General features: G+C 43.0%; 4 protein-coding genes across 6 annotated transcripts; 2 read left to right on the forward strand and 2 right to left on the reverse strand.

The window, feature by feature from the left end:
• The first annotated feature begins 12,858 nt into the window (after window positions 1-12,858).
• Window positions 12,859-23,247, forward strand: LOC121584309 (inhibin beta E chain-like). The gene is made up of 5 exons (XM_045225480.1): window positions 12,859-12,933; window positions 20,793-20,892; window positions 21,511-21,588; window positions 21,730-21,863; window positions 22,556-23,247. Exons 1-5 carry the CDS (start codon window positions 12,859-12,861, stop codon window positions 22,697-22,699), a joined length of 531 nt encoding a protein of 176 aa, XP_045081415.1. The 3' UTR covers window positions 22,700-23,247.
• Window positions 23,248-23,345: 98 nt separating this feature from the next.
• Window positions 23,346-32,157, reverse strand: LOC121584661 (N-acylethanolamine-hydrolyzing acid amidase). 3 transcript variants are annotated; one of them, XM_041900688.2, is made up of 11 exons: window positions 31,785-32,157; window positions 31,206-31,370; window positions 30,905-31,028; window positions 29,063-29,153; window positions 28,894-28,979; window positions 28,594-28,766; window positions 27,270-27,332; window positions 27,091-27,157; window positions 25,409-25,437; window positions 25,005-25,062; window positions 23,346-23,734 (listed from the first exon to the last, which is right to left on the reverse strand). In XM_041900688.2, the coding sequence occupies exons 1-11, from the start codon at window positions 31,949-31,951 to the stop codon at window positions 23,714-23,716; spliced, it is 1,044 nt and encodes a 347-aa protein (XP_041756622.1). In that variant the 5' UTR covers window positions 31,952-32,157; the 3' UTR covers window positions 23,346-23,713. The 3 variants fall into 3 exon arrangements, with proteins under 3 accessions (XP_041756622.1, XP_041756623.1, XP_041756621.1); XM_041900689.2 differs by having other exon boundaries at window positions 24,993-25,062; window positions 31,311-31,370; window positions 31,785-32,153; XM_041900687.2 differs by having other exon boundaries at window positions 24,993-25,062; window positions 31,785-32,149.
• Window positions 32,158-33,006: 849 nt separating this feature from the next.
• LOC121584662 (flavin reductase (NADPH)) lies at window positions 33,007-40,556 on the forward strand. Its single transcript, XM_041900690.1, has 5 exons — window positions 33,007-33,124; window positions 34,635-34,778; window positions 34,915-35,116; window positions 35,387-35,551; window positions 39,585-40,556. The coding sequence occupies exons 2-5, from the start codon at window positions 34,644-34,646 to the stop codon at window positions 39,746-39,748; spliced, it is 666 nt and encodes a 221-aa protein (XP_041756624.1). The 5' UTR covers window positions 33,007-33,124; window positions 34,635-34,643; the 3' UTR covers window positions 39,749-40,556.
• A 1,331-nt stretch (window positions 40,557-41,887) lies between these two features.
• Window positions 41,888-54,541, reverse strand: LOC121584660 (long-chain-fatty-acid--CoA ligase ACSBG2-like). The gene is made up of 14 exons (XM_041900685.2): window positions 54,454-54,541; window positions 54,022-54,289; window positions 51,572-51,843; window positions 50,957-51,045; window positions 50,628-50,748; window positions 50,385-50,465; window positions 49,864-50,013; window positions 46,418-46,585; window positions 46,055-46,236; window positions 45,574-45,807; window positions 45,170-45,387; window positions 43,579-43,718; window positions 43,123-43,366; window positions 41,888-42,606 (listed from the first exon to the last, which is right to left on the reverse strand). The coding sequence occupies exons 3-14, from the start codon at window positions 51,749-51,751 to the stop codon at window positions 42,521-42,523; spliced, it is 1,893 nt and encodes a 630-aa protein (XP_041756619.2). The 5' UTR covers window positions 51,752-51,843; window positions 54,022-54,289; window positions 54,454-54,541; the 3' UTR covers window positions 41,888-42,520.
• Between the last annotated feature and the right edge of the window lie 269 nt (window positions 54,542-54,810).

The raw sequence follows: 54,810 nt of genomic DNA on the forward strand, positions 1-54,810 counted from the left end.
GTGTTTGTTTGATGGGATCTCAAAATTAAGAATGACAAAGATTTAATGTTAACTAAGTAATGTTACGGGTGTAATACAGTGCCTTGCAAAAGTATTCATCCCCATTGGCGTTTTTCCTATTTTGTTGCATTACAACCTGTAATTTAAATTGATTTTTATTTGAATTTCATGTAATGGGCATACACAAAATAATCCAAATTGGTGAAGTGAAAAGAAAGAAATTACTTTTTTTTTTTATGCCAAGGGGGGTGAATACTTTCGCATGCCACTGTACATGTATTTTTACTGATGCTGGAGCCTGAATGTTCTTTAATGTTCTTTATAGTCAATACTTTGTAGAGCCACCTTTCGCAGCAATTACAGCTGCAGGTCTCTTGGGGTATGTCTCTATAAGCTTGGCACATCTAGCCACTGGGTTTTTTGCCTATTCTTCAAGGCAAAACTGCTCCAGCTCCTTCAAGTTGGATGGGTTCCGCTGGTGTACAGCAATCTTTAAGTCATACCACAGATTCTCAATTGGATTGAGGTCTGGGCTGTGACTAGGCCATTCCAAGACATTTAAATGTTTCCCCTTAAACCACTCGAGTGTTGCTTTAGCAGTATGTTTAGGGTCATTGTCCTGCTGGAAGGTGAACCTCCGTCCCAGTCTCAAATCTCTGGAAGAGATTCATCTCTCGTCAACCCTCAACCAGGAAAGACTGGCATGCATGTGGTTGATGTTAGTTCTGTATGTGCAGTTAAGGGCAATGCGTGCTGCTCTGTTTTGAGCCAGCTGCAGCTTTTGAGCCCCCCAGTTTGATCATTGCACTGTGATACACCACGCGGCACCAGTGTGCTTTAGGACCAGACCATGCAGACGCCTCAGAGCGGGTAGGCTGTTTTCCGGTTTCAGCAGGCAGAATTTAGGACCGCACGAACGAGCGTGCGGACAGGCTGTGTGAAGGCAAAGCTTCTGAAAGTCTGGCGTATAGGACCAGCACGGGAGAGATGAACAGAGGCAGCTGCTGTCTGTGTTGCTCTTTTTCTACGAGTTGTAACAGCAAGCAGAGCAGAAACTGGCTACTCTTTAGTTGACTGATCTAGCTGGCAAGGTAACTGCTGTTTGACAGACATTTTTTATTTATTCCCAGTGTTGAGCTAGTAGTGTAACTGACATGTTACGTTAGCTAATGTTTAATCCCCTCTCGACTGAAGTGAATGAACTAGCTACTAGCAGCTAGTTAGCTAGCTAGTAACTACCACAGCCAGCTCAGCTCTAGCTAGCCTCTAGCCATCTGTGAGGTATCAGTATCTAACAGCTGTTGTGTGTATGGAAATATTTTGTAGCCTTTGTTTTGTCTCGTTTCAACAGAAGTACATTTGATTATTTACCGTTGTACCATTAGCTAGAGCTAGACAAAGGTTTGCTAACGTTAGCTAGCTAGCTAGATCACTAACTTTAGCTGTTATTTTTGCCTCAACCACATTAGACCTGAATCAAACAATAATACCAGTTACCAAACAATTGTTCAACGCAATGTCAGTTTCTATTACTCAGTATATCAATGTAACGTTATTGATCTGTCAGTTTCCCTAGCTAATTCCCTACTTTTCATACTGACAGGGTATAAACAGCTCTACCGCCTTCACTGTCATGGTGCACAGTCAGTACACAACACTATGCTCATCATGTCTGTAATGATGTCATGTCATAGTATTGTGAGGACAGAGGTAGAGTTACGAGATAAGTGGTTTGGGGTCATGAAGTCTACATTCCTTATGTCAAGGTAGATTAGTGATATTTAGGATAGCTGAGTGATGGGCAGGATAGTGACTTGGGGTAAAGAGTGATGAACATCAAAGACAGGGAGTGCCCATGGAGACTTACCAGATGTATGCCAGGAAGAGGGGAATAGAAGGTATATAAGGTAGAGTGTTTCCTTTGTTCAAGTTAGTTCAACTGACGAAGGGCAAAGCCATGTCCGTTTGTTAGATGAACCCACGAGCTCGTGATCCAATAAATACTTGGTATAAAATCTCCACAGAATGTCTAAGTAAATTCTTGCATCTTGAACTTCTCAATACCAGAAACTCATCATAACAATGTCTTAGCAGGATTAGATGGTGACAGGTGCCCCTGCAGGGTCATACAGCCAGGGAAGACCAGTCTACGGAGCTCAGGTGAATGTTGCAGTATATTATAACAATCAGTAAATTGATACAAAGTTCCATCTTGAGTTGATGGGTAGGCTACAGTCTGGGATCTGGGAATAATGGTCATTTAAATTATTGAACCATTGATTCTATCCATGGATAATATAATGTATAAAGTACACTAAGGTAATTCTTTGTCATGCCTCATCTGAGCAGGATCAGATGGTGACAGGGGTCTCATCAGGGTCAGGCAGCCAGGGAAGCCAGTCTGTGACGGCGCAGAGGTGAACTTTTGCAGATACAACACTTTATTCTCTCTGTGCAGCAAACACTGGACAAGCAAGAAGCTTCAAAGATGTAAACTATTTTAAGGCATTCTGACAAACCTCTAAAGTTGATTTCCAAACTGTATCAAGGGTTGATAGATGCTTTTCCCGATGACACAAAGCATGTAAAATAAAAATGTGAGGAAGACCTGGGAGACGCTATTGATGATGAATGGATACAGATATATTAGAATGCCCAGTCACGTTCATATAATATAAAACATAAATTACTGCAATTTAAGACCATCCATAGAACATACTATATGCCAGTGAAACTGAATATCATGCATTCAGAAATGTTATTCTTCTGCTGGAGGTGTAAAACACAAAAGAGAACATATTTGCATATGTTATGGTCTTGTGAAGGCTGGCTGAATTCTGGCAAAGAGTATGTTATTTTATCTTAGCATGTCTACAGATTCTCCCTTCTCCCTGTTTTTGTTTGCTTGGAAATGTTGATACTGGAGACTGCTATCAGACGAAACTGTGTAACTTAGCATTTATAGTGGCTAAGAAATGGAGTGCCATTAATTGAAGGTTGGTTATCCTCCCACAATGGATGGAAGAAATTTAAAGTTATGTATCACTAGATTTGATTTATTACAAGATTAAGGGTATACTGTGCAACTTTCATAAGGTCTGGATGCCTTATATGGAATATTGTACGACAAAAGGAGTCTGTATTGAAAACATGCCCACGTCAGGGGGAGATACCTATTTAGCCAATCCCTAGCTGCTGGGCTGCTCAGTCCTGGCCCTGGGGGTCTGCCTTGGCCTAACACACATGAAACCAATAATGAATGTTTCACTAAGATCCTAAAGCTGAGTGGGGTGTGTTGGGTTGGGGCGATACAGGGCCGTGGACCCATTAGGGGCAGGACGGGGTGACCCAGCTATATTGTGTGCAAGTAAAAAGAGCTCTACAGTACTAAAATCAAATCAAATCAAATGTATTTGTCACATACACGTGTTAAGCAGATGTTATTGCGGGTGTAGCGAAATGCTTGTGCTTATAGCTCCGACAGTGCAGTAATATCTAACAAGTCATATCTAACAATTTCACAACATATACCCAATACACACAAATCTAAGTAAGGAATGGAATTTAAGAATATATACATATATGGACAAGCAATGACAGAGCGGCATGGACTAACATACAGTAGAATATTATAGAATACAGCATATACATATGAGATGAGTAATGCAAGATATGTAAACATTATTAAAGTGACTAGTGTTCCATTTCTTAAAATGGCCAGTGATTTCAATAGGCAGCAGCAGCCTCTAATGTGCTAGTGATGGCCATTTAACAGTCTGATGGCCTTGAGATAGAAACTGTTTTTCATTCTCTCGGTCCCAGCTTTGATGCGCCTGAACTGACCTCACCTTCTGGATGATAGCGGGGTGAACAGGCAGTGGCTCGGGTGGTTGATGTCCTTGATTATCTTTTTGGCCTTCCTGTGACATCGGGTGATGTAGGTGTCCTGGAGGGCGGGTAGTTTGCCCGCGGTAATGCGTTCGGTAGACCGCACCACCCTCTGGAGAGCCCTGCGGTTGGGGGCGGTGCAGTTTCCGTACCAGGCGGTGATACAGCCCGACAGGATGCTCTCAATCTGTAAAAGTTTGTGAGGGTTTTAGGTGCCAAGCCAAATTTCTTCAGCCTCCTGAGGTTGAAGAGGCTCTGTTGGGCCTTCTTCACCACACTGTCTGCGTGGGTGGACCATTTCAGTTTGTCAGTGATGTGTACACCAAGGAACTTGAATCTTTCCACCTTCTCCACTGTGGTCCCGTCGATGTGGATAGGGGGGTGCACCCTCTGCTGTTTCCTGAAGTCCACGATCATCTCCTTTGTTTTGTTGACGTTGAGTGAGAGGTTATTTTCCTGGCACCACACTCCCAAAGCCCTCACCACCTCCCTGTAGGCTGTCTTGTCATTGTTGGTAATCAAGCCTACTACTGTTGTGTCGTCTGCAAACTTGATGATTGAGTTGGAGGCGTGCTTGGCCACGCAGTCATGGGTGAACAGGGAGTACAGGAGGGGGCTGAGTGTTATATCTAGCCTAGCTGTAGAAGAACGCACATCTGCACAGTTTCACATTGTACATCACTCTGTCCTTTAATGACATGTGCCACTCATTCAGACAACCCATTCATCCGTAAAGCAGCACACTGTCATAAACCATAACAACGTACAGTACGAAGTACAGCACGTCGTACCATAAATAACATTTCTCCCCCCTTTCCAAAACCAGGGACTGGTACCATATATAAAAATTTCCATAGTGCAAGAACCTAGAGTGATACCTGTAAGAAATAAACATTAACTCTTAAACGGAAGGACTCTCCAAACTAGCCAGTTCAGTCCATTAACCTGGAGGTTGACTAAGACACCTAACGGAGCCTAAGAATGAAAAGAGGTTAAGTAGTCCCCCAGATGAGCAAGGCGAGTTCGTGCCCGCATAGGCCTTTGTTCAACCGCCACCGCTTGTGGCTCTGGCCTTGGGGAACCCACAGAGGCTGGGGCTCGGGTTGTAGTGGTGGAGGAAGTCCATCAGGTGGCGTCACTGGCCTGCATGTTTGTTTTGTGGGCATTCGTATTCCTTGAGGGGCAGGGACTTTCCTGAGGCGGCTGGCGTGCCAGCGTGATCCATTGCTCATCATGAAGGTGGCGGGCCCCAGTTGTCGACTGACCTGCAAGGGGTCCGACCAGAATGAGGCCATTTTGTTGCACCGCTGAGGCCGTCGGTCTCGGACCCAGTCTGACACTTGGATGATTGACTTCTTCACCCTGTGTGCCTTGTCGAAACGCTGTTTTTTGCTCTTTGGTGCCTGGTCACTGCCTGCCTTTCTTGGGTGTGCCTAGTCGCCGGTTCTGCTACTCTCTGTATTCTGAGTCTGTCCAGTGGCAGTTCCATCTCATGACCTAGAGATGCCGGGGAGACCTGTGTTGTTGTGTGTTTGCTTGCTCTGTAGTGCATTAGCGTTTGATTCAAAGCAGTTTGGAACGTGCACCCTTGGACCAGGTGCGCTCTGATGCTGTTCTTCAGCGTTTCGTTGAAGCGTTCCACCCCTCCGTTAGCTTGTGGGTTGTAGTAGGCCGTGCGGATGTGTTTGATTCCCTTTTTGCTGAGATATCAGGAGAACTTCGCAGAGGTTAGCTGGGGCCCATTGTCCGTGGTGAGGGTGAGGGGTAGGCCCCACCTTGTGAACAGGCTGTCTAGGATGTCCACGATGGCCTGTGTTGTGACAGTTCCGACAGGAACCACTTCTGGCTACTTAGAGTGGAGGTCATATGCCACCACCAGGAAGCGCTGATGGTGAGGGACTGCGTGTCCATGGATTTCGCTACAGATGTCCAGCTAGATGTGTTTCCAGGGGCAGGACAGCCATGAGAGAGGCTGCAGGGGGGGTTGGGTGGACTGTCCTGTTTTCCCACTGAGGAGGCATGCAGCACAATCCCTGACCAGGGCTTCAATGTCGTGGTCGATACCTGGCCAACACACAAGGTCTCGACATCGCTGTTTGACCTTCACTATGCCCAAGTGATCTTCGTGCGCCATGGATAGAACACGCACACGCAGGCCACTCGGGACCAAAGTGCAAAACCCTCGAGAGAACGTTTGTTCTTCACCCTGGTGAAAGTCACCAGCTCTTCCGGCACCTGTGCTGGCCATCCAGTGCGTATGTAGGTGCGCAGGGTAGACAGTGTGGGATCCTGTTCCGATGCTTGCTTCAGCTCCTCCAGTGAGACGACTGACTGAAGGGGAGCGTAGAGCATTTTTACGAGCTCTGTTTCGTTGTCGTCTGGCAAGACGGTCGGAGTAGGAGCGTGAGAGGAGGTCTGCCACCATGTTATCCCTCCCCGGAGTGAACTTCAGCTGATAGTCATACTGTCTGAGGCGGTCGGCCCATCTGTGCAGCCGAAGTGGCTTGTGGCCAGTTCCTGATGCCGACAGTAGCGTCGTGAGAGACTGGTGGGCGGTTTGGAGCGTGAACAGCCGGCCATATAGGTAGAGGTGCCACCTTTCGCACGCCCAGACACAGGCCAGTGCTTCTCGTTCCCCCACAGAGTACTGTTGTTCAGTGGGGCTCAGGGCCCTTGAAGCGAAGGCGACGGGCCTCTCAACGCCATTCTGCAGCTGTGAGAGGACAGCTCCTAGTGCTCCAGCTGAGGCATCACATGTGACAATGGTGGGGCAGACGGGGTCAAAGTGAGCCAAGACTGGGGCTGTGGTGAGCTGGCTCTTCAGTGAGCGGACCGCATCTGAGCAGGCTGCCGTCCAGGCCCATGGCTTGTTCTTCTTGAGGAGCTGGCGAAGGGGCGCTGTGGTCTGAGAGTAGTGGGGCAGAAACCGGAGGTAGTAGGCTGTCATGCCCAAGAATGAGGCCACCTGAGAGGCTGAGGTCGGTTCCGGGATCCGGTGGACGGCTTCAATGTTCGACATGAGTGGGGCAATGCCTTTGGCCGACAGGCGGAACCCCACAAACTCGACGGCTGGAGCTGCAAAGGTGCACTTTCCACCGTTCAGTGTCAGGTTGTTCCGCAGTAGAGCACTGAATACTCTGTGGAGTCGATAATCATGGATGTGGAGGTCAGGGCCGTGGACCATGATGTCGTCCAGATAGACCGCCACACCAGGTATTCCAGCGAGGATGGTGCTCATCACCTTCTGGAAGCAGCTAGGGGCGGAGCTAAGTCCAAAAGGCATGTGTGTATATCTGAACACGCCAGCATGTGTGACAAAGGCTGTGAGGTCTCTTCTAGCTGCATGGAGGGGTACCTGAAGATAACCCTGACGCAGGTCGAGCTTCGTGAAGATCGTGGAGCCATGAAATTGTAACAACAACAACAGCCTTGTTAAACAACAGCCTTGTTCACAGCACGGAGATCCACACAGGTCCGGATTCCACCTGACTTTTTGGTTGCAATGACCAAGTTTGAAATCCATTGACTGGCTCAATGATGCCTGCCTCCAATTGTGACTGGAGATCTTTTGTGACGTCATCACGCAGTGCAAAGGGAATGCGCCGCAGTGGCTGCATGACTGGGGTCACGTCCGGGTTCACTAGGGGCCTGTGAGTGAAGGCTGTGAGGCAGCCCAGTCCATCAAACAGAGTTGGCCCGTTCTGTTGCCATGTGCAGGTAACTTGGTGGATAGCTGACCAACTGTCATCGCTCAGTGTGAATCCCAAGCCTGTGAAGAGGTCGAGACCCAGGAGGTTGGCACCCCGCTTTGCAACGTGAAATGTGAATGATGGCAGATGCTTGGTTCCGTAGTGTACTGGGACCTGGAGGGTGCCTACAATGTCTATCTTGGATCTACCATACCCACACAGGGCAGTGGAGGGCTGTTGGGGTGGTAGGTGACTGAAAAACTTGTAGTAAGTGGCAAGGTTGAGCAACGACACCGCAGCGCCAGTATCCAGTAGCAAAGGCAAACCCACCTTGCCCAGCTGCACAATGCATGTCCTGAATGACACATGGTTGGTGGAGACGGTTCGGATTTCAGTGTGTTCATGTTGAGAGTGAGATGAAAATAAGGGCCTATTCTGGGTGGAGCTAGTAGCTGGGAAAGAACGACACACTTTCGCAAAGTGATTGTATTTTGAACAGTTCTTGCATATTTTCCCACGGGCTGGGCAGTTTGAAGCCCTTGAATTGTGAGAGCTAGCCCCACAGTTGTCACAGCTACTTCTGTTTGTTTGTCTGTGTGCCTGCTGCACGGGCATGCAGGTGTCTGTGTCCATGCAGCTATCGACGTTGGCGTGCGCAGCGCGTGATCGTTGTAGTGCGCCTGCTCGGGCTGAAGCTGCTGTGTGAGAATGGCTGGGGGCCGAGTGTATGCTGCAGAGCTGTCTGTTAGCATAGTAGTGCATTCCAAAGCCGCTTCAACCTGGAGTGCTATTTTAATAGCTCCATCAAGTTGTAAATTATCCGATTCCAAAAGCAGTTTCTCCCTTGTCTTTTCACATAACGTCCCCTCTATCAACTGATCCCTGATGATCTCGTCCTGAAGTGTCCCGTAGTTACAAGAGCTGGCCAAATCCCTCAGATTAGCTACGTAGCTTTGAATGGACTCACCCGGCCGTTGGTGTCTTTTCCGTAGCCGGTAGCGTCGGAGGAGCGCTCTTTCCCGGTGAAGTGGTTCCGTAGGAGGCTGACTTCAGCGGTGAATGTAGGAGCCGATCCAAGCGCTCTGAAAATCCTCTGTCCCTCTGTACCGAGGCAGTGACAGAGCAGTGCTGTCCTCCGCTTGTCGGAGATTGTAGAAAGGTCCATAGCATCGAGATAAGTGTTAAAACTTTCAAGCCAGTTATTCCACGGAACTGGAGGTTCACCAGGCACGGCGAGGAATGGTGCTGGCGGCGGTAAGCTGAATTCAGCCATCTTCGTCGCCAATGTTATATCTATCCTAGCTGTAAAAGAACGCACATCTGCACAGTTTCACATTGTACATCATTCTGTCCTTTAATGACATGTGCCATTCATTCTGACAACCCATTCATCCGTAAAGCAGCACACAGTCGTAAACCATAACAACGTACAGTACGACGTACAGCACGTCGTACCATACATAACACTGAGCACGCACCTTTGTGAGGCCCCAGTGTTGAAGATCAGCGAAGTGGAGATGTTGTTTCCTACCTTCACCACCTGGGGGCGGCCCGTCAGGAAGTCCAGGACCCAGTTGCACAGGGCGGGGTTCAGACCCAGGGCCTCGAGCTTAATGATGAGCTTGGAGGGTACTATGGTGTTGAATGCTGAGCTATAGTCAATTAACAGAATTCTTACATTCCTCTTGTCCAGATGGGATAGCGCAGTGTGCAGTGTGATGGCGATTGCATCGTCTGTGGATCTATTGGGGCGGTATGCAAATTGGAGTGGGTCTAGGGTGACAGTTAAGGTAGAGGTGATAAGATCCTTGACTAGTCTCTCAAAGCACTTCATGATGACAGAGGTGAGTGTTACAGGGCGATAGTCATTTAGTTAAGTTACCTTTGCTTTCTTGGGTACAGGAACAATGGTGGCCATCTTGAAGCATGTGGGAACAGCAGACTGGGAAAGGGAGAGATTGAATATGTCCGTAAACACACCAGCCAGCTGGTCTGCGCATGCTCTGAGGACACGGCTAGGGATGCCGTCTGGGCCGGCAGCCTTGCGGGGGTTAACATGCTTAAATGTCTTAATCACATCGGCCATGGAGAAGGAGAGGCCACAGTCCTTGTTAGTGGGCCTCGTCAGTGGCACTGTGGAAGTTCGAATAGCAATGGTCGAGGATTTTAGCAGCGCGAGTACAACAGTCGATATGTTGATAGCACTTCTGCAGCCTAGTCCTCAAATTTGCTTTGTTAAAATCCCCGGCTACAATAAATGCAGCCTCAGGATATGTGGTTTCCAGTTTGCAGAAGGTCCAGTGAAGTTCTTTGAGGGCCGTCGTGGTATCGGCTTGAGGGGGGATATACACGGCCGTGACTATAACTGAAGAAAATTCTCTTGGGAGATAATACGGTCTGCATTTGATTGTGAGATATTCTAGGTAGGGTGAACAGAAGGACTTGAGTTCCTCTATGTTACTACAATTACACCATGAGTCGTTAATCATGAAACACACACCTCCGTCCTTCTGCTTCCCGGAGAGATATTTATTTCCTATCTGCGCCCTGGGGAGAGCAAACTAAGGATCTGCTTCGGGAAAGTCGTATTCCTGGTCATAATGCTGGTGAGTTACCGCCGCTCTGATATCCAATAGTTTTTCCCAGCTGTATGTAATGATGCAAAACACTTTCTGAGCTAATAATGTAAAGAATAATACATTAGAAAACAAAATACTGCAAAGTTTCCTAAGAGCTAGTAGTAGCGCCAACGTAGTGACACAGTTTTGTGTTATTTTCACTTTCTTTTATTTAAGAGATGTGCACTATATTTTTCTAACTAAATATTCTGTTTAAGAATATATGTCTTCCAGACGTTACATTGGAAGTCATTTATACCAGAGCTAGACCCAGATAAATTAAACAAGTCTGATGAGGAAGGTTGTTTTGACTATGTGTGTGAATTCATTTGTTGTAAGACCCTGCTTGAGCTAGAGGATAGAGGTCTGGTTCAGCTACTGTTTATAAAGGATGCTATTGACGAGGTTATCCAAGGGTGTGAAGCGAGTCCAGTGACTACTCAAGTTAGCACAGAGGGTGAGGTGCCAGCACAGTCACCAGATTTATCCGCTAAGATAGCTACTGCCAACACTAAAACACAGCAGTCTGAGTATCTGCGGATTATGACCAGCTAGGTAGAAAACTCCTTCAGCGTAAAGTAACACCTGCCACACCAGATAAATCAAATCAAATCAAATGTTATTTGCCACATGCGCCGAATACAACAGGTGTAGACATTACAGTGAAATGCTTACTTACAAGCACTTAACCAACAGTGCAGTTTAATAAAAAAAATAAAAAAAAGAATAATTAAAGAGCAGCAGTAAAATAAAATAACAGTAGGGAGGTTATATACAGGGGGGTACCGGTACAGAGTCAATGTGCGGGGGCACCGGTTAGTCGAGGTAATTGAGGTAATATGTACATGTGGGTAGAGTTAACTATGCATAAATAATAAACAGAGTAGCAGCAGCGTAAAAGAGGGGGTTGGGGTGGGGGGGGCAATGCAAATAGTCCAGGTAGCCATGATTAGCTGTTCAGGAGCTATGGCTTGGGGGTAGAAGCTGTTAAGAAGTCTTTTGGACCTAGACTTGGCGCTCCGGTACCGCTTGCCATGCGGTAGCAGAGAGAACAGTCTATGACTAGGGTGGCTGGAGTCTTTGACTTCTGTAAAGGAATGTAGCAGCTTGTCTAAAAACTTGAGCACTGACCACATGACACACCTTACAGCCGATAACGTGGTCGCCATCAGAGACCTACCATATCTGCAGCGCAGGGAGTTTAAAATACATGGGGGTCAAATAGGGGACAACACATCTGACATTAGTTATAACAGCGTATGTAGACAAATAGAAAAGGGGTTCAATTAAAACACAATGAAGCTGAAATCATCAGAGCCGTCTTCCGCATCATCAAACCAGGACACTTTAAAGACATGCTAATAAGTAAGGATGAAATGGGTGTTGCAGAGCTGAAAAGTTTCCTCCAGTCTCACTTAGGAGAAAGGAGCAGCACCAGGGACGGCCTGTTCAATAGGGCGATATGGGCGACGCACTGCCAAACGGGAAAAGGAAGGGATTTTTTTTCTAATCAATTATATCACGGCAACAGTAGTTATCAGTGTTGTAATCTGATCAGACTGCCACTAAATGTCAAATCAGGCTAAAGTCGTGCTTCAAATGGCCTCACCCGTTTTTGGGCGATTTCAGTCAGGTTGAAAATCGCCAGAAGTCTCTCATAGCCTGTCATGTAAAATCTATTTTTTTCTAATTTCAAAGCTTTCAATACATTCTCTATGGGTGTCTGTGGGCTTGCATACGCGCTTTCGTCATACGTGACGTAACCATGAACGTAACTAATCAAATAGCGGCTAGCAGCGTCTCTTTGCGACCTGCAGTGTGCGTTATTTTATGTTTTTTAATTTGTACACTTAGTAGCGTTATTTTATGTTTTTAATTTGTACACTTAGTTTACAAACATTCTGCCAACCATGGATTTCGAGTGGTGGGTTTTGGACTGATCTTGTTGATCGTGTACATACCCGCCACGAACGGACTAAATAATGAAAACGTTGCTGGCAGCGGAATCGCAATACAGCTGGGAGACTCGGCTGGATGACAGAGTCCCGGACAGAGAAGTGGAGCCGGCCGGCTTCACCCTGGTCGGAGCGGACCTCGATCTGACAGTCACAGGGAAAATCGATCCTGGTAAGAGAGCGACTCTGTACCCCCGAGCCCCGACATTGAACAGCTTTCTGTGTCACTGTGACCTTACTATCTGCCCCGTGAGTTCCCCCAATTGTTTGTTACCGTTGTGTACTGTTGATAATCACAAGTTTACTGGAGAACTGAGACCAAGTAGAGACTTTGGACAGGGTGGATATGCACAAGATTTTAGTCAGACCAAGCTATAACATTATATATTTACTACGACAGTACATTCAACCAAAAGCTAATATAACAAAGGCATCAGAGATTATTTATAATCTGTCACAGAAACTGGAATCCATCTCCCCAGATCAGTCAATAAATGCTTCTGGTATTGACTTATATGCTGCCCCTGTCTTCATGTTGTTGCTGGACATATCTTTTTTAAAATGTGTGTAGGTCACCTAAATCATCAGAAAAATTGCCCCTCCTGAGAATTTTTTCAGGAGCCGCCACTGAGCAGCACTGAACTCTTCCAGGAACTGATGTGCGCGAAGCAACACGAACACGAGACACCTCAGCAGTTCCTATACAGAATGGTAAGACTGAAGCTAAAGGTTCTGTTTATGTCTAAACAGGCTAACTCAGACATCAAGTATGACAATCATACGGTACAAAACGTGTACCTACACACAGTGTATGAGGGCTTAGGTACAAAACACAGCGATATCCGAAGGGAGTTGAGACCCCTCCTCTCTGATAACACTGTATCTGATGAAGCATTGCTGAGGCATGTAATCAAAATAACAAGCGATGAAAGTGAGAGACAGCATAGATTGGGCCTAATTTCCCGTCACAAGACGACACGCCCAGAGCGCCCAGCTCGAAGCTGATGAAGTCAAAGTTGAGCAAAATACTGAGCTAAAGAGCAAAAATAAAACTATCCAGCAACTGAGTGCTCAAATCGAGGCCCTAACAAATGTTATTGAATCCTTGAAGCAGCCCAAAACAACAGAACACTTGTGTCAATGTACTTCCAGTAAGCCAGTGTTCCAAAGAAAAAGAGACCATACGGCTGTTCAAGATGTGTACAGTCGTGGTCAAAGGTTTTGAGAATGACACAAATATTAATTTTCACAAAGTCTGCTGCCTCAGTTTCTATGATGGCAATTTGCATATACTCCAGAATGTTATGAAGAGTGATCAGATTAATTGCAATTAATTGCAAAGTCCCTCTTTGCCATGAAAATGAACTTAATCCCCAAAAAACATTTCCACTGCATTTCAGCCCTGCCACAAAAGGATCAGCTGACATCATGTCAGTGATTCTCTCGTTAACACAGGTGAGAGTGTTGACGAGGACAAGGCTGGAGATCACTCTGTCATGCTGATTGAGTTAGAATAACAGACTGGAAGCTTTAAAAGGAGGGTGGTGCTTGAAATCATTGTTCTTCCTCAACCTCTCCCTCAACGTGACCAAGACAAAGGAGATTATTGTGGACTAAAGGAAAAAAAGGAGGACTGAGCACGCCCCCATTCTCATCGACGGGTCTGTACAGGTTGAGAGCTTCAAGTTCCTTGGTGTCCACATCACCAACAAACTATCATGGTCCAAACACACCAAGACAGTCGTGAAGAGGGCACAACAAAGCATATTCCCCCTCAGGAGACTGAAAAGATTTGGCATGGGTCCTCAGATCCTCAAAAAGTTATACAGCTGCACCATTGAGAGCATCCTGACTGGTTGCATCACCGCCTGGTATGGCAACTGCTCGGCCTCCGACCGCAAGGCACTACAGAGGGTAGTGCGTACGGCCCAGTACATCACTGGGGCCAAGCTTCCTGCCATCCAGGACCTCTATACCAGGCGGTGTCAGAGGAAGGCCCTACAAATTGTCAAAGACTCCAGCCACCCTAGTCATGATTGTCATACTTGATGTCTGCTACGGCAAGCGGTACCGGAGCGCCAAGTCTAGGTCCACAAGCCATAAGACTCCTGAACAGCTAATCATGGCTACCCGGACTACTTGCACTGCCCCCCCACCCCCACCCCATCTTTTTACGCTGCTGCTACTCTGTTAATTATTTATGCATAGTCACTTTAACTCTACCCACATGTACATATTACCTCAACTACCTCAACTAGCCGGTGCCCCCGCACATTGACTCTGCACTGGTACCCCCCTGTATATAGCCTCCCTACTGTTATTTTATTTTACTTCTGCTCTTTTTTTCTCAACACTTTTTTGTTGTTGTTGTTTTATATTACTTTTTTATTAAAAAATAAATGCATTGTTGGTTAAGGGCTGTAAGTAAGCATTACACGGTAATGTCTACACCTGTTGTATTCGGCGCATGTGGCAAATAAAATTTGACACTAGAGAGCCCACTCCCAGGGTTCAATGTCATCCAAGAGCTGATAAAGGGACAACATAGTGGAGCACAGGTGCTGCTTACAATAGCCAGCCTGCTCGGTGCAGCTCTGGAGATCCAGGGAGAACAAGCTAATGCAATAGTAAGTTTCATACAGACCCAGAACGCTGACGATGAGCATGCTGAGGTGAAAGTAGGGTTCCAGGATGTTGTCAACCGCCCAGGCCAATTAATCTATCCAAGTGGTGCTGTTTGAATCAAACGAAGTGAGTGCAAAGCTGGAGCTGCTGGATGTTGGTGAGGGACTGATTGAGATCTACAAAACCGAGAACCCTTACGTTGAAGTTCCTATCGGAAACCACACCAAGCATGGCGTTACCCTGCCTCGGAAAACTGCCATCAGCATCATCCATCCCACAGTCAATCAGGCACTTTTGAGTGTCAGTTGGTGCATGTGTGTGATGTTGGGCTAATGCTACTGACCCGGAAGCTATTGGTTCTCTCCAGAACAGTCATCTTGTCCTTGAACCTTAGGAACTTGACCACTACTGGCCTGGGTCTGTCACCTGGGCTGGTTACAGGTTTTCCAGACCTATGGGCACACTCCACCTCAATCTTCCTATGATCCATCTGCAGCTTTACAGTGATAATTATTCTCACTTTCTCCTCAGACTCTGTCCAGGTCTCATGTTGAGACTCTTTTATGCCATTTACAACAATGTTAGTCCTCCTGGATTGTCCCTCTAGATCAGGGGTATTCAACTCCTACCCTAAGAGGGCCGGAGCCTGCTGGTTTTCTGTTCTACTTGATAATTAGTTGCACCCACCTGGTGTCCCAGGTCTAATTCAGTCCCTGATTAGAGGGGAACAATGAAAAAAAGGAGTAGAACTGGCCTTGATGTCCAGAGTTGAGTTTTAGGGCTCTAGATAGTCTGTTTCCCAGTCATCTGTAATAGTGATTCACAGCGGTGGAGGCTCCACAGAGGAGGAAGGGAAGGACCATCCTCCTCAGTGAATTTCATAAAAATAAAAATTGTAATAATAATCATTTTTAGATAAAACTATACTAAGTATATTCATGTCACCAAATAATTGATTAAAACAGCCTGTTTTGCAATAGAGGTATACAGTATCCTCAACAGCACTCTGTAGGGTAGCAACATGGTGTAGCCAGAGGACAGCTAGCTTCCATCCTCCTCTGGGTACATCAACTTCAATACAAAACCTAGGAGGCTCATGGTTCTCACCCCCTTCCATAGACTTACACAGTATTATGACAACATCCGGAGGACGTCCTCTAACCTATCAGAGTGCTTGCAGCATGAACTGACATGTTGTCCACCCAATCAAAGGATCAGAGAATGAATGTAGCCAGAGGACAGCTAGCTGATTAATCTAGTACTGAAAGCATAAGCTACAGCTAGCTAGCACAGCAGTGCATAACATGTGGTGAGTAGTTGACTCAAAGAGAGAGAAATACAATAGTTGAACAGTTTTGAACAAATTCATTTATTCAAAAGTGAAGGAAAGGTAAGAGAGAGAGAGAGAGATTTCGTCATTTCTTTTCACTTTCACTTAGCTAGCGAATGCAGCTAGCAAGTTTAGTCTACTCAAACACCCTGCTCAAACAGAGGGATGCTATGTTAGCTAGCTGGCTATGACTATCCAACAATGGAATTCTTCCAAGTCAAGGTAAGCTTTTGGTTTTACTAATTTATTTCCACTGGGGCCCGTCGGTGTAACTGCTAAACTGCTTACTGACTGTACACTGTACTGCATGATTGTAGTAGGTTTAATAACGCATTAGTTCTATTAGCTATGTTGACTATGATGTTGCTTTAGCTAATATGGTGACAACGATGTAGGCCGTGTGTAGGTTTTGCTTGGAAAGGATTTTTCACCTTGTCACAGACAGCTGATGTGTTGTGCATTGAAGTCCACAAGTGAAGGGAAAAGGTGAGAGGAGGAGAGCGCATAGATGTGAGAAGGAATACAACTAGCTGTTTGTATGTGGCTATGAAAGTTAACTGTTTGTGTGTGATCAGGGGTGTATTCATTCCGCCGATTCTGTTGACCAACGTTTCTTAAACGGAAGCAAATGGAATGAAATGGGGGTAAACATAACTGACTTTGTCCAATAAAAACTCTTGTTTGCAACTGTTGGACTAATGACTACACCCTAGAACAGCTAGATGTAGGCAAGAGTGTGCAAGGCGGTATTGAATATGTCACTGTCTGTCCATGTGTCACTGTCTGTCACCTCAAATCTTTCTCTCTACCTATGTGCACCTACAGTGCATTCGGAAACTATTCAGACCCCTTCCCTTTTTCCAGATTTTGTTACATTACAGCCTTTTTTTTTTTTTTTTTTTTACAGCCTATTTACACACAATACCACGTAATGACAAAGTGAAAACAGGTTTTTATACATTTTTGCAAATATATAAAAATTAAAAACAGAAATACCTTATTTACATAAGTATTCAGACCATTTGCTATGAGACTCGAAATTGAGCTCAGTTGCATCCTGTTTCCATTGATCATCCTTGAGATTTTTCTACAACTTGATTGGAGTCCACCTGTGGTAAATTCAAATGATTGGACATGATTTGGAAAGGCCCACACCTGTCTATATAAGGTCCAACAGTTGACAATGCATGTCAGAGCAAAAAACAAGCCATGAGGTCGAAGGAATTGTCCGTAGAGCTCCGAGACAGGATTGTGTCAAGGCACAGATCTAGGGAAGGGTACCAAAAAAATTATGCAGCATTGAATGTCCCCAAGAACACAGTGGCCTCCATCATTCTTAAATGGAAGAAGTTTGGAACGACCAAGACTCTTCCTAGAGCTGGCCGCCCGGCCAAACTGAGCAATCGGGGGAGAACGGCCTTGGTCATGAAGGTGGCTCACTCTGACAGAGCTCCAGTGTTCCTCTGTGGAGATGGGAGAACCTTCCAGAAGGACAACCATCTCTGCAGCACTCCACCAATCAGGCCTTTATGGTAGAGTGGCCAGACGGAAGCCACTCCTCAGTAAGTTTGCCAAAAGGCACCTAAAGGACTCTCAGACCATGAGAAACAAGATTCTCTGGTCTGATGAAACCAAGATTGAACTCTTTGGCCTGAATGCCAAGTGTCACGTCTGGAGGAAACCTGGCACCATCCCTACAGTGAAGCATGGTGGTGGCAGCATCATGCTGTGGGGATGTTTTTCAGCGGCAGGGACTGGGAGACTAGTCAGGATCAAGAGAAATATGAACGGAGCAAAGTACAGAGAGATCCTTGATGAGAACCTGCTCCAGAGCACTCAGAACCTCAGACTGGGGCGAAGGGTCACCTTCCAACAGGACAACGACCCTAAGCACACAGCCAAGACAATGCAGGAGTGGCTTTGGAATAAGTCTCTGAATGTCCTTTAGTGGCCCAGCCAGAGCCCGGGCTTGAACCCGATCGAACATCTCTGGAGAGACCTGCAAATAGCTGTGGAGCAACGCTCCCCATCCAACCTGACAGAGCTTGAGAGGATCTGCAGAGAAGAATGGGAGAAACTCCCCAAATACAGGTGTGCCAAGCTTGTAGCGTCATACCCAATAAGACTCGAGGCTGTAATAGCTGCCAAAGGTGCTTCAACAAAGTACTGAGTTAAAGGGTCTGAATATTAATGTAAATATGATATTTTGTTTAATTGTTTAATTTTTTTTGTAAACATTTCTAAAAACCAGTTTTTGCTTTGTCATTATGGGGTATTGTGTGTAGATTGAAGAGGAGAAAAAACGATTTAATCCATTTTAGAATAAGGCTGTAACGTAACAAAATGTGGAACAGGTCAAAGGGTCTGAATGCACTGTATGTTGTAAACTTCCATTCATAGGCTAGATTGTAGCAACCTCATGATGGGTATAGTGAAAATGTGAGTATCATGTAGTAGCCTAAACTTATCGATGTTACATTGAACTGGGTGAATGGAATATGAATGACAGTCATCCAATATGCTGTAATAGAAATAAGGCCATGCTCATTAAAACAATTATCGTCCTCCCTCATCATAAACGGCACCGACCGCCACTGATTCACAGACAGTGCTGACGTCATCTCGCGTGGACTTAGAGTTTGTTGTCATCTTGCTGCAAGTCTTTTTCAGGACAACCATCTCTCCCTGGGAGAACTGAAAACTGTTGTTCAGGTATTGGACCTCTGGTCAGATCATCCATTATTTTGTTAGTTGTGTCCACCAGTATTTGGAGAAAGCTCTTGAAGCTATTTTTCTGTTGTTGTAACAATTTTATGTAGAGATATTTTTGTTGATTTAAAAGATCACGCACCTGAAACACTGTCCTCTCCACTACTCCAACCTTCTTTAACTTTGGGAAGCATGATGATTTGAGCCAGGTTGAGCCAGAGTGTGGAAATGAAGTTAGGGTTAGTGTTAGGGTTATGGCTATGGCTATGGCTATGGTTAGGGTTGAGCCAGGGTGTGGACATGAAGCTAGGGTTAGGGTTATGGCTATGGTTAGGGTTGAGCCAGGGTGTAGAAATGAAGTTGTGTGGAGAGACATGGCAGATGACAATGAGCATGGCTCAACTGTACGGTATTGTGTTTGATTGCATTCCATTCCATATCATCATTTTTTCAGAGGTTTTGTTATCTTGAATGCAACTCTTTTCCTACATCGAGAGTGTTATGAACAGTTCAATGTTTACTCCCAGAACACCTGCTGACTTATCAACTTGGAGGAAACTGCTACATAGACTCGGTAGTACATCCCATGGCCAATAAAGACAAGTCAAAGAAAAACAAAGTGTCCTTTCTCTCTCTGTATGTGTGTGTGTGTGTGTGTGTGTGTGTGTGTGTGTGTGTGTGTGTGTGTGTGTGTGTGTGTGTGAGTGTGTATCTCTCTCTCTCTCTCCCTTTCTCCCCTCATGCCATCTCACACTAGAAGGACAGTCAAATCTTCCAAGGTCAATCTGGTGTGTGAATAGATAATACTCATGTTCCCATGTTTCTAACTACGAGCAAAAGGTCACTCCTCATCATCCACACAATTAATAATCATCAGACCATCGAGCATCACTTCACTCAAACACATCTCAAAGCAGTCAACAGACCCTTTGCCTCTCTGAATAGGACTACAAGAACCACACCAAAGATTTGATTGGATTCTGACTTGGATGTCAATCTGTCTGCAGAGAAAGATGATTATCTTGCAATATCTGATGGTTGTGCTCTCTAGCTGGTCCCTGGGAGAAACTTTTATTCTGAAATCCTCAGGGCAGAAACCCAAAGCAACTCCAACAGACTCTGCTCCAGTCATCACTCTGAACAGGTGAGACACACCTGGAATATCAAAGATCAAAGATATGATTGTAGAAAATGAGGTTAGCCGTTCTTTCTTAGCAGGCTGTTGGGCAAATGTTGCGTTCCAGTTATTTTTGGTCATTTGTTACTGAGAGTATGATAATTACAATTATGCAGGCAATACATTATGGAACATCACCGTGCATTATCAATCAATGTGACCTTAAAATTCACAATGAATGCATGTTATGCTTTTCATTGATTAAATGATCTGCATCATCAATGACATCAATCAGTTTTGGGAGTTATTAGGTTAAAATATAAAATATAACCTATTCAGATTATGTTATAGTTAGACATAAGTTAATTTAAATAAATGTGTGTTCCCATTGCAATGTACTTTAAAACTGACATGCTCATGTAATCATTAGTCAAAGGGGGTGTTTTGATCAGAGACAATAACAGTGTTATTGCAACTTTAGACACCAGACGTTTACCCATTCTAAAGACATATCAATGTCATCCTGTTCCTGGCACTCTGAAAACACTGCGATGTCAATAAGCCTGATGTATAATCATGGTTTTATTATGGTTTTCAATGTCACATGATCTCTTAGATTAGATAGATGCATATTGCATCAAAATTGTGGAAAGCATGAGGGAAGATTGTTGCTTTTTTTCTTGGCTGAATGAAATGCATTTTATTGCCTTTTGTGCACAGTGATGTTGATTGTCAGGTAGGCTACTGTATGTAAAAATCTGGGGAATAATGGTCCCCTTATTGGCTTGTTGCAGTTGCTGAGGGGAACCCGTGTCAGACATCAAACAGTTCCTTCTGAGGGGTCTGAACCTGCATAGATAGCCACAGACTGAGGGGGCTGGACTGGCCTCACTCAGGGAGCAGTGGAAGGCTGCGTTCACAACCCAACACAGTGACTCTCAGACAACACTGGACAGCAAAGGTAAAGCTGTGTAATGTAACTCAGAAGACCATCACTGATATTGAACACTTTTATTACAATAGTCTGAGATTCCCACCATTTGTTTGAGTCATTTATTACACAGATTGGTTAAAGTCTGACATTATTGTCGTCAGTTCAACTAGTAATTTAATTATATTTGTAATTATTCCCCAATGCTGGAAGGGGGGCCTGAGTGAAAAGGTTTGGTCACCCCTGGTGTAGCTAACTACTGGAACTACACACTTTTTTTGCAAAAATAACAGAAAATATGGGTAAAGTAGGCAAAATGTCCTTTATTTTTCGGCATCAGACCTTCCTAATTTTCACTTGAAACATTGTTTTTGTATTTAATAGGCTAAATTACACATTATGTTAACATCTGACTCCTGAGTAATCTGTTCTTGCAATTTGTAGTCTATGGCATTTTAGATTTAGATATGATAATTTTTCACGAAATACTTTGGATGTAGTGAACTACTTCAGTTAAGTAAACTTATCTTTCTTAGCGGTAGCTTTAGTTTAGCTTAACTTCTTCCAGTGTGAAGTAATTGGTAGCTTGGTAAACTATATTTTCAGAGTAGCTATCCCAACACTGACTGTTATTCTCTATTTCAATAGAGAACTCCAAGCAAAAGTTATCTGGAAATACAACAGGGCCACACTGCTGTCAACTGGTCTCTAAGATCTACATACAAGGTTTGTGTCAAATGATAGTTCCTATTTTACTGCCAAATAAAATGATTGTCAATCTGACTTGACAAACACTGAAAAACCTTGCCAGTATGGTTTCCCACATGTGAAGTGACATGTGGTGTGTGGTCTGTCTGTCTCTGCTAGACCTGGGCTGGGAGAACTGGATCATCTACCCAGAGAGTTTTACCTTCACCCAGTGTGCAGCCTGCAGCCCACAGCTGAACCCTGCAGGCCAACAGTGTGGAGCGCACCTTCCCCCACAGGATTCCCCTCCAGAGGTAATGCATGTGCCCCTTGTCCCGCAACCACAACTTAAAACATTAAAGCTACACTATAAAACATTTAAACTACACAAAGATAGATTGCAGGTGTCACACTGCAAATGTATTACTAAGAAGTAATGAGAAGAATTGGCATATGATTTTCAAGTTTTTAGTCAAACGCACATTTTGCGTTTTGTGCTGCTATTCTATCTGACTTCCATGGAAACGTCTATTGGTGCTTTGTCTGTAAGTGATAAAATAGAATGTCTTGTGGATCTCAGTACAAGGTCACAGGTATAAAGGTTAGTTCCTTGCTGATCTGATTGGGTCTCAAACTAGTTCAACCAGGAAATGGTAGACTCAAACAGACAGAGCAGCTATCTTAACAACCAAATATGATTTAAGGGTCAAATTAAGACACTATGAGACTACCCTATGTCTTCTTTTTTTTTTTTTTACCACAACACAGCTGTTGCACTTTCCTTATTTATTTGTAATTTTTTTTACCTCTTTCTACCCCCTGAACAAATCTGCTACTGGACAGATCATACCTGATTACTTAATTGTATTCCTACAGTCTTTCAGTTCAGATTATCACTCTCTCTAGGAAGCAACCTTGCTAAGAAACATAACTATATTAAAATACTGTAGCTTTTTAAACTGTTATCTGATGGCTACTTACAGTAAAGTGACCTTTCCTTTTTTAGGTTTCCTGCTGCAAACCTGCATCCCAACACCTGGTGCCAGTGCTCTACCTGGATGACTTCAACACACTGATCATCTCCTCCGTGTATCTGACACAGGACTGCAGCTGCACACCAGCCATCAACCCCCATCGCCGTACTTACTAGACCTGTCCATTCTCCAACAGTTTTATACTATAGTATAGAGCTCTGTAAATAAGATCCATATTCTACATTTTATATACTGTGTATGGTCATGTTCCCATGGTCACATGAACCTCATCGCCCTACTAACTAAACAGATGTCCATTCTCAATGTTCTATACTATGGTGTAGAGTTCTGTAAATAAGACCTACTGCATTATATATGGTCATGCACACGTCACTGATGTTGCAGATCAAAACATTGGGTTTTGGCGTGTTACTTTAAATTAGGCGTTACTTTGAATGTCTGTTGTTGCTCATCTAGTTTTGGGATTTCTTTCAAACTATAATCACATTGTTCATGGAATAGACCTACTGTATTGTATAGTTGTTAGGGCTGACATGCAAAGCATCATTGTGGTTTTGTCAAAATAGCTTCATTACATTTAGTAAAAGTGTGTAATCCTGTGTAAGGTTGTATCCTTCATGTACCTTATTAGCTCTGAAAGATGTAAAAGGTGTATGAAAAAAACTACTTTGTACCTTCTTCTCTAAATAAGGAATATTTCACATGCAGGCACTAGAGACAGTGTGTATTATGTCTAAAATTCAATACGTTTGTATTACTGATGTATTAATTTTGCGGCAGTAACAGTAGCTCTCTGCTGGGTCAACAATGTAGAGACATTTTATTTTTATTACAAGTTTTATCAATTTTGACAGTGGACAATCTGTATAAATTTACATAAGGCATTTTATGTTGCATGAATTCATCAAAATTAAATGAGCTTTATTTCAATATAATTATGATCACCACTCTAAAATACTAGACTATGTGTGCGGACATAACCGTAATTAACACGGACATGCTACATTTTAAAATCACATTTTGGCTAAAAATATACATTAATTTGATTACCTAAAAAAAATGCATGACAATTAACTATCATGGAATTTAAAAAAAAGGGAGGCACTTTTAATGCAGAAAATCTCTGCTCAGCCCTTTCTATAATCATAGGTTTAGTCCACGACTCAGCTTTATTCATCGCTATGGCAGCCCTGTAAACACAGGAAACAGAAGGTTAAATCAAAAACCACAATGATGCTTTGCATGTCAGCCTGATGTTTTGATCTGCAACATCAGTGACGTGAGCATGACCATACATAATGCAGTAGGTCTTATTTACAGAACTCTACACCATAGTATAGAACATTGAGAATGGACATAAGTTTAGCTAGTAGGGCAATGGGTTTAATATAATTGAATTATAAAAGGCATAGTGTAAGTAATCAACTATACTGTAAGTAATCATTGTGTATTGTATTGGGACTAGGGCTGTCAAACTATTTAAAACAATTGAGTTAATCGCAGAATTTGCTGTGATTAATCACAATTAATCTCAAATTCAGAATTTGCTCAAATTGAGCTGTAAATTAAGATTTTTTTTATACAGAAAGCATTACAAGAATATTGACATCTTAATTTTGTCCAGAGTAACGGTTAGCAAAATCAGGTTAATTGATAAAGCACATTTTCTTTTACCTCAATGAGTACGTTTACATGCACACTAATAAAATCGATATGAAACGTATTATGCAATAGTCATGTAAACGCCTTACTCTGCTTATCTTAATTGGCGTAAGGTCAAAGTCGAAGTAAGCATACGGCGATTAAAGCCCTTTTTTTTTGCAAACTATCTCATCATTAGGACATCTAAACACTTTAATCTGCATTCTAGCAGTGTATTTGTTCTGTGCATGTGCTAGCACCAGCCGAGCGAGCCTTCCCCTTTAGCGCGAGTTAAGTGAGTTGGGAACAACTGAATGTATGCGTCTTAAAAGTAGTTTTCACATACAAACTTTATATGTCCGTACTCAGAATCAAATATGCTTCTCAAAAATAACATGGTCGCTGTGGTAGAACGTTCATTTTGATTGCCAATTTTCTGCTTTTATGAGAGGGCCATCAGGTAGCCTGATTTCAGAAGTGTCCATGCAAACAGGATTATTAGGGAAATATTTTCTTGCAAAGCATGTAAACATTTTAATCAAATTATTATATGAAATCTGAGTATCCACAATAAATCGCATTATTGTGTGCATGTAACCGTACTCAATGTCAACTTGTTTTGACATCGCATTGTTTTAGCTGTATCGATTATGTATTTTGGATGTTTTCAGTGGATTTTCAACGCTTTCAGACAATGCGATTAATCACGATACACTAACATTACAAAAAGTGAACTGATTAACTATGACAGCCCTAACTGGGACACAACAGAGAGCCAATGATTAGACATGCCAGTAGTTTCATTACCTCTAGTCTGACCTTTGTGTTGTATTTCTCAGGGCTGGCTGCACTCATTGTTGTGGTGTAAACAGTACTCCTGGGAAACAAGGAACCAAGTTTTAATATAAAACACACCCATCTACCCACATAAAGTTATATGACACATACAAATCACAGTTGTGCATGTATGGGTAAGATGGAAACCTACTTAAATAGTGTGACATGAAAACATGAAAAGCTTCAAAATGGGGACCATTCTACTCAAATCTTCAGTGAGAATATACTACAGCCATTTATTCAGACAGTTTCATAAGAGGCCTATTAACTTTTTGCTGTGGTAAGGCAAAGGGAAGTGAAAGTAATGTTCGTTGCACAAGAACCCTCCCTCCTGCTGCTCACACACAGTGATTCACATTGGGGACATAATAAACTTTCTTCCTTACCTGCTACATACTGGGTTCATTGACAGGACCTGGGAGACACAATTACTGATATAAGATGTATAAAAAAAATATTTTTTTTAATACAGTTATACAGTGCATTCAGAAAGTATTCAGACCCCATTTCTTTTTTTGTATAATAAAAAACAGAAATACCTTATTTACATAATTATTCAGACCCTTTGCTATGAGATTCGACAGAGTCCACCTGTTATATATTCAATTGATTGGACGTGATTTGTAAAGGCACACACACCTGTCTATATAAAGGTCCCACAGTTGACAGTGCATGTCAGAGGGGGAAAGAAAACAAGCCATGAGGTCGGAGGGGGAAAGAAAAACAAGCCATGAGGTCGAAGGAATTGTCAGTAGAGCTCCGAGACAGAATTGTGTCAAGGCACAGATCTGGGGAAGGGTACCAAAAAATGTCTGCAGCATTAAAGGCCCCAATAACACTGCGGCCTCCATCATTCTAAAATGGAAGAGGTTTGGAATAACCAAGATTCTTCCTAGAGCTGGCTGCCCGGCCAAACTGAGCAATCGGGGGAGAAGGGCCTTGGTCATGGAGGTGACCGAGAACCCGATGGTCACTCTGACAGAGCTCCAGAGTTCCTCTGTGGAGATGGGAGAACCTTCCAGAAGGACAAACATCTCCGCAGCACTCCACCGATCAAGCCTTTATGGTAGAGTGGCCAGACAGAAGAAAAAAGCACGACAGCCCACTTGGAGTTTGCCAAAAGGCACCTAAATGACTCTCAGACCATGAGAAACAAGATTCTCTGGTCTGATGAAACCAAGATTGAACCCTTTGGCCTGAATGCCAAGCGTCACGTCTGGAGGAAATCAGGCACCACTCATCACCTGGCCAATATCATCCCTACAGTGAAGCATGGTGGTGGGAATGTTTTTCAGCGGCAGGGACTGGGAGACTAGTCAGGATCGAGGGAAAGATGAACGGAGCAAAGTAGAGAGATCCTTGATGAAAACCTGCTCCAGAGCGCTTAGGTTCACCTTCCAACAGGACAACAACCCTAAGCACACAGCCAAGACAACGCAGGAGTGGCTTCGGGACAAGTCTCTGAATGTCCTTGAGTGGTCCAGACAGAGCCCGGACTTGAACCCGATCGAACATCTCTGGAGAGACCTGAAAATAGTTGTGCAGCGACACTACCCATCCAACCTGACAGAGCTTGAGAGGATCTGCAGAGAAGAATGGGAGAAACTCCCCAAATACAGGTGTGCCAAGCTATTAACGTCATACCCAAGAAGACTCGAGGCTGTAATCGCTGCCAAAGGTGCTTCAACAAAGTACTGAGTAAAGGATCTGAATACTTATCTAAATGTGATATTTCTAAAAACCTGTTTTTGCTTTGTCATTATGGGGTATTGTGTGTAGATTGATGAGGGAAAAAAACAATTTAATCAATTTTAGAATAAGGCTGTAACGTAACAAAATATGGAAAAAGTCAACGGGTCTGAATATTTTCCCGAATGAACTGTACTTCTGGATTTGCTATGAGGATAACTTCTAGTCAAATATAGTCAACAGGTTTTTAGAAATGTTTGCAAATGTATTAAAAATAAAAAACTGAAATATGACGTTTACATAAGTATAACATTGTCAAATGTAATACTATCAAAACAAATATTCCCCAAAAACATACACCAAACAGCCATCTACTTGCCTTAAACATTGTATTCATATTGATATTATCTTGACCAGTAGCATTTAATGCTTTGTTCGCTGCATCTCTGGAAGAAAGATACATCTTTTAACTTTAATTTAAAGTCATCAAGCAATCCATTCACATTAAATCTATTAAAATGTAATTATGGAGTCATGTAAAGTGAGCATTACACTTACCTGCGATGATCCTTTGCAGGAGGAGGCAGCCAGTGATCGAAGTTGGTCTCTACTCTGAACCACCTATAGTAGGAACGGACACTACACTTTAGTTACACGTCCAAGAATAAACACCCCGATATGTTTAACTATCTTATTTTAAAAGCCCAATATCTGCTGATAATGTTATAATAATAATAAATTACATTTGTAAAGCACTTTTCATTATAGAATCATCTAAAAGTGCATTAAATAAAAGTTAATCGAAAAATCGTTTTTTTAAAACAACGCAAATATATATAACCATATCATAAAAGCAACAAAGTCTAGGAGGAAGGGTAGACCAGCCGATAAAGAGGAGTCTTAAGGCCTGCTTTAAAAGCCTCAACAGTCTGAACAGCCCTGAGATTGTCAGGAAGGGAGTTCCAAAGACGTGGTGCGTGGGAGGAAAAGGCACGGTCCCCCATTGTTCGGCGATGGGTTCTGGGTGCCCTGGTCTGGTCCTATGCTTTGTAGACCAGGAGGAGAATTTTAAAGTCAATTCTTGGTGATGGTGATTGGTGATGACTGAGGAGAGGGGGGATGATGTGGCCATCTATGGCAGGGCGGATGCTGCAGGAGTTGGTGATCTGCTGGGGGGATGCCTATCAACATTGCCTTGGTCTTGCTGCTGTTGAGTTGTTCTGCATCCAAGACGTAACCTCTTCCAGACAGTTGGACAAGGTTGACAGAGCAGATGTGTCAGGCTTGTTTTTAATGTACACCTGTGTGTCATCTGCGTAGCAGTGGAATCAGACAATGTGCTGTCTGAATATCTGGCCAAGCGGGAGCATGTAGAGTAGGAAGAGAATGGGTCCTAGCACCGACCCTTGTGGGACACCGCAGGTTATGGTGGACTCCTCACTGAGGATGACGTACTGCTTGTGGTTAGAGAGGTAGGAGGTGAACCAGTTTAGGGCAGTCCCACAGATGGCAGTGTTCACTGTAAGGCACTGTAGTAGAATGGTGTGATCTACTGTTTCAAAACCAGCACTGAGGTCCAGAAGAATCAAGATGGTGGGGGATACTGTATCTGCTGCCATGAGTAGGTCATTAACAGCTTTCACCAGGGCTGTCTCAGTACTGCGCATGGGTCTGAAACCAGACTGGAGAGCCTCATTAAGCTGGTTAGCGCTGAGGAGTGAGTGTAGTTGAGTTGCCAACATCTTCTTCAGGACTTAAGAAAGAAATGGGAGGTTGATAACAGTTAACATAATTCGGCTTTATAAATCTCAGCAGCTCTTAAAACAAACTAATATAATATGTGTTATGGAATGTGTTATGGAAGAGACCCCTCATTTCCTACCCTCCATTTAAGGGTTCCAGAGGCCAGATATCAGCTGGGCCCTTCCTGTCCCTGGTGACCACAACTCCTTCCCCAGGCTTTACCCCGGCAACGATGTAGTACACGCTTGTGATGATGGGGATCTTAGACAGCCGCATCACAGCATCCTGAAAGTCTGCTGCTTCCTCCAACGTCTGAAGGAAAGCAAGAAAGGACAAGCCACAATAGTAGGTTAGTAGACAAGCCATAATAGTAATTTGTGGTTAGTAACGTGTTGATTTTTGTGGATGTTGATGGTTGAACTTCCTGTCCATTACTTACCTCTCTCACCAGCCAGCTGACTGGAGATCTTTTCAGCAGGAAAGCAGAGACCCAGTTCTTCCACCAATTCCACCAGTGGTCTTCACCTGTTGATAACACACTGCCATTAAATGACTGACTCACACCGTTGTGGATGTGTCCTGGACACTTAAACAAAGTGAACCCTTACCTCGCTGGTCACCAGAGATTGTGAATTTATTTGGACTCTGTCCGGTCCACAGCCCGATATAGCCAGCGAAAGACGTACCACGATAAGCCACCTGGAAGAGTTTAGTAATTAGGAGGTCATTTTATTTGACCCTTTTTCAGCCTAACATCACACTACAGATTTACTTCACAGTGCCCAAAACAGACTACAATAGGAAGCACAGCCGCGAGCTGCCCAGTGACACAAGCCTACCAGACGAGATAAATCACTTCTATGCTCGCTTCGAGGCAAGCAACACTGAAGCATGCATGAGAGCACCATCTGTTCTGGATGACTATGTGATCACGCTCTCCGTAGCCGATGTGAGTAAGACTTTTAAGCAGGTCAACATTCACAAGGCTGCAGGACCAGACGGATGACCAGGACGTGTACTCCGAGCATGTGCTGACCAACTGGCAAGTGTCTTCACTGACATTTTCAACATGTCCCTGACTGAGTCTGTAATACCAACATGTTTCAAGCAGACCACCATAGTCCCTGTGCCCAAGGATACTAAGAACCTGCCTATATGACTACCGACCCATAGCACTCACATCTGTAGCCATGAAGTGCTTTGAAAGGCTGGTCATGGCTCACATCAACACCATTATCCCAGAAACCCTAGACCCACTCCAATTTGCATACCACCCCAACAGATCCACAGATGATGCAATGTCTATTGCACTCCACAATGCTCTTTCCCACCTCGACAAGAGGAACACCTACGTGAGAATGCTGTTCATTGACTACAGCTCAGCGTTCAACACCATAGTGCCCTCAAAGCTCATCACTAAGCTAAGGATCCTGGGACTAAACACCTCCCTCTGCAACTGGATCCTGGACTTCCTGACGGGCTGCCCCTAGGTGGTAAGGGTAGGTAACAACACATCTGACACACTGATCCTCAACACGGGGGCCCCTCAGGGGTGCGTGCTCAGTCCCCTCCTGTACTCCCTGTTCACCCATGACTGCATGGCCAGGCACGACTCCAATACCATCATTAAGTTTGCTGACGACACAACAGTGGTAGGCCTGATCACCGACAACGATGAGACAGCCTATAGGGAGGAGGTCCGAGACCTGGCCGTGTGGTGCCAGGTTAACAACCTCTCCCTCAACGTGATCAAGACAAAGGAGATGATTGTGGACTACAGGAGGAAGAAAAAAAAAGAGGACTGAGCACGCCCCCATTCTCATCGACGGGGCTTTAGTGGAACAGGTTGAGAGCTTCAAGTTCCTTGGTGTCCACATCACCAACGAACTATCATGGTCCAAACACACCAAGACAGTCATGAAGAGGGCACAACAAAGCCTATTCCCCCTCAGGAGACTGAAAAGATTTGGCATGGATCCTCAAAAAGTTATACAGCTGCACCATCGAGAGCATCCTGACTGGTTGGATCACCGCCTGGTATGGCAACTGCTCGGCCTCCGACCGCAAAGCACCACAGAGGGTAGTGCGTACGGCCCAGTACATCACTGGGGCCAAGCTTCCTGCCATCCAGGACCTCTATACCAGGCGGTGTCAGAGGAAGGCCCTCAAAATTGTCAAAGACTCCAGCCACCCTAGTCATTGACTGTTCTCTCTGCTACCGCACGGCAAGCGGTACCGGACCGCCAAGTCTAGGTCCAAAAGGCTTCTCAACAGCTTCTACCCCCAAGCCATAAGACTCCTGAACAGCTAATCATTGCTACCAGGACTATTTGCGCATGTGGCAAATAAAATTTGATTTGATCTGGCATTATCGGCTGATTGACACCTTGGCCTTGCAAAAGTGAAACTGCAGAGGTAAAGGTTGAGCTGTGTAAGCATGTGTAACATACCGTTCCGTTTTTGAGAAAGAGAATGTTGATAGTGAGATTTCTGAGTATATCATGTGGGTAATCAAGGTTCCTGCCATGATACAAACGTCCACTTGTGTCCTGAGCTACAATACTAGTGCAAAACCTATGGAGAAGGGAAAGGGGGATATCTAGTCAGTTGTACAACTGAATGCATTCAACTGAAATCTGTCTTCTGTATTTATGAATGGCGCTGTGACTACATTCTTGTTTCAACTGGTTGAATGACATTTCTATCAGTAGGCCTACAGTCTATAGGTAAAGCAGATCAATTCATACATACGCAGATATTTCATAGGCAAAGTTGAGAAGGATGATATCAGAAAGGCTCCCTCCAAAATATGAGGCCAATCCTCTGATCTCCCTTGCGTATGGAGGAGGTACATACTTCTCCAAGGCCTCCACAATCGGAGTTATCGCATGATGCACCCATTTTGGAACAGTGGTGCTGCAACAAAAAGAATATTACAATGTTTTAGGTGTTAATATCAATCAACACCATGGACAAGTTTAGGCTACTCTGTCAATATACTGCATGCCTGCAGATATTCCTGCAGAATAAATTGCAAGCAGATATTTTTTATGCAAACAACATATCATGGCATATATATGATGGCATATTTTCTCATATTTGAGATTTTGAATGGTAAGTGAAAATAAGTGGTAGTCTGATCAATATCCATATACTGAAGTAAACTTAAACTTCTGCAATTCAGGTTTAGGCTACAGAATCAAAAGTCCTGTCCATCATGTGACTTTAAAGCAAAAATCTCTATTTTACAGTTTGAGACAAACATTATTAAACCAACTTTTGGAGGCTATTAGAACTTATGTAAATAGACATTCAGTCATAAGCACATACTCAATCACTTCAGCACCTGCTTTCTGCAGGTAGTCGACATCAAACACTTTGAATAGAGACGCCCATCGCACTTCGGGGGGATCATCCAAGCTGACGTTGACCACAGGTGGAAAGAAGTCTGCCTCACATGACACTACCAGACTGAGCAGGAGCAATGTTGAAAACATCGTGCCCTTTTCGCGGATAAGGCAGTAGCCTAGGAATTTGTGCGTTCCAATTCAAAGGGTCGCAACATTACATGCAACATCGTTGCAACTTCCCCATAACTTCCTTTGTTTCTCTTTTGGGGGTGTGAGCTGAGCATGGTTAAAGGGGCAATCTGCGATTGCAGCATACATTTTTGGACATTTAAATTAATGATATATAGCCATTGATTCTTGTAGAATATCTCTTACAAATGTCCCATGAACTTAATTAAACTGTGTAACCCCATCAGAATCCCAAATATACGCTTGTTTTACTCCTTTGTTTGTAAACATTGCAATTCTAAACAAACGCTTTAAAACATGGTTAAAACTATAATTTTGATCTCATGGATGGTCAGTTCTTGCATCAATAGCTCTGTCTTTGAATTTCAATGGTTACATTTATCCAGCCCCATCCCTCAGCCGTATGCCAAATCTGTGGCGGGTGTCTTTTGTTGTTGTTTGAACTGCAGATTGCCGCTTCAAGGTGAGAGCAGATCATCTGACCACAGCAGCGGATATGCGGATCCAGCCTGGGCTGCGTTCAGTACGTTTTTACGTTCTGGAACATTGAATTGAACGGAAACGGTGCTGTACTACACGACCAGTTAAAAAACGATGAAGGGTTGTGAAACGCCGTCAGCGTGGCCACTTTCCTTTAAATACGTCACTCATTGCTTAAAGCCACACCCACCAAACGGGAGAAAACGTAGTTCAAAGTCTGTTCAAGAACATACAAGAACGTTCTGTCGTTCAGAACAAACCGTTCCGCAACGTAGCAAACGTTCAAGAGAACTTAACGCACCTCTGGTCTCAGAGCAAAACAGTTTCATTGTTATTTTCACATAAAAAGGCTTTTTTCATTAAGCCTACAGCAAAACAATGCTTCATAATAAATAAATAATTGTGACTGTGATTAGAAAAAGTAACATTGACTATTTATATCGTGAACTGCTCAATCAAAAGACGAAACCATGTGAAACATTGCAGATCTTGAATGCATCCAAGTCACAAGTATTTATTCTGGGTGTATCAGGAAATGTTTTTAGTCGCAGAGACGATTGTGAAACACAACTTGGTTATATGATGCCCTTTACTACATAAGCGTGAGCTTTGACATTACTGTTGGAGCAAACGGATTGTTTGATCGCATTTGTGAGTCAATTACTCTACATGGTTAGCCATATTTGCAATGCATGAACCATTCGCAGTATTGTAGATTGTGTGGTTATAGCCCAACAGCTGACAAACCTTATGTAATTTGGTCATCATCACCAAGGGATAGGACATGGGAAATGAAATCAAGTTTGCTGCAAAACATATGAGTTATGAAATAAAACATGACAACTGTATATAAGATTATTGTTCCCCCAAAAAAAAAAAAAAAGTATAATTGTAAAGTGGTTATCCCACTGGCTATAGGGTGAATGCACCAATTTGTAGTCGCTCTGGATAAGAGCGTCTGCTAAATGACGTAAACACTTAACCCTAATTGCTCCTGTAAGTCGCTCTGGATAAGAGCGTCTGCTAAATGACTAAAATGTAAATGTAAAATGTAAAAATGTAATTATTCCTATGCAGTGTAGCCTACAGTCTGGAGGTTATTTTCAGTGCATGTGGAGCCCATCAGATAGAATAAAATACCTCTATTCACATTCTCATCTTCTGACATTTTCTAATTTCTTGGTTCGATTTTCATAATGCTGCCTTCTTTTATATTCCTTGCCTTAGCTTACTCTCCATTATCATTTCACAGTTGCAGAAATAATCATTTTCAGATGGATACAACACAGACATTGTGATCAGACCTCGCGCCACACAGTCAAATTTCCCCCTAGATTAATCCGGGTTTTATTCTGTCTCCTGAAGGGCCTTACAGGCAAACACAGGAGGCAGTCTATAAAAGTCCGGAACAATCAGTTCATGTTTTCACAGTATTGCCTTTTGAACTTCAACAGTTCATAATCAAAATCCAAGTTCACTTTTCAGATAATAAATCGAGGGTTTTCCTCACTAAAAATGTATCATATTTCATTGTGATCCGCTTTGTTATGGCTCTCTATAAGGCTGCTTGTTATGCCCATTATGAAAAGAGATGCAGTTGGCAGTGGTGACATTGGGGTGGGTTGGTTTGTTAGTGGAATAATGAAGGGGTACACACTGCCATCTACTGTGTAAATAGACCTATTGTAAATGTCCATTCAATACACACAGGTCATGTCCTTTCTTGGCGTTTCTAGTATGTGTCTGAAACATTTCTAAGTGAACGTTCCAATTCACACTTAAAAAATCCTGAAGGCTAATATGGGTTAAAAGTACCAAACTATGAAAGTGTATGACTCACTACCGTAAGTCACTCTGGATAACAGCGGCTGCTAAATGACTCAAATGTAAATGCAAATGGACATTTGTTGTTATAGAAGAATAAGACCTAATACATTTCAAGTTCATTATGTTTCAAGCAGTTATGAAACATGTGGGTGTTGCTACACAGTCTATTCATGTGATAAGTCTATTCACTGCACAACCTTGCTTGTAAACTTGCACTGTTATAAATGTGAGTTAATGCTTTTGTAACTTATCGTCGTCGGGATTTCTGTTTACAGAAAAGTATCTGGCTATGGTTTGATTGACTTCCTGACTGTACATTATATTTATTTTGCAGAGTGTCAAGATGAAGATAGCCGTGCTTGGAGCCACTGGACAGACGGGACAGTATCTGATAAACCAAGCTCTTCAGCAGGGACACACTGTCACTGCCATTGTCAGGAATCCAGGGAAATTGACAGTGCAACACGAGAAATTAAAGGTAAGTAATGTAATGTCTTGTCTGAGCACAAATTGTTGTCTTTTTACATTTCCTCTGTGTTGCAGGCAGCAGCAATGTTTTTAATAGAGGCTTTATGAAGTGTGAGATAAAACTGCTATTTTCTCTATTCTGTCAGGTGGTTGAGGGCAATATTTTCTCAGAAGACAGCCTAAAACTTCACTTCCAAGGACAAGATGCAGTTGTATCCTGCCTGGGGTTCCCTGCATCCTTTCTCTCCGGAGTCACTGGATACACCTTGTCTATGAGGGCCGCGGTAAACGCCATGAGAGAGGCCAAAGTGAACCGCATAATCACCATGACTTCATGGTACACTGACCGTAAGTAAAGTAAAATAGGACTGATTACTTTTGAGAACGACTTGAGAATGTGTTCTCAGTCAACTTACCTGGAAACTTACTTACTTAGGCCTCAATCCACCAAGGGATGCATAAGGCCTCACTAACCTGGTAAAATAAGGGTTAAATGAACAATGCCATGACTGTATTTCATCAGTGATCATGTTGCCTTTTAATGTACAAAGTCAGTTGTGTGTTTTTATCATTGTGAAACAGCATTCCCTTAACTTCTTCTCATTCTCATCCCCATAGCTAACTCTGGCACACAGTCATCTTACCTCATCCGCTTCCTGCTGCTGCCAATGATCCGAAGTGTCCTTAGCAATATGTTTGAGATGGAGCACTTTCTGAAGAAGACACCGGATATTAACTGGACTGTTGTCAGGCCGCCGGGTCTCAAGAATTTACCTGCCACAGGTAAGACCGACGAATAGGGTCTAGTTTAGATACACTATATATACAAAAGTATTTGGACACCCCTTCAAATTATTCGATTCGGCTATTTCAGCCACACCCGTTGCTGACAGGTGTATAAAACTGAGCACACAGCCATGCAATCTCCATAGGAAACATTGGCAGTAGAATGGCCTTACTGAAGAGCTCAATGACTTTCAATGTGGCACCGTCATAGCATGCCACCTTTCCAACAAGTCAGTTTGTCAAATTTCTGCCCTGCTAGAGCTGCCCTGGTCAACTGTAAGTGCTGTTATTGTGAAGAGGAAACGTCTAGGAGCAACAACGGCTCAGCCGCGAAGTGGTAGGCCACACAAGCTCGCAGAACGGGACCGCCGAGTGCTGAAGCACATAGCGCATAAAAATTGTCTGTCCTCGGTTGTAACACTCACTACCGAGTTCCAAACTGCCTCTGGAAGCAACGTCAATACAAGAACTGTTAGTCGGGAGCTTCATAAAATGGGTTTCCATGGCCGTGCAGCCGCACACAAGTCTAAGATCACCATGCGCAATGCCAAGTGTTGGCTGGAGTGGTGTAAAGCTCGCCGCCATTGGACTCTGGAGCAGTGGAAACGCGTTCTCTGGAGTGATGAATCACGCTTCACCATGTGGCAGTCCGATGAACTAATCTGGGTTTGGCGGATGCCAGGAGAACGCAACCTGCCCCAATGCATAGTGCCAACTGTAAAGTTTGGTGGATGAGGAATAATGGTCTGGGGCTGTTTTTCATGGTTCGGGCTAGGCCCCTTAGTTCCAGTGAAGGGAAATCTTAACACTACAACATACAATGAAATTCTAGATGATTCTGTGCTCCCAACTTTGTGGCAACAGTTTGGGGAAGGCCCTTTCCTGTTTCAGCATGACAATGCCCCATGCACAAAGCGAGGTCCACACAGAAATGGTTTTTCGAGATCGGTGTGGAAAAACATGACTGGCATGCACAGAGCCCTGACCTCAACCCATCAAACATCTTTGGGATGAATTGGAATGCCGACTGCGAGCCAGGCCTAATCGCCCAACATCAGTGCCCGACCTCACTAATTATCTTGTGGCTGAATGGAAGCAAGTCCCTACAGCAATGTTCCAACATCTAGTGGAAAGCCTTCCTAGAAGTGGAGACTGTTATAGCAGCAAAAGGGGAACCAACTCCATATTAATGCCCATGATTTTGGAATAAGATGTTCAATGAGCAGGTGTCCACATACCTTTGGTCATGTAGTGTATACTGTAACCTGGAGCTGGGTTAAAGGCAAAGTGCAGTCAAAAACATGATTTGTCTGTGTTTTATATATATTTCCACACAATGAGGTTGGAATAATCCTGTGAAATTGTGAAAATGATCATAATGCCATTTTAGTGTAAGAGCTGTTTGAAAAGACTGTTGTGGTGGGATGGAGTTTTGGCCTGCCTGGTGATATCAGTAGGCAGTAAATTAGTAAAGAGACCAATAAGAAAGAGAGTTCCAAACCTCTCTGCCAATATCAGCTAGTTTTCGGTTTTCCCCTCCCCACTCAGAACACTCCCAGACAGTCCTAGCAAAATTCTTGCTTGATCAATTGCTCTTTGCTAAGAAGCTATTTTTGTTTATTTTTTACCATTTTAATTGAAAAGAATCACAATAAGGTGCTTAATTGTTTGAGAAAAGAACGGCTGCATTGGACCTTTAAAGATTGGTCTAAAAGACTCAAACATTTGCATTGTTACAGGATTCATTTTGTCATACAGTATGCATATTTCGAATATATTGACTTACAGTAATCACGTAAGTCATCACGTAAGACTGAACCACTTTCAGGTTCAGAAGTAACCCTCCCTGGCTAGCTTGAGGAGATAAAGGCATGGACGACGCAAAACTTCCTTCAACTGAACAGCAGCAAAACCGAGGCCCTACTTGTTGGCACCCCCTACCAGGTACAGCACTCACCAATAACAGACCTCACCATTGCAGGACAGAACATCACTCTCTCCTCCTCAGTTTCCAGTCTGGGTGAACTTTGACAGCCACATCAAACAACTGTGTAAATCGTAATTCTATCACCTCAAGAACTTTGCCAAACTCCATCCCACCCTCACTCAGTCTGATGCAGAGAAGCTCGACCATGCCTTTATCTCCTCAAGGCTAGATTACTGCAACACACTCTTCATCGGGATCCCTGTCAGGAATCTCCAGAAGCTCCAATAAATCCAGAACTGCCAGGATCCTGATGAGAGTGCGGAAACACCATCACATCACCCCCATCCTAGCATCTCTGCACTAGCTCCCTGTCTCATTCCGGATTGAATTCAAAACCCTCCTGCTGACTTTCCAGTGTATTCACGAAAACAGCTCTCCCTCCATAACCCCTATCAAGTGATAGCCTGCTCCTGCACATCCCTAGTACCAAGCTGTGCTCCTTGGGGGATCGGGCATTTAGCTCGACCGCCCACAGCCTCTGGAATGCCCTCCCGGACCACCTGAAGGAACCAGACTCTGGGCTCCTTTAAAACGGGACTAAAGACCTTTCTCTTTAGGAAGGCTTTCTGTTGAAATCTGTGCTCCTTGGTCAGTTGCCCTGCCTAGTTGTGTCCATTATTATTATTATTCTTTACTATTTCTTTTTTAATTTAAATTTTTTGCACTTTGAGATTATTCCGTATAATGAAAAGCGCTTTACAAATGTAATAAATTATGATTATGATTATTATAAGCACCTAAATTGGAACACAGTTGCTGTACAGTAACATGCTATACATGATGTCAGAGCTGAAGGTCTCCGCTTCACAGCGCAGTATTGGTTTTGACTGACAGCGGGTCTGAACTTGAGCACTGCGCACGGCAAGAAGTTGCCCCCATCCCTCCCGCTAATTGGGCAACTTTTGCAAATGTTTTGTTGTCTGAGTGAGGGAAATGCTGTTAATAAAGAGGACTCTATGTATTTTTGAAAGATGAGACGTTGAAGATTATCATAAATTCTGCTTTGATGTCATAAAAGCAAGCCAATGTGTCAACATTTATGATCACTATGCTTGATGTACAGCTCCAAGATGACATGGCGTCTTACCCTGGGTTGTTCTGAACAGAATGAGCCTATGTTTGTTGTATTGTGAATTATTTTGGCAGGGAACACGCATCTGAATGCAGTTATGACTATCCTATGCGCACCAAAATTACAATCTGCTTCTCTGAATTGCCTTGTGAAAGCATACTACTGTAAGATCGTATTTTGTAACTTAGCTAGCCGTGTTGGCAATAGAGCACACTTTCAAATGATGCCCACCTGACTCAGATTTATAATGGACCGTTTCTGGAATGCGTAAACAACAACAGTAATTGTGTGATGGCAGGGCTCTGTTCCAAACAAAACAATTACAAATGCTTGCTCTAGTTCCTCAACAGCACAGCTAGGAGAGCTCAAAATAGCACCTTATAGTTGAAGACTCTTCTTTGAGTCATAAAAGAACATTGATATTACATAGGAACTGTGCACACTTTGGAGGTGTGTGGCCACTTGGAGACACCAGTTAGTCCTCTCACTCAAACCCTTGTCATAGTTTTGTCTTATGTTGCACCTACCCCAAAGTACCATGAATATTCTTATTATGTTACTGAATGTCTCCAGAGTATTTTCAGATTTTGTTATCAACAAATGCGGCAAAAAGTACAGTAAATGTAAAATGCACATAAAATCAGCAGCGTAATGTTTGGAATCAGTCTCAGATGAACTGTTTTGTCCTCATCTTTAGGCTAATTATTTTCCCATAATCTCCAAACTGTTCCCTTTTGATTGATACTGTGGTTATGCATATGCTTTCCATATTTCTTCTGTAAGAAACATTTCAATTTAGCCCTATCCATATAGGCCAATTCCCACGAGTGTAAGGGTTTAACTTAGAGTCATAGTTCTGCTACTACCAGTCCCTGCACTTTTCTCAGAAGACTTAGTGAAATTGACCTTTGATCCAATCATAATGATGATGGGAACCAATGGGTCTCTATTTAATTTGTTCTTTTCACCAGCTAAAGAGTTCCTTACCCACGAGGGCTACTTTGTTCCTGACTCCAATGGCCAGCCTGTAGGAAGTGCTGTAGGAAGGGGTGATGTGGCTCGTTTCATGCTCTTCCTCCTCAACACCAATGCCTGGTTCAACAAGGCGGTTGCCATCACAACCAAACATGAATGAAACACTATCAACGTTCTGTTTGCTTCAGCCTTTAATTGTAATATTGTTTACCATCTTGTGCTATTTTAATTATTGTGAAAATTAAATTACATTTATTTTTGCTGGTTTCGACAAAATGTATCAATGTTTTTATTCCATTTGTGATGTGGAGTTTTTTACCCTAAAAAGACATAAGCTATATTTTTGTGACTTGGCATGAAGCAAACATTTAAAATGGTAGAATGAGTCATTGAAGGTCTAGGGACTCTTTGAAAAAGAAATTACATAATTTTTCATGTATTATGCAAAATTATGTTTATGGTAAATCTGCACTATGAAGGTATTGTCATAAATGATTGTTACCACATAGGGGCATTACAGTATCATAAACTGTCATCATTACTGTGAGGGACTCACTTCATATGGTGTAAAATAGCATATTTTCCATTTTGTGGTTGTTATTCATTAATACTTGTCAGATATTATTGATTAATTGAATACTGTAATACGTTAACACATTTTGAACATAATAATTAACAAATGTTTGCCCAAGTAGGTCAGCATTCTGCGTGTAGGTGTGTAATTGACCAAAGGTTCCTGGTGCAGGTGTGAATGTCGGTCAGTAAGGAGCTCACTGTTCTGTCGAAGGATCATTTGATTGACCCATTACATAAAATCTTAACTTTTTTGGGAGATTTGGCTTATATTCAACCTCAGAGAAATGTCAGTTGCCTATCATGCTGTAAGCCCCTATGGGATTTAACTTTGTGCAATCAGTATGCAGCCATCAGCAACCTTTCCCCACTAATAAATTGTGAAATTACTTTGACCAGTCGCTGATTGACCAATTTGTCTGTTGAAATGCTGTTTGACAATTGGCCAAATTCTCTTTGTCCTGCAGTAGCCTTGAAGCCTCCTAAACTAGAAGGACACTGCGCTGAAACAAAACATGAGAGCAGCAGTCTGTCTGGTTGACCAGGTTAATGGCCTGGAAGGCTTTGAGATGACATCCTTCCCAATCACAACTGACCCCTACTGTCTGTCACCCACACTACTGCCAGTCCTTACCCCATAGGCTTTTCTTGACACTGATGTGAGGATCTGAAAGGATATATGTAAACAGTATGCCAGAAACCAGATGGAGCTATTACTGTACCTATAGTACTTACCTAGCCAATCCTGTTCAATCTTTTAGGGGAAATTATAAAGGGGCATGAGGTCAGTTTACATTTATTTTTATTTTATTTAACCTTTATTTAGCTAGGCAAGTCAGGTAAGAACAAATTCTTATTTACAATGACGGCATACCAAAAGGCAAAAGGCCTCCTGCGGAGAGAAAAAAGTAATGTTGGACAAAACACACATCACGACAAGAGAGACACCACAACACTACATAAAGAGAGACCTAAGACAACAACACAGCATGGCAGCAACACATGATAACACAGCATGGTAGCTAAACTAGGGATAATTCAATGGTAATTCTAGTATTATAAGAATTTAAAGGAGACCTATTTGTGTTGAACCTCCACGCTTACGGCTTCAGTTCCCATAATTACAAACTTTACCGTGGGTTCCTGTAGTTTGGTGACATCAGTAGGTTTAGATACAGTACTTGAGAAGGACCAACACCACTGTACCTGGTGCTTAGTGTCACTGTAATACATTACTTTTCCACACTGCTACAACACCTCTCATGGTGGGGTATGTATCCCAGTTTGTAATACATACCATTATAAGACCACGGTCCAGGGAGTTCCCCATCAGCCCAATAGGCTCTTGCCTAATTTACACAGGATGGAGGTTTCAATAATTAAGGGGTCACCTGTAAAAGACAAGTAGCAGACATTCGTAGGAAAACTATAAGAACAAACAGTACGTAGCTAGTTCAGCATGAGCTATCTCAGCAGAACCTCCGGCGTATAAAGCCTCTTGTCAAATGGTTTCTATGAAGTCATACAGTAGCTGTCACATCACAGGCACTGTCCTCTGATGAGGAAATTCATAATTGCTGTTCAAGTGAAACAACAAAGACACTACCTTGGACAGGAAGTAAGGTTCATGTGAGATACTACCAACGTTATGGTTTTTTTGGGGGGTCCAGAACAGTTTGTTTGCGTTTTGCTTTTATTGATCATGTTCATTTAACACATAAAAATAAACATTTTAATATTTATTATAATGTACATGGAAAAGAATTGGCTAAAATCTAATACAAAATTAATATTACAGTGTATCATCCAAATAACGATGGAATCACTTGACAAACATTACATTAATGATACAATGATTTTGTTTTGATAGCATTCTCATTTACTTGAAGTGTGTACAGTATAGCATTGCTACATTTACATTCTCCTTGGTATCTCCTTAGATTCTCCTGGCACATCTTGAGAGAACATAACAAGTGGTTTTTGCAAACATGTTCATATATTTAACAAATAATAAACTAAAAAGCCTATGATAGTGATATGACTTTGAAACTATTGCCATGGTTGCAATAACAGTTAATTTTTGCAGAGTAGCTTACAAGAAGCACAAACTGCTTTCACTGTTGTGGACACTAGATTTGGCGATGATGATTATACGGTTTATTTACAAAAAAAGTGCAAATATCATTGCTGTGAAATCTTATGTACATTAAAACAGCATAAATATTGATATGGAGCAGATACCAATGGGATAATTCTCTAGTTACTGGAGAACGAGACACATTCAAATGTCTACATATGCATTTAATAGTCCAATAACTACAGTCTTCCAATTTTCTCTAGTCCTTGTTGAGTTCCTCTGTTATTCTTGTGCCATTCCATAAATCTCGTTGATTTTCTCCTGGAACATTTTGACAACAACCCCCCTCTTTAGCTTCATGGTAGGTCCTGGAGAGAAGATAGAAGAAATAATGGACTTACTGTGCTCTCAAAATGGGTGTCCTCGCTTTCCTGTGCTTCTTCAATCACAACATTTGACTTCCTCAACAGCTTGGTAGAAAGATTATGCAAATATGCAATGGTATCCACAGGAATGTTGTTTGGTATAAAACAGTCACAAGACTGCCGCATCAGATACTGTCCATGATAAACATTACTGTCAAAACACTTACTTACTTCTCTCTGAGTTCTTTGTAAAAGTGTGTCAAATTATGAAAAAGCAAATGATCTATTGAAAATGACCTACAACCTCACAAGACTAGCTTTAGTTTAGTTATCTAGCTTTAGTTTAATATATATTTATTTTAATCCCACAATGAACAAAGAAGCACACAAAATCAACTCACTAAGATGAGGAAGAAAATGCGATCCAAGACTATTCACTGCTCTCTTCTGTCACATGCTCAAACAGACAGAACCAACCAATAAAAACCAGCCACTGATTTCTCACACTGACTGACTCACCCAGTTCCCCCCCGGATATGGAGAAATCTCTGTCCAAAATGACCCACTTCTGGACTCTCTGGGCGTTGGAGGTGGCCTTAGCATTCACGCGCTCTATGCCCTCCTGGATGGCCTTGTAAATAGCTGGTTCCTTACTGGCTATGATCTCAGAGGCCTTGGTTGCCGTGACGCCATGCTGCTGGCAGAACGCCACAGACTCTGGGGTCAGCTCATCCGTCGGCTCACCATTGTCGTCGACTACACACTACGGAGGGAGAGTGGGGTCAAAGGTTAGGAGTGATCCAGGAGTTGTAGTATTTGCTGAACAGAGCAAACATCAAATAGCCTGGTTCCAGATCTGTTCGTGCTGTATAACTATATTCTAATTGCTTAATAATTCTAAAGCAAGAATTCTAAAGCATGCCAATGACCATAGGAGTTGGCAATACAGGACACATCTAACGTTTGAGGCCTTACTTTGAGCGTGAGCATCATGGAGAGGAATTTCAACTTGTCTCCGAGCAACATGGCGTTGCTGATGATGGCGATCTCTGCTTTCACTGCATCCTCAATTGGTACAGGTGGGATGTTCTCTCCTCCTGCTGTTATGATAAGCTCTGCAGGACAAGAGATTTCATTCTTAGGATATTTAGATCATAGGTCTACATTTTACATTTACATTTTAGTCATTTAGCAGACGCTCTTATCCAGAGCGACTTACAGTTAGTGCATACATTTAAAAAAATTCATACCCCCTGTGGGAATCGAACCCACAACCCTGGCGTTGCAAACGCCATGCTCTATCAACTGAGCTACATCCCTGCCGGCCATTCCCTCCCCTACCCTGGACGACGCTGGGCCAATTGCACGCCGCCCCATGGGTCTCCCGGTCGCGGCCGGCTACGACGGAGCCTGGATTCGAACCAGGATCTCTAGTGGCACAGCTAGCACTGCGATGCAGTGCCTTAGACCACTGCGCCACTCGGGAGACTGTCTACACAGTGTTCTACTATCAAGAATGGTCCACCACCCAAAGGACATCCAGCCAACTTGGCACAACCGTGAGAAGCATTGGAGTCAACATGGGCCAGCCTCCCTATAGAACAACACCTTGTAGAGTCCATGCCCCGACATATTCAGGCTGTTTTGAGGGCAAAAGAGGGTGCAACTCAATATTAGGAAGGTGTTCCTAATGTTTTGTACACTCAGTGTATTTGAAATACTACGGTATTATCCGCAAAAAAACACTGTATTAAATACTACAGTAAGATTTTAAAACTATAGTAGTACAACAGTATTTCATTTGCATATACTCCACCCATTCCCATCCCCTATATCCCTATTTGTACCACCCATGAGTGAGACACCTACATGCGAAGTATATTCCCTACAGGTTATAGAGAAGTGCAGAGGCTCTGAAATATCCGATCAGACTCCATTCCTACCTACCTACAGGTTATGGAAAATTTGCTCAAGGAAAAAGGCCCACTTCTATGTCAAAGATAATGAAACAAAAAACACTAAATACTACAGTAATATCTGCAAAAACACTACAGTAATTGCTATAGTATATACAATAGTTCTTACTACAGTATTTATACTATTTTACTAGAGTATACTACAGTCATGTCCACAAAAACAGTACAGTGAATACTATAGTATTCTATGGTCATGTCCACAAAAACACTTCAGTGAATACTATAGTATACTACAGTTATGGCCGCAAAAACACTTCAGTGAATACTATAGTATACTACAGTCATGTCCGCAACAACACTACAGTGAATACTATAGTATACTTCCGCAAAAACACTAAAGTCAATACTATAGTATATAAATATAGCAATACTACAGTATTTAGAGCATAGTATACTATATTATTTTTTCATATGGGGAAGTTACCCTTAGGCACAGACTTAGGATCAGGAGAAGGTACATAAAATTGAACGTAGATCAGTGTCTAGGAGCAACTGCATCCTATTCCCATTGACACCCAGCACTGGCAGCCATGTTGTATAATGGCTACTGTATATACATCTATAAAATAAACTATAAGTAAGTACTATACCCTTTATCCTCCCTGTGATGAATAGGAAGTTGTCCTTGTCGTGCTTGCCCAGATCTCCAGAGTGCAGCCAGCCCTCCTGGTCCAGGGCCTCCTCAGTCTTCTCTGGCTCGTTCAGGTAGCCCATGAACACATGACGCCCCCAGAAACAGATCTCACCATTCCCATCCTCGTCTGGCTTATCCAACTTGGTCTGGCAGCCAACCACTACCTTTCCACAGCTGAGGATAACATCACGGTGAGACCGAAAAGCAAGAATGTTTATTAGATGTCACTTCATATCTGATGGCTTATCAGTATCAATTAATTCTTTGCTATTATGCAATGATAGCTTTGTCAACTACAAATTAATTAATGTAACTGTCATTAAAAATGTCAGTTCACATCCTAGTTTTCCAGTTGCTGACCTCATGATCTTGAAGTTATTCTCCCAGGAGATGGTGTGAGGGCCGGTGCTTTCACTCATCCCATACAGCTCATACAGGGGGAGGCTAAGGCTCATGAAGTACTCCAGAGTCTCCTTAGTGATGGGTGCGGCCCCCGTTAAGCAGTTCTTGCAGCGGTCCAGGCCCATGGCCCAGCGAACCTTCTTAAACACCAGGTTGTTTGCCAGCATGAAGCCCCAGGGCACCAGGTTCTCACTGTAATCCACAACAAACAAGGAGGAATACCACACATTGTGGAAAATATTAGGGGTGGAATTTAATCTAGTTTAGGATGTAAAAAATGCTATTTGGGCGTGAGTGAGGATGCATGTTTTTTCTAATGTTATTGATAAGATCATATCTATGGGTGAAACAAATCAAAAATAATTTGGTGCACTGAAAATATGCCTTCTTTCTGAAGTGTGGGTTTAATGAACAACAACAACCTGACATAAATCCTTACCCATTCATGGCACTGTAGCTGACTTGCAATCCGATGGATTTAGCCCAGTCAGCCACTCTTTTCTTCATACCAAAGGACTTGGCACCGATGGCTTTCATCTTCTCCTGCATCTTCTCCCACACACGGGGAACTCCCAGGAAACTGGTGGGGCGCACCTCTTTCAGAGTAGTCCCCAAAGAGCCCTATGAAATCAGAAAGTTACCAGTTATCAAGTCATATAAAGTTACCCCAGTCCCACCCTTCCCAACCCAGTCAAAACCAAACCACCACACCTCAATCAATTATTGCCTTAGTAAACAGCATTTTGAAAGGAAAGCAATGCACAGCATCATTATCTGTAATATAACAGTTAGGGATTCTGACCTTCAGGGCGTCTGGGTCTGCGAAATACGTTGCCCCTGCAAATCTCATAGCGATCCACATGTCGTTGACCTGGGCAGCTACATGGCTCAGGGGCAGGTAGCTCACCACGCACTCCACACCATGTTGCAGACCTGTCATGGCGCCCGCCGCATTTGAAGTCCAGGTAATCTGAGGAGAGAGTCAGATGAGGCTTTCAACCAATGTTATTACAACCTCCTTTACCACAGAGGAAACTATAAGATGTTTTGTTTGTCCTTTACTTGATGTGAACAATACATGGATAAAACTGTGACACTTTCACATACTGAATCCAGTGCCCAGTGGCCCAAGAGCTATCTCCACTATATAGTACATATAATGTGTCTGAGGGCGTCACCACATTCTGTGAGGATGAAGGAGGAACCACCTGGATAGTGCGGTACAGTAAATGTACATGTAAATATAGACCTTTTTCCTGACTAGTCTATTTTTAGTGCATTCGGGAAAGTATTCAGACCCCTTAACTTTTTTCAGATTTTGTTACGTTAAAGCCTTATTCTAAAATTGATTAAATTGTTTTTTTCGATCATCAATCTACACACAATACCCATAATGACAAAGCAAACACAGGTCTTTAGACATTTTTGCAAATGTATTACAAATAAAAAACTGAAATAATACTTTTACATAAGTATTCAGACCCTTTACTCAGTACTTTGTTGAAGCACCTTTGGCAGCGATTACAGCCTCAAGTCTTCTTGGGTATGACGCTACAAGCTTGGCACACCTGTATTTGGGGAGTTTCTCCCATTCTTCATTGCAGATCCTCTCAAGTTCTGTCAGTTAGTCATGTCTGAGCACAGCTATTTTCAGGTCTCTCCAGAGATGTTCGATCGGGTTCAAGTCCCGGCTCTGTCTGGGCCACCCAAGGACATTCAGAGTCTTGTCCCGAAGCCTTGGCTGTGTGCTTAGGGTTGTTGTCCTGTTGGAAGGTTAACCTTTGTCCCAGTCTGAGGTCCTGAGGTCTCTGGAGCAAGTTTTTATTTTTTTTGATTTTCTGGATATTTTTTCTCATTTTGTCTGTCATAGTTGACGTGTATCTATGATGAAAATTACAGGCCTCTCTCATCTTTTTAAGTGGGAGAACTTGCACAATTGGTGGCTGACTAAATACTTTTTTCCCCTACTGTAAATGTGATATTTCCGATTTTTATTTTTAATACATTTGCAAACATTTCTAAAAACCTGTTTCTGCTTTGTCATTATGGGGTATTGTGTGTAGATTGATGAGGAAACAATTTCATTTAATCCATTTTAGAAAAAGGCTGTAACGTAACAAAATGTGGAAAAAGTCAAGGGGTCTGAATACTTTCCGAATGCACTGTACATCATCATGTCCAGTGGCGGCCCGTCATTCAGGGCCCCACATTTTTAGCAACATTTTTTTTTAATATATCGTTTTTTTGGGGGGGGGGCTTGCCTGTTTTGCATGTTATTTTGCCATTAATACATGTCACATATCAGTTTGCAAACAATGTAAAACAAATATATATATATCTTTGAGTTAATAAAGCCACATACAAACATGGTCTCTTTTTTGTTTTCTTGAGTAAGGCAGCTCCAAAATGCAGGTGTTTCAGCCTAGCTCAGTGCTTTCTGTGGTGGTGGGGCAAGCCAGCAGAAAATACGGAGCGTTGCGCCGTGATTGGCTCAGTGTTATGTCACTCATGGGGACACTACGTCACCGCCAAGTCTAAGGGTAGAGCTAGATAATTCAAGCCCCTTGCGTGCTGCCATAGAGTTACATTAGAAGTGCCCATCCAAGAAGGCTCAAGGTCATTGGCCACAGATAAAATGACGTAAAATCACGTTACATCTACAGTAGCTTTGATTGGACTGATCATGTTAACATCATACTTTCAAAATCTTAACTAGCAGTCATCATCATTAATCAAGTCGACAATCTACTGGCAAATCCTTTTTAATCCTTGTCATATGAAGATAAATAATGAAGAGAAATTATAGATAAAATGTATCGGTGCTCATCAGCCATTGGACATAAACATTACACAACAAGTTGCAAATTCAACAATGAGTGGGTTGGAACGAATCAGTGGCTAACTGCAAGCATTGCAAAGCAATCATTAGCCTGCTATTCAGTGGAGTGGCTGTGTGGTCCCAAGTCTAAGATTAAAGGTCTCTTTTCATGGTTTAAATGATAAACATTCAACATTGGCCATGCTGTCAATGAAGCATGATTTGTGTCGCGCTCAAAACAACTGTTAACTCGGAACTGCAAAATCTGACTTCAGTGAGTTCAAGACAACTGGGAACTCGGGAAAAACGAGCTACGACTGGGAAAATAAGTTTTGAACTTAGTTTTGAACTTATTTGAACTTTCATCCAACTCGGAATTGTAAATCCGGAACTCGGGCCTCTTTCTAGAGCTATGACCTAAAGATCACTGACGTCATCATGATTCAACCTTTTCCCAGTTGTCTTGAAAGCACCATAAATCCAGAGAATGCCAGACTTTGATGACAAAGTTTGATGACAAAATTTGCCCACGAAGGACCGCTGCGCCACCTTCCTGTTCAAGTGAGCACAGCACAACAAGGTGAGTCTAAAAAGGTATTGTATGCTGCTGCATAAATAATGTAATATGCCAGGGAGATATGTATGCTGTAGCTAAGAAAGTAATACTAAGTGTATGTTGTGTAGTAAGCTGTTAGTAGCCCATGTGCCTCACCCTAATAATTTGGTCGATTTTCACCTCTTAATTTCGCCTACTGTTCTGACTTGGTGGTGCACATGTAGCCTATAACCTGTTTTTGAGAAATGTAATCATCTAATATTGTAAGAGCTTTCATTGTCTGCTTATATGCCCCCTTTATTTATCCTACGGTTCTGACTTGGTGTACAGGGAGAACACTGTAAGAACGGCCCATGTTCTGAATTCTGTCGCTGTACATTTCAAAAGTGCTGAACAAATAGTTATATTGACTACGTCCGTCCTAGCTCGCTCATTAATGTCTTAATCGAAATTACGGATTGCCTCTTATCTGCTTGTCGTCCCCTTATGCCATTGTTTGTACATCTCAATTGTCAGTAGAAACCACATTTGTTTAAGCAAGTCAGCCATATCAGCTATGTTTTTTTTAAAGGCAGTAAATGAGTCTGAATGAACTGTTTCGCTGCCAGACAAGGCTCTGCTGATAGCCAGGTGTAGCAGTGGTAAGGTGTTGGGACTGCTGTTGGGACTCTGCTGTTGGGACAGCTTTATGTAGGCCCTAACAGTTTGTGGGCACCATTTGTCACCGTTATAGTGCAATGAATGTATTGTTTAGTGTTGTGTTGTGTAGTGTAGTGTAGTGTAGTGGCTTTGCTGGCATGCATCCCACATTATTTTATTTTTTGCCCCACCAAGATTGAAATCGCGTACTGATCATGTCATTGTCAATACTCACATTGTCATGGCTTAGCATGACCCCTTTGGGGTTGCCCGTGGTTCCAGAGGTGTAGATGAGCGTACAACACTGGTTAGCCCTCTGACTGTCCACCACGGCATCCAGCAGTTCATCAGACACCTCCTCGCCCAGCTTCATAAACTCAGCCCACTGTAGGAGGACAGAGGTTGAGTCAATAACACCTGATTCACAATATAGGGCCAATCTCAACCGTACTGGCTTGGATATTTTATTTTCACATTGTCCTTTTCAGAAGGGTTCCATCAACTATGGTGGATGCGTAATCAAGCCAGCCCAGTACAGCTTGACTTGGCTCAGTTTGCTCAGTAATGTGAAGGGATTAAGAGTCTCACAGTTACAGTTACAGTGTGTGACAGGAAATATTGTGTACTACAATATTCAAGGAAATACTGTGTGCTACTAACATTGCTATATCCGTTATGCAAATCAGGAATGTTTTTTTCCCGGGCGGCTAAACATGATGATGCTTATAGATCTTCTTCATTTCAATACAAACTTACAGTGTACAGGTTTGGCAGCTTCTGTTGCAGTTCATCCTTGTACTGAACAATAGCTTTCAAGTGTGGAAGCTGGTCCTTAATCTGAAAGGTATGGACAAAGTAGGGAATTTATAATGAATCATTTTGGCACAAAATCAATACATGTATAAAGAGACTATGTTCACTCGATCTACTTACAAATACAATTTAGAGCGCAGTATTGGATTATTGTAATTTTAAAATCTTCGTGTTATGGGGTCTCACCTGGAGGATTTTGAGGAGCTGTTTGTGGTTCTCCACCACCAGGACGTTGGCCTCACAGTTGTCTGCCACATACTGACACGCCTCGGGGGAGTTGGTGGTGTATATGCCTGCAGCAAAACCCCTGGCAGACCACACACATCAGGTCAGACAACTTTCTTATTGAGGTAGTTTAGACTGTGATTGCTGTCCTTGGAGTGTGTGGGATGAATTAGCCTTCTATGAGTAAGCAGCTGGTTGTCTAAGTCTCACAGAATGCAGTATGAACAATAGTGCAGGGTAGTGCATGGTAAGACAGTGCATGCTATATGGAAAATTATTGTTATTATTACCCAGCCAGGATACAGCCGATGTCTGAGATGAACCACTCGGGAGAGTTAAAGCCCAGAATACCGACGCCATGGTAACGCTCCAGCCCCAACTACAGTAGAGGGGGGAAGAGACCGAAATAAAAATGTATAATCAATGAGAATGTGGCACACTGCCTCATTTACTGTTGACCTATATGATGCTTTGTAAACTACCCCACTTTATCGCCTCTCCGTGACAAGTAACTTTAGCTTTGAATCTAACACACCCAAGTGTTGGTTTTCACCAGCACCATTCTTACAAGGAGACAGAAATGACAATGGGAGAACATTCTTTCTGCTGTGCAAACATTCATAATCCCCTCTCTCTGGAGGTCAAATTCTAAATAGTCCATAGCCTATTTGAAGATTCAGTGATGTTAACAGATCTGCATTATAGTTAATATTCTATTAGAATTCACTGGCGCAGTTCAAAAATACTCCTAGGCCTCGAGCCATTGAAAAATACAGAGCACATCCAGGTACAAGTACATCATAACATAGAGCATAGAAAACCTTTTCTATTAAATCTCACGCAAGCATAGACCATAGAGCAACTAAAGAGCACAGACACTCACACAACTACATCAATATACAGACCTTGAGGAAGCTCTTGGCCGCCGCTCGGCACTGCTGGTAGTACTCCCTCCAGTTCAGGGTGACCCACTGCCCCTCTTTCTTGGACGCCACCGCGGGCAGGTCTCCATAGATCTTCACCGTCTTCAAGAACATCTGGTGGACGGTCATGGGGGCCTCGGATCCCGGCCCCGTCTCAGCCATCCTCAGCTTGACTGCCTGGTCCCTGGAGGTGCACCAGAGCTGCTCTGCTGGGGCCAGGGACACATCCGACAGCTTCAGGGGCACCGAGGCACCTGTAGTGCGGGGACAGCAGGGGTAGCAGTTGCCTGTCATCAGTGGTCGTTTATGGAGTAATCTTAGAGACTAGTATTCCCCTTCCCTGTTCCCACAAGAATGCAGTGGAATGCAGGTAGGTACAGCTTTACTCCTTCCTCCTTCGCAGTCAGTGTGAAGCATAAATATTTGGGCTGCCTGTATCAGATTACTTCAGAGAATGTCCCTGCCTACCCACCAGTCAGGTTTTAGTGTTGAACATTGCTCTGATTAAATAGAAAAGGTTAAAGTTGATTGATCGAAAACAAAAAAAGAATTACAGGCAAAAGAAAAGATTTCTCATAGTCATAGATCAAATAATAATTGACTGTTCATGAGTGTCTGCAACCCTTAAATGATTATGCTTTCAGGCACAGTTCCGTCAACCTGTTTCACAAATGTCTTTATAGCTGCTATATTATGAATTACAAAACATATACAGTGGGGGAAAAAAGTATTTAGTCAGCCACCAATTGTGCAAGTTCTCCCACTTAAAAAGATGAGGGAGGCCTGTAATTTTCATCATAGGTACACGTCAACTATGACAGACAAATTGAGATTTTTTTTCTCCAGAAAATCACATTGTAGGATTTTTAATGAATTTATTTGCAAATTATGGTGGAAAATAAGTATTTGGTCACCTACAAACAAGCAAGATTTCTGGCTCTCACAGACCTGTAACTTCTTCTTTAAGAGGCTCCTCTGTCCTCCACTCGTTACCTGTATTAATGGCACCTGTTTGAACTTGTTATCAGTATAAAAGACACCTGTCCACAACCTCAAACAGTCACACTCCAAACTCCACTATGGCCAAGACCAAAGAGCTGTCAAAGAACACCAGAAACAAAATTGTAAACCTGCACCAGGCTGGGAAGACTGAATCTGCAATAGGTAAGCAGCTTGGTTTGAAGAAATCTACTGTGGGAGCAATTATTAGGAAATGGAAGACATACAAGACCACTGATAATCTCCCTCGATCTGGGGCTCAACGCAAGATCTCACCCCGTGGGGTCAAAATGATCACAAGAACGGTGAGCAAAAATCCCAGAACTACACGGGGGGACCTAGTGAATGACCTGCAGAGAGCTGGGACCAAAGTAACAAAGCCTACCATCAGTAACACACTACACCGCCAGGGACTCAAATCCTGCAGTGCCAGACGTGTCCCCCTGCTTAAGCCAGTACATGTCCAGGCCCGTCTGAAATTTGCTAGAGTGCATTTGGATGATCCAGAAGAGGATTGGGAGAATGTCATATGGTCAGATGAAACCAAAATATAACTTTTTGGTAAAAACTCAACTCGTCCTGTTCGGAGGACAAAGAATGCTGAGTTGCATCCAAAGAACACCATACCTACTGTGAAGCATGGGGGTGGAAACATCATGCTTTGGGGCTGTTTTTCTGCAAAGGGACCAGGACGACTGATCCGTGTAAAGGAAAGAATGAATGGGGCCATGTATCGTGAGATTTTGAGTGAAAACCTCCTTCCATCAGCAAGGGCATTGAAGATGAAACGTGGCTGGGTCTTTCAGCATGACAATGATCCCAAACACACCGCCCGGGCAACGAAGGAGTGGCTTCGTAAGAAGCATTTCAAGGTCCTGGAGTGGCCTAGCCAGTCTCCAGATCTCAACCCCATATAAAATCTTTGGAGGGAGTTGAAAGTCCGTGTTGCCCAGCGACAGCCCCAAAACATCACTGCTCTAGAGGATATCTGCATGGAGGAATGGGCCAAAATACCAGCAACAGTGTGTGAAAACCTTGTTAAGACTTACAGAAAACGTTTGACCTGTGTCATTGCCAACAAAGGGTATATAACAAAGTATTGAGAAACTTTTGTTATTGACCAAATACTTATTTTACACCATAATTTGCAAATAAATTCATTAAAAATCCTACAATGTGATTTTCTGGATTTTTTTTCCTCATTTTGTCTGTCATAGTTGACGTGTACCTATGATGAAAATTACAGGCCTCTCTCATCTTTTTAAGTGGGAGAACTTGCACAATTGGTGGCTGACTAAATACTTTTTTCCCCCACTGTATCATGTGCCTCTTACAGGTGATAAAACATATGTTCTGCTTCAGTTAGGTTGAGTCAATATCCTATTTTTAAAAAATGTAAACCTTGTATCCCTACCACCATAAACTGCTATTACCTGAGAAAGCCAGATCACCTCTAGTCCAGGTGATCTGGGTGGTTTGGCTGTTGCTTCAGGTATGCTTGATGGGGTTATCACTGCAGGTTCTACAGCAGCTGTCTCCTGGCTGTCTTTGTCTTCTCCATCAGACTCTGACTCAGAGTTTGGTTGTGTATGTTCTACTACTCCTCCGTTGACGAGGGGACTGGAGTAGATATCCTTCTGTTGGAGTTTCGCAACTTGTGCTAACTGTTTGGTTTCTCCAAGAGGAATGTCACTCACACAACTAGAATCAAAAACATGAAAATAAAATATACTTTAAATGAATAAACACTCAGTAATTAAATACTGTACCATTATTTGGTAAATATTAAGTAATAATAAACTGGTATTTCAACAGTCCTGACAGAATTAGTCTCCAGCATAGAAGGTTACGATAGGTCCACATACCTCTCAGAACTCTTTTCTACGACAGGAACCCCATTGGTGACAACGGAATCCTGTTGGTCAGACATCTTGTAATTGCTTAAATAAAAGAGGTCAAATAACTAATGTCAGTTGCCTATCATGCTGTAAGCCCCTATGGGATTTAACTTTGTGCAATCAGTATGCAGCCATCAGCAACCTTTCCCCACTAATAAATTGTGAAATTACTTTGACCAGTCGCTGATTGACCAATTTGTCTGTTGAAATGCTGTTTGACAATTGGCCAAATTCTCTTTGTCCTGCAGTAGCCTTGAAGCCTCCTAAACTAGAAGGACACTGCGCTGAAACAAAACATGAGAGCAGCAGTCTGTCTGGTTGACC

The sequence above is a fragment of the Coregonus clupeaformis genome, chromosome 16, assembly GCF_020615455.1.
Source record: "Coregonus clupeaformis isolate EN_2021a chromosome 16, ASM2061545v1, whole genome shotgun sequence".
NCBI lineage: Eukaryota > Metazoa > Chordata > Actinopteri > Salmoniformes > Salmonidae > Coregonus > Coregonus clupeaformis.

Excerpts from the sequence above, each read along its gene's own strand:
- LOC121584660 (XM_041900685.2), bottom strand. The coding sequence starts at position 51,751 with ATGGCTGAGACGGGGCCGGGATCCGAGGCCCCCATGACCGTCCACCAG. Across the intron at positions 50,014-50,384 it reads AGCTGCCAAACCTGTACACT|TGGGCTGAGTTTATGAAGCT; the intron begins GTAAGTTTGTAT and ends GTCCTCCTACAG. Across the intron at positions 43,367-43,578 it reads CCATGATGCTCACGCTCAAA|TGTGTAGTCGACGACAATGG; the intron begins GTAAGGCCTCAA and ends CTCCCTCCGTAG.
- LOC121584661 (XM_041900687.2), bottom strand. The coding sequence starts at position 31,951 with ATGTTTTCAACATTGCTCCTGCTCAGTCTGGTAGTGTCATGTGAGGCA. Across the intron at positions 31,371-31,784 it reads GCAGGTGCTGAAGTGATTGA|CACCACTGTTCCAAAATGGG; the intron begins GTATGTGCTTAT and ends TTTTTGTTGCAG. Across the intron at positions 27,158-27,269 it reads CCTGCAAAGGATCATCGCAG|AGATGCAGCGAACAAAGCAT; the intron begins GTAAGTGTAATG and ends TCTTTCTTCCAG.
- LOC121584309 (XM_045225480.1), top strand. The coding sequence starts at position 12,859 with ATGGTAAGACTGAAGCTAAAGGTTCTGTTTATGTCTAAACAGGCTAAC. Across the intron at positions 12,934-20,792 it reads TCAAGTATGACAATCATACG|CCACAGACTGAGGGGGCTGG; the intron begins GTACAAAACGTG and ends CTGCATAGATAG. Across the intron at positions 21,589-21,729 it reads CTCTAAGATCTACATACAAG|ACCTGGGCTGGGAGAACTGG; the intron begins GTTTGTGTCAAA and ends TGTCTCTGCTAG.
- LOC121584662 (XM_041900690.1), top strand. The coding sequence starts at position 34,644 with ATGAAGATAGCCGTGCTTGGAGCCACTGGACAGACGGGACAGTATCTG. Across the intron at positions 35,117-35,386 it reads GACTTCATGGTACACTGACC|CTAACTCTGGCACACAGTCA; the intron begins GTAAGTAAAGTA and ends TCATCCCCATAG. Across the intron at positions 35,552-39,584 it reads CAAGAATTTACCTGCCACAG|CTAAAGAGTTCCTTACCCAC; the intron begins GTAAGACCGACG and ends TCTTTTCACCAG.